This window comes from Chanodichthys erythropterus, chromosome 3 (genome assembly GCF_024489055.1).
Source record: "Chanodichthys erythropterus isolate Z2021 chromosome 3, ASM2448905v1, whole genome shotgun sequence".
NCBI lineage: Eukaryota > Metazoa > Chordata > Actinopteri > Cypriniformes > Xenocyprididae > Chanodichthys > Chanodichthys erythropterus.
Window position 1 is genome coordinate 20,357,863 of NC_090223.1, and position 72,089 is coordinate 20,429,951.

The window sequence follows — 72,089 nt, forward strand, 5'->3', positions numbered from 1 at the left end:
TTTCATTCAGATTGCTCAAACTTTTATGCAAAGTTCACACATTTCTTTACTACAAAAGGCACCCATTCAATACTCTGCAGGATTTGTGTGTAAATTATTCTATAAGAAAACTTCATTAACAGTATTTATGCTTAATATATACTCCACTCCAGTGTAACTGTGGAAAGATCATGCAAGTCTAACAAGAAAACAGTCATGTTTGTGTGTCTGTGTGTGAATATTGTCAGTCAAATGAATGTGGTTCAGGCTCTGTGGGCCAGAAAATGCACAATACACATTTTACCCACACTTCCTTTGGCTTTGAGTTGGCTTCATACAGACACAGAAGTTTTCACTGTCTGAGGTCTCAGAAACTTCAACCACTGGGTTTCAACATTTTCTTCTCAACTGATCTGACAGACTTGCCCTTCTTTGAAACCACATCAGTTCCTGTTTTAAACACTGACAGACACAGCTCTATCTGTCTAATGAGTCACTGGAGACAAGATGAAGATTCAAATTCAAATTTATTTATAAAGCACTTAATAAAACAATAACGTTGATCATAGTGCTGTACAAACAGTAACACAAGAAGAAGACAACTTTTAAAAAAAGGATCACTTCCATATAATTATATAAGTAATATAAAAAGAAACCTTAAATAGACAGTCAAAATACATCTTAACTAGGATCAGAAGAGGCATATGATACTAGCAACCTCCTCACTTATCTATGATCGAACGCTATCATAAAAAAATATATATATATATATATATATATGTTTTGAAGTGGCTTTTAAACTGACCGAGCATCGGTATGTCCCTAATATATAACGGCAGGCTGTTCCATAATTTAGGGGCAGCGACTGCAAACCTCTCTGGATTTCATCTTAGACCGGGAAACAACAAGACGTTTCTGTGAATGAGATCGTAGGGATCTTACTGGCTTTTGTTCCTGAATTAGATCAGCAATATGAGATGGAGCCATGAAGAGATTTAAATGCAAAAAATACAATTTTAAAATGAATCCTAAAAGAAACAGGCAGCCAATGCAAGGATTTTAACACCGGGGTAATATGATCTAATTCACCAGTGCCTGTGAGCATTCTTGCAGTCGCATTTTGGACCATCTGCAGTCTGTCTAAGACTTTATTTTGAGCACCTTAATATAGGGAATTGCAGTAATGTGATCTTGAGACGCTAAATGCATGAATAACTTTTTCCAAATCTTTCTGGGATAAAAAAGGCTTAATCTTAGAGATCATACTCAATCTGAGAAAAACTCACTCAATTTCATTTATCTGCTTGTCAAATTTTAGTGCGCTATCGCAAGTCATCCTCAAATTTTTTACATGTTTTTATTTTATTTAGCATTTTTTACCTGATGTTTCCTAAAGAGGAACCCTATTGCAGTTTATTACAAAACGAAAAGTGAAATCAATACAAGAAAACAGAACAATGATTTGAACAAGAACCACAACAGAATTCACCAACAGCGGGTTACATGAACAAAGCTAGACAAAAGAAACAGTGGAAACATGAGGGCTATATATACACATATGAACTAATGACTAACATGAAACACCTGAACACAATGAACCAAAGAACGTGACACATGAAACAAGGGAACCAATCAGAACATGACACATGAGACTAGGGAATCACATGACAAAACCAGGAAACAAAGGAAAGATGAAGATGAAACAAAACCCAAAACAGATGTGACATTTCCCCATCTAAGAGCGATTCCAGACTCCTAACCGAACATGAAAATTGAAAATAAACCAGAACACAAAAAGTCGAGGAGGAGGATGGAGGGACTGTGAAGAGGAAACTGGACCTGGATCATGGCATGGTGGAGGGTCTTAGATTATCTGCTTTAAAACAGGAATAAAATGTATTTTTGTGAAGAAAATTATTAGAAAAGTCATAATTATCATTGATGGAGATGACATGTACCCTAAATTGTAGAAAGACTCATTTAACAGAGACTGAGAGTGAAAGAGGAAGTGCTGTAGAGAGAGAAACTGGTGTGAAGAGAAGCTCACGTCAGATCTTGTTTTCAGACCATTTCTAAAAGATTTCTCAAAACTATCAACACTTTTCTTGTGTTTCACAACCATCAACACATATTCAGCACTTGACACCATGTGTTCATGTTCAGTAGCGTTAAAAACCATCACAACATCAACCAGCAGTTCTCATGTGAACACTAGTATGCAACAGTTTCACACGCCAGTCTGAACCACAGGACGTAAAAATAATCATGTGTGAAATCTGTACAATAGAAATGCATGTTCAAGAACTGTTTAAAATTGTATAGTTATATTATTTTTTTCTCTCCAAACTTACTCTAATCATTTCTGTAGATTACAGGAGTTTTATGCTGCAAAGTTCAAACTATTGAGAGATTAAAGCTTGATTGATTACAGTCAGAGGTCACGATTCTTCTGCTTTTATGTGACAGCACAATATTTTAAAAAGGCTGTTTCTTTATTAAAAAAGAAATCAAATAGTTAAAATATTAAATGTTGCAGCAATACAAGTCAGGAGATTTACACTAAAATAAGGAATATATTATAAATGACAGTGTGTTCATGTGGTTATAATGTGAAACATGCGAATATCACACAAGCCTTACATTGTAAAGGATGGCACTATATTGTATAAAGCAGAACAAAATAAAAATATTAAACTTTCACTAATAATACTGAAAACTACTGAAATATGCTGATAGAAATACACTGTAAAAGTGTGAAAAAACAGCCAAACAGTAACACATCGTTTTCCATTAAAACAGTAATATATGATAGAAAACAATGTATTCTGGGTAAATTTTGTTGTTTTTGATAAAGTCTACTGAAATGTAACTGAATTATCAGCGTTCAGAATCGACACTCGCCGTTTCCACCTGGTATTAAGATGCGTTTCGGTCGATCGGATCACAACCGGACGACTCTAAATACAGGTATAAACGGGTTTAAGTGTATTAAATTTGACAGGTCAGTATTTGTAAAGCAGTTTTCACAACACTGTTATTGAAGCAGCTTCACAACGAACAAACCCTCAGTGATCAAAGACAAATGTGAAATCACATAATATTAATGATTATTTGACTGATTTGTTGATCAATTAAATATAATGATGATTATGACTTCTAATAAATCAGTCATATGTTTTACCTCTCATTCTGCAGCATTTGTAAATCAGCACGACTGTCACGAGCAGATATGGACAAGCTGCCAGTGCAGAACTGAGTATGTTGAGGACAGAGATCTGAGAGTCTGAATGAGACGCTGAAAAAAGAGAAAATATATCATGAAATATATCTGAACGAGGACATATGAAGACATAAATCACTCACAGTTTCATTGACTCTCACCTCTGACTGAGATCCAGCTCTTGAGAGACTCTCCTCTCTTTGGGTGTTTGCAGTAGTAGAAACCCTCATGTGACTTTGAGACAGTAGAGATGATCATCTCTGTAGTTTGACTCTGGATGAGTGATTCATCTTTATAGAAATCAGCTCTGAGGATTGATGGGGTTGGAAACTTATTTAAACAGCGTAGAGTCAGAGTATCTCCTTCAGTCACAGGATGAACAGGACTCTCCAGAATCACATCAGCTACAGAAACACAGGAAACATGGGCTGATTGAATAAAGAGTAAGATTATATGAACAGATTTCCATATTTTCTGACAAAACTAGATTTTTATCACAACTTGTGCATTAAGGTTTTTTTGTTGGTTTGCTTGTTTGTTTTTTGCCAATTGATCCTTCCTGTTCTTGTTAAAGGGCACTTATTATGCTCCTTTTTACCAGATTTAAAATAAATCTCTGACGTCCCCAGAGCTGCGTGATCTTTCAGTGTCTGTTCCATAACAGAAGTATTTATCTCAGTCAGACTCAGAAACAGACCTGAATGTGTTCCTGTTGTTGACTAAAAACTCTTCTTGAAACTTCTTTATACTATCACATGCTGCGTTCCAATTCGCCTACTTATACTACGCCCTAAAAGTATGTACTCTTTTTGTGAACAAAAAGTACTTACTTTTGAGTGTGTAGCAAAAGAGTAGACAAGCTTTGGGACATACTAACACGTCATACAATCGCGTCAATTCTCTCATTCGCATCCTGTCACCGTAAACTGGCCTGTCAATCATCTTACATCCTCCACATTTCATTTAGTTAATTTCCTACCGTATCGGAGAGAAATGCAGCACGTTGATCTGCAGTCGCGGGTCTTTCATGTGGAGAACTGTCCTCATATTTATGCATAATGATGCATTTAAAAGTTAATGGCCATTCGGATCTTTATAAAAGTCCACATTGGTATTTGCAGATGAAAAATAACACGGGTAACATTAAATATATATTTTCTATCAGGTTAAAATGATTATTAGTCACTCAAATCTCTCAGCGTCGATCGCGCGTATCCGCCATGTTTTGTAGTTTTTTAACACTTTTTACTTTTTATACTACGTGTTTGTAGTTCTGTACTGAATCCTCGTCCAATGCGCAATGGGTTGTGGGCAATATTAGCCTTTATAGTGTGCACGGATCCACACTTCGAAAATCTACCGGAAATAGTAGACCATCCGGGGACTTTTGGCATACTCTTTTCAACATACTATGCTTTGGGACACACTTATTTTAATCTCACATACTATTTAGGATGGATAGTATGGACATTGGAACGCAGGGATAGTCACCGCCTTGTCCCGTTTGCTTTGTTTGTCATGTGCTTCTCTGTTCCCGCCACTCATCATTCACCATGGACACTGATTACCTTCACAGCTGTTTGTCATTTGTATTGTGTATTTAATTTCCTGCCTGAGTTCAGTTCTTGGTCCGGTATTGTCTTTAGTATGTTTGTGTTGCTACCTTCTTCCCTGTTCTGTTGGATCTTCATACATTAAACTACGTTGTTAATATTGTACTCGTCTTCCTCGTCTGCCTTCATTGTAACAAAGCCTGACAGAATACCAGTTGACGTCACAGAGGCACAATAATTTGCATACGACTGCCTCTGGAGCAAGACAACAACACCTACTTTTACATCATCGCATCATTGTCCCCGTCCACTGATGTTCAGGCCATGAGCGAGTGGATCCAAAGCTGTTTACGATAAGATTATAATAACAAGATTGTGATGCCATGTGCTGTTCCTGGCTGTGGCTCTAGTCACGTCAGTGCTGATTTGAGTGTTTGGACTGTAAGTTGACCAGAGACTGTTTTGAGAACAAGTCATAAAATGACACTGGCTTTGCTCAAAAACTTTTGCTCAAAGATCAGGAATCAACTGTTCTGGAATCAGCAAGGACCCCGCAAACTCTATGTAACGTATTTAATTTTTAAACCGGTAATGACAGTTAAATTCATAATGAATAATCCTAATATTTTTACTACAAAGAACGCTCTTTATAATGGCTGAAGCTGTCGATCACAAGGTGCAAGTTTATCTGGACACAAAACTCCTGTTATAGTGACACTCTTACACTACACAATGAATCTCTTACTGTATTTACATCATGTTCGCATTGTTAGTTTGTGAAAGCATTTCATAAGAGTGCAGAAATTGTCATCTGATCAAGGTTAATAACTGCAACCTTCTATGTAACAGGATCTAAATTTAATGCAATAATCAACACCTTTCATGATTTGTTCATCTCCACAGTAAAAGTATTTGAAAGGATTCCACATGTAATACTTATTTCAATTGCAAAGATGTCAGCCAATCACAGCAGTGGGCGTTTACACTGAAGTCTCACAGCAGACACGCCCCTTCAAACAGAGTTCAAATCAGAGGACTAAAATCAGCCATTTATTTCTAAATTATGACAATTATTTGATGTAAAAATCATATTAACATTATAAGTGCACCTCAGAAAACATAAAATAGTTTAAAAAATCAATTTCATGACCCCTTTAATTTCACAGACACTGTATGAAACATTACAGGGTCAAAAAGGCCGACATTCACATGGCATAATATAAAGATTTAAAAGACAATAAAGGTTCAAACCCACAATCTTTGTGTTAATAATCTAGAGCTCGAGCCACAGTGTCACACCACCAACATCTACACCAGCAGTCAAAGAGACACACCGTTCAACAAAGTGTTTACATGAACACTAAAAATCATCTACAGTAGATTATAGAGTTGATAAATTGGTATCATTTCTGACCAGTAGGTGATGCTGTCACCAAACCTGCCATCTCTGCTCAGATAAATGGACCGACAAAGATTTATTCCAAAAGAATTAAAAGAAAATCTTTGTTTTGGAGGATTGGTGGAAAAGAGGTGTTTGTTGAACATGATGGATAAGAATGAATGTTTCTGGAGTTATAGTGATTTCTTCACCCAATTCAATTTTAATTGTTAGAAAAAATATTAAGAAAGTTAAGTGTTACTTTACTGATGATTAGTATGTTAAAGGGGGTTTTAACATATTTCATCATTCCCAAGATATTTGATCATAATTTAGGCAAAATAAGTGATATTTGTAAGGAGTGAACACTAATAAGGGCTCACTGTCACCCATTGGCCTTAGGAAAACAGTGAACAGTGGGATACATGCATGTCTGCGAGTAAATTCAAGGGAAATATGGCAAAGTCATTTCAAAGTACCACATTTCCTGTTGCCAGCAGGTGGCGCTATGACTAACTGAATATTGGCATATAGATGTCTAAGTGTCACTTTACTGATTATTAGTATGATAAAGGGGGTTTTAACATATTTCATCATTCCCAAGATATCTGATCATAATTTAGGCAAAATAAGTGATATTTGTAAGGAATAAGATTATAAGGAATTGTCTTGTGCAGGAAAGATATCCTGATCATATAAGAAGAGATTACAGTTTTCAACATCTCAGTAAGAAATCAGTAAAGGAATTCAGAAGAAAATATCTTTTATTTACCATTCCTAAAAAAAAAAAAAAAGGAAAAGTGCATTTTAAAATGATGAGTGATATTTATCCAGCTAAGATTTAATGTGGATTCAACACTTGCCAGATTTGTAATAATGATATTAAAACTGTTGATCATTCATTTTACAATGTAATTTGATTAATATCTTTTGGACTATCTTTTCGCAGCTTAATGTCTTTAAAAAGAGCTATTTATAGTTATAAAGGCAGGAAATTATTTGATTTGTCACCATGGAAACCGTTTCACTGTTTGTATCACTGCAGCATTTCTCACAGCGAGTGTCATGATGGACGAGAAAACCCACAATAATTTTACAAATACTGTTGTTGTGTCACAGAAGTTTTTTTTTTTTTTTTTAAGGTGAGAATGTAGATATTTAGAACCGAAATATGAGACTTATAAACAAGGCGTCTATTTGACAACTTGTTCAGATGTATTCAGAGATGCAAAATGTAAATAATAGTTTTTTACAATCATTTTGCTACTATTTTCAGAACCTTGATGTCATTTTTCACAATTCTAGACACAAAACTCACAACCAATGATCAAAATGCACATTTTTCAAAACTCTAACCCTTTTCTCAATTGCTTGGATACAATACACTGTAACAGTTCTGTCACATTAGTCCCAGTAGATTACCTTATGTTATAGCTAACCCAATCAGTAGGGGGCGATCTGGAGTCTGAGTTGGCTGACTGCCTAAAAGGGCTAGAGAAGAAGTATTGGGCAGGAAGTAGTGTGCTAAGCACATTGGATGTCTTCTCACCTTTGTTTGCGCCCTGATTTGAGGAACAACTTGTTCCTATTCTCAAATGTAAGTAAGCATCTGTCTATGTATGTATGTAGGGTCTGTAAATATGATTTTGTTGGGGCTTAGCATCAGACACATGTTTGTTTATTGTTTGTTTATATGTAGAGGGTTTCTTGTGTGCAAGGATCAGCTCAATTTCAAACAGGACCTAGACCAAAGGGACTAAGTGTCTTTGTTCATCTAACAACCATCTGCTAACCATCTCATTGACTGTGGTCAACGACTGATGAATTTGCTGATCTGGATTTATTTCACTTCACTTAAAGGGATAGTTCACCCAAAAATGAAAATTTGATGTTTATCTGCTTACCCCCAGTGCATCCAAGATGTAGGTGACATTTTTTCTTCAGTCGATCACAAATGATGATTTTTAACTGCAACCGCTGCCCTCTGTCATTCAAATAATAGCAGTGATTGGGAATTTCATCTATAAGAGTGAATAAACCTTGCTTAGACAAATCCAAATGAAACCCTGCGGCTCGTGACGACACATTAATGTCCTAAGACACGAAACGATCGGTTTGTGAGAGAAACCGAACATTATTTATATCATTTTTTACCTCTAATACACCACTATGTCCAACTCTGTTCAGCTTCCGGCTAGTGAGGTCTGATCGCGCTCTGACAACGGAAGTGATGTCTAGCTCTCATTGAAGTATATGGGCGAGACATCACTTCCGTCATCACAACGCGTTTTTTGACCTCACTAACAGGAAGCTGAACGGAGTTGGACATAGTGGTGTATTAGAGGTAAAAAATTATATAAATAATGTTCGGTTTCTCTCACAAACCGATCGTTTCGTGTCTTAGGACATTAATGTGTCGTCACGAGCCGCAGGGTTTCATTTGGATTTATCTAAGCAAGGTTTATTCACTCTTATAGATGAAATTCCCAATCACTGCTATTATTTGAATGACAGAGGGCAGCGGTTGCAGTTAAAAATCATAATTTGTGATCGACTGAAGAAAAAATGTCATCTACATCTTGGATGCACTGGGGGTAAGCAGATAAACATCAAATTTTCATTTTTGGGTGAACTATCCCTTTAAGGACTTTTGTCTCACATGTTCACCTTTGAGGACTGATCTGTGGCTGGATAATACTTATTGCTGTACCTATGAACTGATGGACTTTCCAACTGATGGTGTTTCTTAGACTGTGGTGCTGGAATAGACTTGTTGATGCTGATGTATTGCTCGCAATATGCATTGAATACACATGGGTCGTAGAAAGGTAGCAGTCTGTGTGGTCCCTCAGTTTATTTATGTAGCATCAAAAAGCTAGGTGTTACAACACTTAAAACTTAGATCATTCGTTCATTCAACAAAAATCACCTGTTCAATATGACACAACTTAACACCAAATTACTACTATTTCAAAAGGCAATTCACACATTACATTTCAAATGAGTGTCTGTTCATTTCCTTACAATGATCTAACTATTAATTGATACAACTGTTCAAAATAAGTAACTGTTGCATTACTCTTAATGCATAGTTGTATGGAAACAGAAAAACAATCTTCCATGTTTACTGTAAATCATGAAAGTTTCAGGTTAATGAGATTCATTGTCACCAATTAGCGTGGAGCATGAACCAATTAGACTACAATATCCATGGATGTAGCCTAATTTTTTATCATAATGCTTCATCAGACACTGTATGATATGTGACCCGATCTGGCGAAATGAGTCGGAAGTCGCAACGTTCTATTTTAAGATATGGGCCGATAATGTGGAAAAACAATGAAAAAATCCTTTTTTTTTTTTTTTTTTTTAAGCTAATTTCAAAGAACAGACTTTCAAAAATAATCTCCCAAAGTTTCGTAGTCCAGATAACTGAGTAAAGGTATATAAATGGCTATTAAATTTGACATGGTTTTACTAAATTCGCTGGAAATGAACTTCTCAACTCCTCTCGTCACTTATGAGCATTTCCCGGTATCCCCTGAAACGTCACTATCTCTGCTCTACAAATATGGTGTTACACGTTGTATAGAACCAATCAAAAGGCTTAGAAATGTAAACACACTGACCTAAAAGCTGATTTTTAACAATGGGAAGCCCCGTTTCGACTGACAGGCACGCGATCGGTCCAGCCATCCTCCTGTCAGACTAGCGCGCCTTATAAAATAAAACTCCCATTTGCGTGTCTCTCTTTAAAAGCCAATAAAAATTGAATCCATATAGGTAGCACAAATTCTTTTTGCATACAAAACCAGAGACTTTAAACTTTCATATCAAGCCTCCAACATGCTTCTGTTGCGTTGTTTTCACCCTCTAATGAGTCTGAGTAATATGCGTTTACAACAAAAATAGCACAGCCGCTAACTGAATACAAGTATGTATAATTCACATGCTCATAACTTCATGAAAAAATGCACAGATCATAAAAATCGCACATCAATATTTAAAGCAGATTCTCAAGATTAAAATGAATCCAAAATCAATATAATATTGCATTGATCACAAGATATTACTCACAAAATGATTTAACATACTTGGCTAAAAACATGTCTCTCATCTCTCCGGGATGCAGTCTGTATCCAATGTTCCCGGACCCATCCATGTTCGTTTTCCAACGTGGAATAACACATAATAGATATCATTTTAAAGCTTAGAAGCTCATCTTTTTGCATCTAACCATTTTGAAAAACTCCTAACGAGTGCTGAGAAGTGCCTCTAAACCGGAGTTTACCGCCCGTTGGCGCCACCTGGCTGCGGAAAAAATGAACAATTTTTCAAACTATTCTTTATAATATCAACACGAAATTTGAACCAGATGTAGCTCACATATAGGAGAGCATCACCAAAAAAGAATTTTTTTAGCGATCTTATTGTGTTCCTGAGTTATTCCATGTCAAATAAAAAAAGAAAAATTATTAAAAAAAATCATATTTTTTTTGTCTTTTATCAGCTGTTTCTCAGCAAGAAAATGTCCAAATGTAATATAATTACATTTATATATATATTTTAATATATTTTATTAAAATTTAAAATGTTTTGTATCAACTGATACCTACCTTTTGACTCTCCTTGCTAGAGTTTTGGAGTTATGAGTCCTTACTTTTGTGTGTGTCGCTCAGACAAAAAAAAAAAAAGAACTCTAAAAAAGCCTTCAGGTCTTAAAGGGTTAATTCAAATAAATACTTTAAAATAATTTGAGCTTCAGCATGGTTTAATAGCGCATATATATATAATATAATATAATATAATATAATATAATATAATATAATATAATATAATATAATATAATATAATATAATATAATATAATATAATATAATATAAATATAAAAATGTCTTTGGTCAAATTAAGCTGTAAAATAAATAGTTTATCCCTTTAAATGCAATGGATTTTGAAAGATATCAACAAAAAAACGGGCAAAAAACTTTAAAAGCGATTTTCTCAGGTTTTCAATTTGAAAAAGAGGACAGACAACCATAATTAAAATGGGTATATCTTTAAAACCATTCAAGGTATGGTTTGACTAGGATATCATTTTAAAGCTTATTGTCTCATCTTTCTATTGATACCAAAATCTCAATTTTGAAATTTGGGTCACTGTGACTCATTTTGCTGGATCAGGTCACATATCACAAAATATCTTAAAGTTCTTAAATCAAGAAGCATTTTCTTGACAAGTAAAAATTATTTTCTTGTTTTCAGGAAAAACTTACTTAATTTTGACTTATATTTCCTGAAAACAAGAAAATAATTTTTACTTGTCAAGAAAATGCTTCTTGATTTAAGAACTTTAAGATATTTTGACTAGAAACAAGACAAAAACTCTCAGTAAGAACAGCATGTTTTGCAGTGCTCCTGTTTTGTTTCTTACAGTACAAACAAGCAAGTTGAGAAACACTGCATTTGATGTTTTACAGCACTGTCTTTTCTTTTCTATTTCATAGCTAATTATTATGCTTTGATTCAAATAAAGCTATGTTGTGATTGTACTGTAGTGTTTTGTATCAATATATTACAAACTTTGTTCAATGATTCTGTGTCTGTATATTCTCTCTTCTACTGCAGTACTTTTACAGGGTACATGTAGTTCCATAATGAAACCTGTATCACCTATTTTGTTCTACAATATTTAATGATTGAACAATGACACAGTGAAACTATCGGTTGCTTGTGTGTTGGTGATCTATAGTTATGTTTCAATGGTATTTCACAGTAAATTTGTGTTTTGAACCAATGATTGTGCAAGTGCAAGATTGCTTTAAAGATGTGAATGAACAATGCTATGTTTTGAACATTAGACAGCCTGTGTTATAAGTGATAACCGTTTTGAGTTTTGTGTCAAGAGTTTTGAAAAATGACATCAAGGTTCTGAAAATAATAGCAAAGTGATTGTAAAAAACTGTAATAATAAGATAAAATAAAATAAGAAAATATCATCAATACATCATGACTACTTTTATGGTGTTATTTGGTAATGGATGTGAAAAATCCAGCGAACTTTGAGACTTGATTTGAAGATCATGTGAGACAATTTTGATTAAAGAAAAAAGTATCTTAATGTGAAGAAGCAAATCTCTCATTAATAACATGATAAACTTGTGTGTGTTTATGAAGAGATGATCAAACTCACCTGATACTCTCAGTGTAACTGCATCACTGCACTTTATCATGAACTATATCTGAACGAGGACATATGAAGACATAAATCACTCACAGTTTCATTGACTCTCACCTCTGACTGAGATCCAGCTCTTGAGCGACTCTCCAATCTCTGGGTGTTTGCAGTAGTAGAAACCCTCATGTGACTTTGAGACATTAGAGATGATCATCTCTGTAGTTTGACTCTGGATGAGTGATTCATCTTTATAGAAATCAGCTCTGAGGATTGATGGGGTTGAAAACTGATCTAAACAGCGTAGAGTCAGAGTATCTCCTTCAGTCACAGGATGAACAGGACTCTCCAGAATCACATCAGCTGCATCAGCTACAGAAACACAGGAAACGTGCTGATTGAATAAAGAGTAAGATTATATGAGCAATAATGTAACATAAAAAAATAGATTTCTAGATTTTCTGACAAATCTACATTTTTATTATTTTTATTTTTATTTTTTTATTTTTTGCCCATTGATGCTTCCTGTTTTTGTTTAAGGGCACTTATTATGCCCTTTTTACAAGATTTAAAATTAGTCTCTGGTGTCCCCCGATTGTGTATGTGAAGTTTTAGCTCAAAATGCCCCACAGATAACTTTCATTGCATGTTAAAATTGCCACTTAGGTATAAGCAAAAACATGCCGTTTTAGTGTGTGTCCCTTTAAATGCAAATGAGCTGCTGCACCCGGTCTAAGAGGGCGGAGCTTCATGAGCTTAATGGACACACTAATAATGTCAGAAACTGTCAGTAACTGTTCAGCCTGAACCAGATTCAGACAATAATGCCTACAGAGCCAGAGAATATATGCTGCATGGCGATTGAAAAGGTTTAGTTAATTTATAACCATAATTAAACTAATGCTGCCATCTTGCTTTTATCCGCTACTAGTATAAACCTGTTGTAGCGAACCCTGTCCAAATGATGACCAAAATGTTTTCGCTCCAGAAAATCACTGTAAGAACTTAATAAAACACAATAGAAGTGTGCATTAAAGTCATATCCATAAACTCTCTCTCTCTCTCTCTCTTGCATTATCATTAACACACCCAGCGATTTACACAGAAACACTCATTTCAATTAACAATAAACAAATGTATACACACCGTATGCATTTTTCTGTGGGTGCTTAATAAACTGGTGAGCTTTATATCCATAAATAAACTCTGATAAACTGTAATGAAGTGTGTGCTCTCACTTTCATTGCTGCTGTATCCAGTATCACTCTGGACAAGGGTGTCATGCAGAGTTTAGCTCCAACCAATTAAACAAACCTGAATCAACTAATCAAGGTCTTCTTCAGGATTCTTGAAACTTCCAGGCAGGTGTGTTGAGGCAGTTTGGAGCTAAACTCTGCAGGACAGTGGCCTTCCAGGACCGAGCTTGGACACCCCTGCTCTGGAGACTATAAGCTGGATCATGAAGAGTTAGTACTGATCCATCCTTGAGTAACAACTTTTTAGCAAAACCTGTGTTTTGTATTGTGTCTTTGCATTGACTTTCATTCACAAAGCAGGCTGGTGTAAAATGATTTGGACAGACATAAACAAATTTAGGTATATGGGGGTACATTCCCTTCAAAAATAAAACTAATCCACTGTGTCTTCAGTCCTCTGATGTCAGGAGTACATGGAGACTGTTATAAATCAACTTTAAGAGTGAACATATTTCTGCAATGAGTGCACACCATAGCTATGGCGTAGGCTGTGTGTAGCACATGTAGCCTATGGTGTAGCCTGACATGCACCTCTTCAAAAATGTAACAATGCAGCAGAAGAGCGAGCATTTTCAACTTTCATAGGAATGAAAAGACGCTCTGTTTTAGGGGACACAAGCTGTCAAGCTGCAACAAAAGTCATTGCCTATTTGCCACCATCACTACTGAAGCTTCTCTGTTTCTTCTGACAACGTACATGACAAGCTGCTTCTTCTTCGGCTTTTGCCTTGATACTCAACATGACCGCAGACACTGCCTACTAGTGGTCTGCATGTTTGCAGATCGACACAGACAACGACGCAGAAGTATAAATGAAAACCGACACATAACCCACAGTGCAGAGGCATATATCATCCTTTTCATCCGACAACAAAACACCTCAAACTCTTATGAGACATTCTTGTCACTACAGCTGCTCCGGTTTAGAGAAAATGCCGGACTGTGTAAAACTCGCTCAGGGCGAATCTATGCTAATACACCAGAGTCTGTCAGCAGTCGTGCAAAGTGATGTAACTTTGAACAAAATCTGCAAATGGCTGTTCTGAGACACTGCTTATGATTTATGGAAATTAAAAAAAATAGAGTGGGTGGATTTTTATCATTATAGGTTGGTTGTGTACACACACCGCCGACAAACTTTTATGTTCAAAGTGAATTTTGCATTATATGTGCCCTTTAAATCAACCTGCTTCATGCATTGACTGTAAACTGCCAGTGAAATGAACAAATACAGAAACACAGACTCACGTTGTACAGTGATATTAACAGGATGAGATTTCTCTCCAGATTCAGACTGACACCAGTACACTCCAGTGTGTGATGGATAAGTGTAGCTGATTGTACATGTAGATCCTGTTTGTGATCCTGAGAGTATTGATGAATAATCTTCCAGCCCCTGACTGTCGGTGTATCTTCTGACTGTCCATCCATCAGAGTTACTCTGGTCCTCACAGCTCAGAGAGAGAGAGTCATATGTGAAGTGTTGAGTTCTGCTGGGACTGATGATCAGAGACACTGGAGGAGAAACACCTGACAACACAATTACAGCTGTAATTTTTCAGATTTGAAATTAATGAATAATTACACAGGGACAAATGAGTAATGCATTAATAATACATAACTCTAAAGCAACTACTACTTATTTGTATCAGAATTCTAAAGTTAAAATCATGGTGACCCACTAGTAATCACTCAAATGTTACATTTCCTTCTAAAGGAATTATTAATTATTTGGATCAGTATTCTAAAGCGAAGTTCATGGTAACCCACTAGTATTTAAGTGTTACCAAATAAATCAGAAGGAATTATTTACAAAAATGTACAAAAACCTCAAAAGATTACTATGACTAGTTACTATTCAACCCAACTCAGTTTTATTTATATAGCACCAATAAAAACAACAATTGTTGAGCAGGGTGCTGTACAGTATAACACACTAACACCATGAACCACATAAATTACAGCGCAAAACAAACCAGACACAGCACACATCAACGACAATTAAAAGCCAGAGAAAGAAGATGGGTTTTGAGTTTTGTTTTAAACTCATGTAGTGTAGAGACAGTTATAATAAAACAGGTAAAATATTCCAGAGTTTTGGTTACTAGACAGTTTTCATGTTTCTCACTTTAAAATACTGATCCAAATAACTAGTAATTCCTTCTAAAGGATTTGGTAATACTTCAGTCCTTACTAGTGATCTTCACTTTAGAATTAATTATACATTATGCATTATTCACATTAATTATGAGCCTGTATATAGTAGTTCTTATAAAAAAATAGTAGTTATTGATTATCTAATAACTGATAACTGATCACTATTACTTACTAATTCATTAATCAGAGTTTATTGTTAGTTAATAGTAGTTACTAGAGTGTTAATAATGCATTACTCATTTGTTCCTGAGTAAATATTCATTAATGAAGGATCAGTATTCTAATTCCAAAGTTTCTTTACTAAAGTTTAATCAATTGTTTAAATCTGCATCAACTCACCAGTGACCCACAGTAGTTGTTTGTTGCTGTACAATGTTTTATAGGCTGTTTTTTCTGCTTTACACACATAAACTCCAGTGTGATTTACAGTAGCAGAACTGACAGTGTATTTTCCTCCAGATCCTCTGCTGCTGTCTGAGAGCAGCTTATAACGATCACTGATGTCTGTAAAATAAGAGAATGTGTAGATTTCACTTTAAAGTGGAACTTCAATGATTTAAACACACTTTGAATTGTTATAATGTTGGTAGTAAATGTAAATGAACAGTGTTTACTTATTCTCTGTGTTTCCTGGACAGAGTTATTCATATTTATTTGTCAGCAAAAGTCCACCAGATGAGGCATTTTACAAATGAGACTTCTGACATCTTCAGGGCTTTTGTGAAAACTATAGATTATATTTGTGAAAACTATAGATTATATTTGTGAAAACTATAGAGTACACTTCTGTATTTTTGTATCCTCACTCATGGACAGTCGGATCAACAGAGGTTTATTATCACTGATTGTAACTCACTCCTGCTAAACATTTACTCTCTGAATTCTTGCACCTGGGAACAATACAAGTCTACATGCCCTGTCTCTATTGTTTGGATTCAGAAATCAAGCGTAACTTTAGTTCTGGCAGGTCACGTCAGTCAAACTCGCATCAGCTGACTCCCAGGTGACTCACATCTACCTATACGAATACGACACCTATCACAGCATATCATATATAAGCTCTTCAGCATTATCAGCAGCAGCTATTGCAGTTCTCAGGAGCTAATTACCCTCCTCCATCCCCAGCTCCTCCTCTCGTCAGTCAGGATTGGCCTTATGATTCCCTTGTATCAAGACTCAGCATTCTTGAAATATGTGTTAAATTATTGACATTAATTATATCTGCATATGTTGGTTCTGTTCTGTTTACCTCATAGGGGGGTTATTGCTGCTCTTCCTGCTCTTATCCATGCATGAATGTGCAGAGAGTTCATGACCAGAACAGAATCATACCACCAATACAAACTCTATCAATAATATTTGATGATAGTGGTCCTGACAGAAATATTAATATTTCAGACTTGAATAAAATCATCCAATTCAGATGAAACAACATGAAGCACATCACTGACCTGATGAGAGAGTTACAGTGAACCAGCTGAATATCCAGCCTGTAGAGGAGCTGTTAACCTCACAGATCAGAGTCACTGGATCTCCTTCAGTCAACCACTTCTGAGGAGAAACACTTAACTGGACTTTATCTGAAATAGAGAAATGAAAGGTGCAAAGATCACCCTATGTGTGGTTCAAACCCTCATCCTTTAGGTTAGAAGCTCTGAGCTCAAAGCAGGGTTTCACACCACCTTCATCTACACCAGCAGTCAAAGAGACACACAGTATCAGATAACAAAGTGTTGAACATTGTTGTTGTAGATCAAAGCACTAGGTGGTTTCTGTAGAGTTATTAATATTCAAGACAAAGGAAATGTCAAAAGATGCTTTATTTTTTATATTCTTCATAACAAATTTTGGCCATGCAATATTTATAAGATCATTTTTATGAGTGAATGTTTTTGGTGTTTTTTGTCACACCTCAGAACTGTCTGTGTGGTTTTAGTTCACAACACATGAATCATTATATAACTTGTTTAAAAAGCTGTATTTATAATCATGACACTCATTTACACTGCTGGGGCTGGATTCATGAAAATACTCTTAAGAAATATTTCCAAGAAGTTCGTAAGAATGTTCCTTTGGGGATTTAAGACAGGTTGGAGGTTATCCTAACTTTAAGAAGTTATTTACGATGAATTTTAAGAACATTATTTCCAGAATTATGAATTCTCTCTCTCCTCTACACCTACAGCTGGTGTGTGGTGAACCACTGGTTAGAGGTGTAACGATAAACATATTCACATTGAACTGTTCAGTATGAGGCTTTCGGTTCGGTACACATTACAAACCAAACGATTCATTGGACTAATCCTATGCGATTACCAGACCAGAAATATAAGATCCTTCAATAACCAACAGGTCTGGCGTTTTCACTTTGGGTTCCCTGTAAGTTATGAGGGTGATGGCACGAGAATGGTGGATAAAAAACAACGCTATGTCAAATCTGCTACATGACAATAGGCCACACCAGCAGGAATGCTTCAAACATGTCACCTTATTTACACCGAAATCATCCCTGTGTGTCAATAACTGGAACTAGACGAAAACAAGGAGAAACACACACACTACAAGCTATCCCTGCTGCATTTATTCAAGCATTTACAACTCATTTGAACAGGGCAAAAGACGCAGCGATTGATGCATTTACAGCTGCGGATATGAGATCTTACTCTGTAGAGGAAAACGCAGGTTTTAAGAACGTTCTTAATGTAATTGAGCCCAGTTACACTGTTCCTTCACAAGCCCATTTCAGCCAGACCGTAATTCCTGATTTTTACAAAAAACAAAAGCCCACATAGAGAGCCAATTGACCAAAGCACCAGCGATTGCTCTGACAACAGACGGCTGGACGTCGAGGGCTACACAAAGCTACCTGACAGTAACGGCACATTATCTTACTGCTGAGTGGGAGATGAAAAGCCATGTTCTTCAGACACGCCCTTTTGAGAGTCACATGAGTGAAGATTTGACCAAAGGGTTGGTGGAAGTGTGGAAGTGGGAGCGAGCTAATGTAACGATTCCTGTGACTACTGGAATATAGTTAATGCTGTTGGAGCTGCTGGACTTGGGCCAAAAAAGGGTGCTTTGTACAACAACGGCCCATGTGTTGAAGACAAAACAGGAGTTGCTGCAGCTTCCTTTTCACAAACTCAGCCAAGATTTACCAACTAGATGGATGTCAAGCTATGATTGAAAGATATCTTGAGCAGCAGGCTTCAGTGTGTTCTGCAATGACATACAAAGCTGTGAAGAAAAATATTAAAGACGTGTGTCTGAAAACGACGCGAGACTGGCTGAGAATGTCATCACAGTTTTGAAACCCTGGAAAACTGTGACAACCCTTATGTGTACCGAGGCCTCTCCATGCTGTTCATGACCCATGAGCCAAGCACCAAGTCTGGTCCAAAATGGCAGAGATAAAATTGATCAGGGCAGTGGACTGTATTTCCCTAAAACTAAATTGTTCTTTTCTTTGTATTTGTTTACAACTACTACAATATTACATTTCATTTTTTTATAAGGAGCTGTTTTTGTTTTATATGTTGCTATGAAGACACCCCAGAAGATGGGTCAAGTTTAGCTCTATCATTGTTCAAAGTAAAAAATAGATCATACTTTATGATGTTAGCTTTAATAAATTTAGAAAATGGTAAAAGTCAAGGAAATTTCTCTGGCATTTCTTTATTTCTGCTGTATCAAAATCATACCGAGCCGTGACACCACTGTGTCTTATTGAACTGAACCATGAATTTTGTGAACCGTTACACCCCTACCACTGGTGCTGTTATTCTGTGGCTGTCGTCACATCATTCATGTGGATGATGAACTCTGGTGCTGGAGGAGGAGAAACTCCCTGATATGATTGGAAAGAGCTTTGGATGTACAGTGGAAAGTGCTAAATAAATGTCTCATTCCTTCATTCTTCTTAAATTTTTTCTTAAGAAACAAGATAAGAACTTTCTTAAGTTTAACATTAAAAGTAACATTAAACGTTTTTGGGAATACAAATATTCTTATCTTTTTTTTTCTTAAGTTAGAAAATAATAAGAAAATAACAGTGAAGAATAATTTTCTTCTTCAGAATGTTTTGTGAATTCGGTGCCTGGTTTGTAACACAATGACACATTTGTGATCAAATTTATGAATCAAATTCACTCACCTTCAGTGTGTCCAGAGTAGATGTTTGAAATCAGCACTAAAAATACAAAGTAAAAAAAAAAAAAAAGTCTTAAAAGATTATTTGTATTTGTATTTTCTCTGTCAGACATCTACAGCAGGAATTAACAGGTTTAATTGTTTAGTTTGAAGTTAGTCATTTGACCTTTAAAACAGATATGTTGATCTGCTTTATCAATGCAGAAATGTTTTCTGAAAACAACTGCAATTGCTGAAAAGAGGCAACTTAACAAAAGTCAAGAACTCAAATAAAGCAAACGCTGATCATCATGATGGTGACTTCAAACTAAACATTTTCAACCAAACATCAACATCTAAACCTGGTGATGCTGTCTGTGGAGTTGTTTAATCCTCTGCTGAGATCTTGAAAGATTTAATGTCTTTTATCTTCAGTTGATTTCATCTAAGGCTGTCGCTGAAGAAAGTTGTAGTTTGTGGTCTTATGAATGATTTAAAGAATGGCTGCGTCCGAAAACTGGAAATGCTGCCTTCAGAGGACACATTTCAGGTTGGGAAGGCATCAAGGCACGTCCAAATTCAATGTTAGCTTCACTTCCTGTCTCCTGAGATACCTTCATCTGACTGATTTCTGAAGACAGCATAGATGTATCCTTAACTGCCTTTGATATCCCACAATCCTGTGCTTTCCTTTCTGTAACAGTTGAGCTGGAAAAATAAAGATGGCGTTCGAAAGTTGCATTTGCTGGCCAGTTTGTGAGTAAATGTACATTTTTGACCAACATTTTCCACTTTTGATGTCATTTCTAGTGATAAATTACTACTGTAGTAATTAAATATTTGTTTAGTTCTCACCAAAGCTTGCGGTATATTGCTGTAGATCATTAAACTCTTATGCTGCCTCAGAAGTCTGTCTGAAATCCGTTTCATGAGGTGCCTTCATGCACAAACAATGCCTTACAAGTTATTGCATGATAAGGCAGCGAGACAGCAAGTCAGCTACCTCAGTTTTCGGACACAGCCAATGTTTCAGGAACATCATACTAACCTTTAAATAACGTTCTACTAACATTAAGGAAACTGGACATTTTTATGTTATTGGAAAGTTTCAAATCAACGTTCCTAGTATGTTGAATTGTTCATCAAAATTAAGTTGAAAGAACGTTTGAGGAACATCATACCTTTTCAAATTCATTCCTCTAATGCCAAGAAAAGTGGAAATTTTTTACTTTCCCAGAACAATCATTGAATATTTGGAGAAAGTTCTTGTGTTGAGCAGGGCGGGCGAGAGCCGTGAGGGAACGGAGCGAGGCCGGTGACGCGAGTCTCTCACGGAGGAGCTCTGGAAGCATACGAGGAGGAATGACGACAGTGAAGGACGAGAGGACCAGGCCTGGACTTTATTTTATGTTTTGTTATGTTTGTGTGGCATTACTTGCATTACTTTCGTTTTGTTCTTTGTTTATTTTATATTAAAGTTTGTTGATACAGGAAGGAGGAGGCGGGAACCGGCGAACATTCAAACAAACTTTAATATTAAATAAACAAACAAAGAACAAAATGAAAGTAATGCTGGCAGACCCTCATGGACGTCTGCCGGCCACACAAACATAACAAAACATAAAATAAAGTCCAGGCCTGGTCCTCTCTCATCCTTCAGGGTCGCCACTCCTCCTTTTATGCTTCCAGAGCTCCTCCATAAGAGAATCAAGGCTGGTGCGACTCGCGCCGTTCCCTCACGGCTCTCGCCCGCCCTGCTCGTCACAGTTCTCATAACAAAAATCTGTTAGCCGGGGACAGACTAACATCACTGCTAAAGATCGGTGCTAAACTGCATGTAAATTCTCCTCCTCACAAGATCTCTGGTCAAGCTTACTCATTTTATATAGAGAAATCAAATACATTAACAAGCCACCCAAACGACAGATCAGCCAAATACTGAAATCTAACAATTTTTGAACATGGAGCTGATCAACTTTTATTATACTTTAGGCATTTTATAAATGAATATTCGTCCTTTGCTTGTGAAACACCATCATTCACATGTTCCTCAGCTTCACAACACAGAAATGTTTATTTTATCATCACAGCAGAGAGAACCTGAAATTGATTAAGAAACTTGAAGCCAACAGTCTGATCTAAAGACTGATTAAAGATAAACTCTTACTAACTGCACTAGTGAACATCTACTGAAGACAAACTAGTGAATTTCTACTTCATGGACAGAAAACTGAACAAAACAAACCAACAGAACTGATTCAACAAACAATATTAGAAAGCACAAAACTGAGTGACTGAACAAACAGACTGACTCAAACACAACAGAGTTCATTTCTTTTTCACAAACAGCTCTAACTGCACACTTCCTCTCTCAAGATTATCTTTCACTCATTTATCATGAGCTGGATCTGAAACACTGAGAGCAGCATGAAAAGAAGAAAATAATCCAAGAACACTAATTAATCTCTTGAACCTGTTCAATCCTATTCATAATACGATCAGTTAACATCCAGTGAAAATAATACTCACAGAGCACAAGAGGAAGTTGACTGAGCTCCATACTGACTGAATAATGACAGACGGTTAAAGACACAGACTGAGTTAAAGCCTCAAGACTTCCTGATACCTACAGTCAGATCTTTAGGAACATAATGACAGATTAAAGACATACAAATGAACCTCATGTGTTACAGAAAACCTTCTGATAATGTTGATAATCTTGTAACATGTTTTTAAAAAATGTCACAAAAGTTTATAGTGAAATGTTGTCAGGACTCATTCAGTATCAAACTGAAGAGCAGCAGTTCACCATTTTGAGAATTGATATTCTTTTGTGTTCAATGGAGAAGGAAAAGGAAACTACTTGTATCTGTATTGTAATAATGGTCTTAGCTGTACTTATAACTTTATAAGTGAAGAAGCAGAAACTGGTGAAGGACTGCTGTTCCTCCACACTGGTTAATGCCACTGAGCTGAAAGAGAACAAACCAAACCACAACTATAAGCTCAACTCTATATCGATTCTTTCAGGCCTCTGACAATAAGGGTGTTGAATTTGACGCTGATATATTTGTACCTGTGAACAGTTTAATATTCAAACACCAAGATGTAATGAATTTTATGTCTGTTCCTCTTAATATAAATGTAATGTATAATGTAATATAAATTCAGATACTGCACAGTAAATTCCTCTGTGTTAATTTAACACCGTTCAGTGTTCATTTGGGAACCACCAGCAGGGTGTTACAAGTAACAACGAAACAGTGTTAGAGATAATTAGGTGATTGATTGATTGATTGATTGATTGATTGATTGATTGATTGTGTGATGATTGATTATTATTGAAGAACCCTGATGATAGTGAGCAGAATCACTGGAGGAAAGAGAAACACAACTGACTTCCAGCTACAGCCTAGATCAAATCAACTGAAAATACATTAAATCTCTCTTATTACAAACCAGACCGACTGTCATCTACAGTTCTGTTTGAGAATGAATAGAGGTTTAGTCAATGTTTTATTGAAAATGTTTGGTTGCCATTTTGGTGATCAGTGTTTCATTTAGTTCGGCAGTTTGACACTTTGTTTTTTTATGTCAGTTTGTGGTTTTTGTGACGGTGTTTACCAAATTACATTTGTAATACATTGTGATATGCTATTTATATAAATATAGATTGTGTCATCATAAAATAAAAACAATTGACTAATCTTGATCAAATCTTGACCAAAAGAGGTTATTTGTTAATAATACATTTATATTTTTAAAAGCATTATGGGGAAATTGTACCAAATTACATTTTTAATACATTGTGAGAAACTTGTTTAGACGCACACAGACATCATGAATCAGCATATGAATTTCTAAAGAAATTTCCCCAAAATGCTTTTAAAAATCAAAATTAAGAAAGTCTGATCTATGGCAAGAAGGGGAAAATGTATTAACAACAAACAACCTCTTTGTCAGGAAATGAACACAGACAGAGGATCCAAGTGCCAGTAAAACAATATTTATTGACAGAAGACGCTGTACAATAACTTCACTCCAAATGGGCAGTCGTTGCAGTGAAAGAGACGTGCTGAAGAAATGGCGTGCAGAGGCAGATGAACAGGGTGGCGCAGGGCTGCAACAGGTATCAGAAACCAAGGAATAATCCAATCCAGACGCGGGCACAAGACGACAGTCCAGAACTCCAGGAAATCAGGAGGTGAAACACAGAAGCACAACACCGGGACAGCCTGCAACGAACTGACAAAGACACCATGAAGACAAGCACGAGATATAGCAAACACAGAACAAGACACGGCTGGCAGCACATCACAATCAAACAGGTGGGTGACGCCCACACAATCACTCACTCAGTACAACACACACCACAACCACACGAGGGCGAGTAAGTGAACCCATGAACCGTGACGCTCTTTTGGTCAGTGATGAGATTAGTTAATCTTTTTTCCTATATCACCTGATCATCTTAATGGCTTCCTTTGTAACAAACTGTTATAAAAACCACAAACTGACAGACATTTCAGGTCAGAGGTCAGATTGGGATCGTAACATTCATCTATATAAATAAAGGTGACTTGACTTGAATTATCAGTGTTCAGAATCGACACTCAGAGGCTGTTTCAAATCACACCCTATACCCTCATTCACTATTCCCTACACTACTTTACTGATATAGTCCACTTGACAGAGTGAATTCAGACACTGATGAACACCTGCTGTTAACAAACAGAATCACTGAAGGAAAGATAAACAACAAGAACAGAAAAAGAAAATCAAGAACTACAACAGACTGAAGATAAAATGCATTAAATCTCTTAAGATCTCAGCAGAGGATGATTAAACAAGTGCACAAACATTAACAGCTTCAGGTATTACTAATTAGTTTGACTTCCCGTCAGTCGTCTAAAGAAGTTCTCACTGAGAATTATCAGAGGTTTAGATGTTTTATTGAAAATAAAACAAATCCATTTTTGATAAAATATTTAAAGCACATTTGTCAAGAAAAGCCAAGAGAAAATGCAGTAATTTGTTAACAAGTTATGAAATAAAATATCTAGCTTCCACCAGACCGTCTTCCATATTCAACTTAAGAAGAATGTGTAAAACTCTTGCAGTTCACAAAGCTTACGCTACATCCTACGTCTGCCCTATTCGGCTTACAGAAAAAGTGTAACTGAAGCGACGCCAGCTGACACTATCTTTGTAACTTGAATACAGAAGGTGGTCCGGAGGAAACTAGATATTTTACTTCATAACTTGTGTAAGGCCCGCCCAATCGGCCCAATGGCGGTTTCCCACCGGGCGGGGAAGGTTTCTTGCGCGTTCCGTCTTTTCAGCGTGGCAAAGTAGTTTAATTCCAAATAATCTCTTATCTGACTCCATGTTATCATGACCTCGAATTTAGTTTAAAATGTCAATTGATTATTGGTCATTTGTATAATAATTTAGCTTTACATTTGAATACTCTATTTAACTCTTTACTCTTATTGTTCTCGTTCATTCGGTTCTCAGAGTCGCACAGGGTCCCCGCACTGGCCATTAATTAATTATGCGGGCCCACGATCACAAACTCGCCAGTCTTGGTCATTAGACAGAGGTAATTGACTATACTATTTAGAAGGCTGCTTTCATGCTTGCTCTGTCTAAAAGTATTTGTGTAGTCCCCTTAGATCTGTATACACTTGAATTAAAGTAACACTAACTCTAGTCAGAGGTCATAACCACTATTTACAGGGAAGTCGACCAATATTACTTCTCTTATAATAGCTTTGGTTTGGTTATGCTATGGTTTTACCATGTACACTTAGCTAGAGTAACGTTACAATAAACAGAGGTAAGGCTCACCCTATTTAGGTTGGTCGATCAACATTTGTTGCCTAAACAGAAATTCCCTTTTTAGCCTTTACAGACTAAGTACACTTGAACTAATGCCAAGCGTTAGTCGGAGCTCTAAAATCACAGTTAGTGTGCCCTATGCTCCACTCAAAACTGGACTTTAGTCCGTTACTAACCTGACGCAGATTTGCGGTAACAATGGATACATCGTAATCTACTGAAGTCAATAATTTCAGAGTAAGTCAGAATAAATCAAATGTGACAATTTATTAGTCAGGTAAATGTATCATGCCAATTACATAATCAATGCAAAGGTGATCAATACCTGGGACACCCAGCAATAAGGGCTCGTCTGAATACAGAAGCGCGCCGAGCCTTTTGCAACATTTCTTTAAATACTCAGACCAAGACAAAACATCCCCCAATGTGGGGCATGAACTTACAATCAGAATTTGCATTGACTAGGGTCACAGACCTCAGGGGTTCGCACCTTGCTGTGGAACAGGAGGTAATTTGGAGATCAAAACCTTGGGAAAGGGACACACCCATGATTGCAACCAAAGTATCTCTAAAACTCTTAAAACCTTTAATACCTTTGGTTTACCTTTATGTAGACGAGACCTTTGTACCAGTTGCACTGAGACATTTCAAACGATACCAAACATTGTATAGCATTCTTTGATGATTGTTCACATTAAACCAGATAGATTTTGGGTGAATTCTAGGTCATCTCTGTATGTAGAGAGAAGAGATGGGGGGAGAGGGAGAAGGGAGTGAACTGTAGATTAAGGCAGATGCTGAGGAGTGATTGACTCAGTGTGACTGCGTCTCGGGTGGGGATGCTATTTTCCAAGAGAGAGTTCAAATGGTAATTTTCTTTGTTTTCTCAAAGAGTAGCCCTTTTGGTCCAGGCACTCTGGCATCAGTCTTACACTTGTTAAATATGGATTTTTTTTTTTTTTACACAAATGCATCAGTTAGATTCAGAAGGCCTTTGTTATCCCCTCGGAGTCGTGTGGAGTACGTTTATGATGGATGGAAGTGGATGGAAGCACTTTCTTCAGCTCATACTTGTGGGTCCTGTTCACTGCCATTATGAAGCTTGATGCGTTGGGATATTTATTATATCTCAGAGAGTGTTTGTCAGACAGAAGAAAGTCATATACACCTAAGATGACTTGAAGGTGAGTAAAGCTTGAGCTAATTTTCATTTGAAAGTGAAGTTTTATTTAGCTTGTTTGCTGTGCACCCTGTGGGGGGTAATTGAGAATGAATGAAGGGAAGTCACATGAGAGGAGACAGTGCCTCCATCACGCTTTGATTGGATGAGATCGACTGGTCATGATTGGTTAGCGTGATTGTTTTCGTGCGCATTTTCATCAGCCTAAATCAAAGTACACATTACACAGAGTGATCAGAGAGACGACTCCTTATGCTTTTGAATCGCTCTTGCTGTACTTCGACGTCAAACACTGATCGGTCTGTGCGGCACTGCTTCAAGCCAAACAATAATATTGATGGCATTAATAGGAAAAATAATTAAAACGTTTCACTGCTTTGTGTCACATCAAATTAAAACTTGAAATTTTCTGAAAACATGATGGCTGTGGGGTTTTAGAGAGCAATCAGCTTGGGGAAATAAAAGGTACATCTTTGTGTCTGTGACCAGTTTATACAAGCTTGATAACAGCTGAAGTTGACTATTAAAAAGAAAAGTGGAACATTAGCTCACAAATAATATATAGTTTAAATTGTTACTGCTTTTAGTTATTATTTTGGAATAAATGTAAAAATACTTAAACTATCTTGATGAAATTTATACTTGGTTTTAATAAAAACACTTTAGTATAATGGTCCGCCATTAATAAGTAAGGACTAATGAGTAGATCTACATTAACACTTCAGCTACTACTATTAACTAATATAGAAACAAACTTAACTAATCAGTAAGTAATATCAAATTTAGAAGATAGTTCCTTATTAGCTAATCTATAATTACCTATTGAGATTACCATCATTAATAACTATTAACTAACGGAAAATCGTAAAGAACATTATTGTGTGTCTGAGATGTAATCAGTCATCATTTTTACTCTGAATATAGTCATAAAATGCATCAATAAATTACTTAATTTTTACCTAGTCCCTATGCAGGAACTCCTAGTGATCAGGACCATTATTTTAAAGTGAAAAAAACATCTTTTTCACTTTAAAATAATGGTCCTGATCACTAGTAGTTCTTGAAGAATAACTAAGTACTTGAGTTATTAGTGATGCATTTTATGACCACGTTGAGAGTAAAAAAGGAAAATCTTCAAGAACTACTAGTGATCTGGACCATTATTTTAAAGTGAAAAATATGTTTTTCACTTTAAAATAATGGTCCTGATCACTAGTAGTTCCTGCATAGTGACTAGGTAACACTTGAGTGATTAATGATGCATTTTATGACCACGTTGAGAGTAAAAAAAGACAATTGCTCACATCTCAGACACTTTAATGTTGTGATTAGTAATTAATTAGTAATTCTTTATAATTTGTCATAGTTACCTATTAGTTCTTAATGATGCCAATCTCATTCTCTAATTATAGATTAGCTAATAAGGAACTATCTTAGTCCTAAATTTGATATTACTTACTGATTAGTTAAGCTTGTTTCTACATTAGTTAATAGTAGTAGCTGAAGGGTTAATGTAGTACTACTTATTAGTCCTGCATTAATTCCTGCATATGATGGACCATTATTATAAAGTGTTACCAATAGAACATTACATAAGTCTAGTTATTGCAAAAATAGAATTGTATTTGGTCTCTATTTGTGTAATGTTTATTTAACCAGGAAAAATTAATAATAATGTACACATTTACATTTTATATTAAAAAATTGAGGATTTTGTCTCCTCATTTTAAACCACCACTACACACCAAAGGGTCAGGCGCGCAGATGACACTGGGGACGGGGGGACATGTCCCCCCAGATTCATAGTGACCCGATCCGTCCCCCCCTACGAACGGGGCAGAGCAAGGTGACACACAATAATAATCTACACCGGTCACTATTACTTTGTAGTCACGTTCTCACTACACGCTGTTCTGCTGTCAATAAACACACGATACCTGACGTTTACGCTCTGTGTGTGTGTGTGTGTGTGTGTGTGTGCGCGCGCGTGCTTGGCTTGCTACGACTCCTGAGTGACGCCGGAGGGTTGCCAGGTTACAACAAAACCCACCCAATTGCTACTCAAAACAAGCCCAATCGCGTTTCAGGGGGACTGCTTCCCCGGTAAAAATCACATTTGGTGTTGCTTCAACCCGCGACATGAAAAACAGCCCGCGGAAATAGTGATGAAGTAGCCCAATTCTGCGGGAAAACCCATATGGAAAACCGCGGACTTGGCAACGCGGGGTCCTATGAGGAGCTGGTAGCTGCCTCAATCGTGCCTGTAGGACTTAGAGCGGTAACCATAGTGATCATATACTATGACTGAGCTGACACCGACTGAGTCGGTGATTTCGGAATGAAGAGACAAAAAACAATCACCTCGTTTTTTAAAAAAACAAACAATGTAAGTATCCTGTGCCTGTTGACTTTCCCATATGTGGCAGGTTAGATTTTTTTGAAGGAGAATAGCTAGTTTAACAACAATGCCCTTACGAAAATGAACCATGGTTTTACTACAAATAAAACCAAAAAAATGTAGTTAAACCATGTAGTTAAACCATAGTTAAACCATGGTAACCACAAATTAACCATGGTTTTGCTACTCTAACCGAGTTTAACCATGGTATTTGTGGTAAAACTGTGGTTATATGAATGGTAGTCAATTAGCCAAACATAATGGAAATGTTTTATCTGACCATTTAACCCATTGTACTGTATAATTTGAGTTCACTGTCATGCAAGCCACTATAAAAATAATTATAAGTAAATGTGTGTGGTGCAAGGTTTATGCAAACAACAAATAAAGGCCTACATAGACTTTTGACATCCTCTTATAGCAGGAAATCTTTTTTTTTTTTTTTTTGTATGGAGCAACGGAGGATATAGATTCTTAAATTATGGGCTAGGATGAAAAAAAAATAGTTTGAAAGATATTTCTGTAAATTGCAACAAACTTGTAATTAACACTTAAATTTCAAATGTTTAGTTATTCTTAGACATTTGAAATAGTAGTTTTAGCCATTCATTCTCAGGAATATGTTGTATTTCACATTGTTGTGAAATTCTATAGGAGGTATAGAAAAATTATGAAATTATAACTTCGGCTGTTAATCGAAAGGTTGGTGGATCGTGCCCACCCAGGGACAAAGAGTGTTTAGCTTTCCTATAGCTCAAACAGTAGAGCATGGCACTTGCAACGCCAAGGTCATAGTTTCGATTCCCAGGGAAAGCAAGAATTGACAAAATGTAAAATGTGTATCTTGAATGCAATGTAAGTCGCTTTGGATAAAAATGTCTGCCGAATGTTGAGCACAAGTTAAAGCCCAAATTACGCCAAATAACTAATTGAGTTTAAATCATTTGCTGACAGCTTGGTCCCCCCAGTTACAAATTCCTATCTGCGCCCCTGCAAAGGGTTGAAACAACTTTTGGTTCAGCAGCTGTAACTCACTGAAGTTTTCATTCAGATTGCTCAAACTTTTATGCAAAGTTCACACATTTCTTTACTACAAAAGGCACCCATTCAATACTCTGCAGGATTTGTGTGTAAATTATTCTATAAGAAAACTTCATTAACAGTATTTATGCTTAATATATACTCCACTCCAGTGTAACTGTGGAAAGATCATGCAAGTCTAACAAGAAAACAGTCATGTTTGTGTGTCTGTGTGTGAATATTGTCAGTCAAATGAATGTGGTTCAGGCTCTGTGGGCCAGAAAATGCACAATACACATTTTACCCACACTTCCTTTGGCTTTGAGTTGGCTTCATACAGACACAGAAGTTTTCACTGTCTGAGGTCTCAGAAACTTCAACCACTGGGTTTCAACATTTTCTTCTCAACTGATCTGACAGACTTGCCCTTCTTTGAAACCACATCAGTTCCTGTTTTAAACACTGACAGACACAGCTCTATCTGTCTAATGAGTCACTGGAGACAAGATGAAGATTCAAATTCAAATTTATTTATATAGCACTTAATAAAACAATAACGTTGACCATAGTGCTGTACAAACAGTAACACAAGAAGAAGACAACTTTTAAAAAAAGGATCACTTCCATATAATTATATAAGTAATATAAAAAGAAACCTTAAATAGACAGTCAAAATACATCTTAACTAGGATCAGAAGAGGCATATGATACTAGCAACCTCCTCACTTATCTATGATCGAACGCTATCATAAAAAAAGAAATTTATATATATATATATATATATATATATGTTTTCAAGTGGCTTTTAAACTGACCGAGCATCGGTATGTCCCTAATATATAACGGCAGGCTGTTCCATAATTTAGGGGCAGCGACTGCAAACCTCTCTGGATTTCATCTTAGACCGGGAAACAACAAGACGTTTCTGTGAATGAGATCATAGGGATCTTACTGGCTTTTGTTCCTGAATTAGATCAGCAATATAAGATGGAGCCATGAAGAGATTTAAATGCAAATAATACAATTTTAAAATGAATCCTAAAAGAAACAGGCAGCCAATGCAAGGATTTTAACACCGGGGTAATATGATCTAATTCACCAGTGCCTGTGAGCATTCTTGCAGCCGCATTTTGGACCATCTGCAGTCTGTCTAAGACTTTATTTTGAGCACCTTAATATAGGGAATTGCAGTAATGTGATCTTGAGACGCTAAATGCATGAATAACTTTTTCCAAATCTTTCTGGGATAAAAAAGGCTTAATCTTAGAGATCATCCTCAATTTGAAAAAAACTCACTCAATTTCATTTATCTGCTTGTCAAATTTTAGTGCGCTATCGCAAGTCATCCTCAAAATGTTTTTATTTTATTTAGCATTTTTTACCTGATGTTTCCTAAAGAGGAACCCTATTGCAGTTTATTACAAAACAAAAAGTGAAATCAATACAAGAAAACAGAACAATGATTTGAACATGAACCACAACAGAATTCACCAACAGCGGGTTACATGAACAAAGCTAGACAAAAGAAACAGTGGAAACATGAGGGCTATATATACACATATGAACTAATGACTAACATGAAACACCTGAACACAATGAACCAAAGAACGTGACACATGAAACGAGGGAACCAATCAGAACATGACACATGAGACTAGGGAATCACATGACAAAACCAGGAAACAAAGGAAAGATGAAGATGAAACAAAACCCAAAACAGATGTGACATTTCCCCATCTAAGAGCGATTCCAGACTCCTAACCGAACATGAAAATTGAAAATAAACCAGAACACAAAAAGTCCAGGAGGAGGATTGAGGGACTGTGAAGAGGAACTGGACCTGGATCATGGCATGGTGGAGGGTCTTAGATTATCTGCTTTAAAACAGGAATAAAATGTATTTTTGTGAAGAAAATTATTAGAAAAGTCATAATTATCATTGATGGAGATGACATGTACCCTAAATTGTAGAAAGACTCATTTAACTGAGAGACTGAGAGTGAAAGAGGAAGTGCTGTAGAGAGAGAAACTGGTGTGAAGAGAAGCTCACGTCAGATCTTGTTTTCAGACCATTTTCTAAAAGATTTCTCAAAACTATCAACACTTTTCTTGTGTTTCACAACCATCAACACATATTCAGCACTTGACACCATGTGTTCATGTTCAGTAGCGTTAAAAACCATCACAACATCAACCAGCAGTTCTCATGTGAACACTAGTATGCAACAGTTTCACACGCCAGTCTGAACCACAGGACATAAAAATAATCATGTGTGAAATCTGTACAATAGAAATGCATGTTCAAGAACTGTTTAAAATTGTATAGTTATATTATTTTTCTCTCCATACTAACTCTAATCATTTCTGTAGATTACAGGAGTTTTATGCTGCAAAGTTCAAACTATTGAGAGATTAAAGCTTGATTGATTACAGTCAGAGGTCACGATTCTTCTGCTTTTATGTGACAGCACAATATTTTAAAAAGGCTCTTTCTTTATAAAAAAAAAAAAGAAATCAAACAGTTAAAATATTAAATGTTACAGCAATACAAGTCAGGAGACTTACACTAAAATAAGGAATATATTATAAAAGAAAGTGTGTTCATGTGATTATAATGTGAAACATGCGAATATCACACAAGCCTTACATTGTAAAGGATGGCACTGTATTACATAAAACAGAAGGGAAAAAAACTTTAATAATACTGAAATGCTACTGAAATATGATGATAGAAATACACTGTAAAACTTAAAAAAAAAAAAAAAACGGCCAAATTCTAATAAACACTAATAAATAAACACTTAATAAACACTTAAATAGTTTTCCATTAAAACAGTAATATACCATAGAAAACAATGCATTCCGGGTAACATTTCTTGTTTTTGATAAAGTCTACTGAAATGTAACTGAATTATCAGCGTTCAGAATCGACACTCGCCGTTTCCACCTGGTATTAAGATGCGTTTCGGTCGATCGGATCACAACCGGACGACACTAAATACAGGTATAAACGGGTTTATGTGTATTAAATTTGACAGGTCAGTATTTGTAAAGCAGTTTTCACAACAGTTTTTGAAGCAGCTTCACAAAGAACAAACCCTCAGTGATCAAAGCCAAATGTGACATCACATAATATTAATGATTATTTGACTGATTTGTTGGTCAATTAAATATAATGATGATTATGACTTCTAATAAATCAGTCATATGTTTTACCTCTCATTCTGCAGCATTTGTAAATCAGCACGACTGTCACGAGCAGATATGGACAAGCTGCCAGTGCAGAACTGAGTATGTTGAGGACAGAGATCTGAGAGTCTGAATGAGACGCTGAAAAAGAGACACACAAGCACTTTATCATGAACTATATCTGAACGAGGACATATGAAGACATAAATCACTCTCAGTTTCATTGACTCTCACCTCTGACTGAGATCAAGCTCTTGAGCGATTCTCCAATCTCTGGGTGTTTGCAGTAGTAGAAACCCTCATCTGACTTTGAGACAGTAGAGATGATCATCTCTGTAGTTTGATTCTGGATGAGTGATTCATCTTTATAGAAATCAGCTCTGAGGATTGATGGGGTTGAAAACTAAACAGCGTAGAGTCAGAGTATCTCCTTCAGTCACAGGATGAACAGGACTCTCCAGAATCACACCAACTACAGAAACACAGGAAACATGTGCTGATTGAATAAAGAATAAAATTATATGAACAATAATAGATTTCTATATTTTCTGACAAAACTAGATTTTTATTACAACTGGTGCATTAAGTTTTTTGTGTGTTTGTTTGTTTTTTTTGCCCATTGATGCTGTTCTTCATGCATTGACTGTAAACTGTCAGTGAAATGAATAAATACAGAAACACAGACTCACGTTGTACAGTGATATTAACAGGAGGAGATTTCTCTCCAGATTCAGACTGACACCAGTACACTCCAGTGTGTGATGTGCTGGTGGAGTTGATAGTACATGTAGATCCTGTTTGTGATCCCTGGTGTAATGATGAACAATCTTCCAGTCGCCGACTGTCTGTGTATCTTCTGACTGTCCATCCATCAGAGTTACTCTGGTCCTCACAGCTCAGAGAGAGAGAGTCATATGTGAAGTGTTGAGTTCTGCTGGGACTGATGATCAGAGACACTGGAGGAGAAACACCTGACAACACAATTACAGCTATAACTTTTCAGATTTGAGGATAACAATTTTCTTTATTAAAGTTTGATCAATCATTTAAGTTCTGCATCAACTCACCAGTGACCCACAGTAGTTGTTTGTTGCTGTACAATGTTTTATAGGCTGTTTTTTCTGCTTTACACACATAAACTCCAGTGTGATTTACAGTAGCAGAACTGACAGTGTATTTTCCTCCAGCTCCTCTGCTGCTGTCTGAGAGCAGCTTATAACGATCACTGATGTCTGTAAAATAAGAGAATGTGTAGATTTCACTTTAAAGTTTAACTTCACTGATTTAAACCTGCTTTGAATTGTTATAATGTTGGTAGTAAATGTAAATGAACAATGTTTACTCATTCTCTGTGTTATTCATATTTATTTGTCAGCAAAAGTCCACCGGATGACTCATTTTACATATTAGACTTTTGACATCTCCAGGACTTTTGTGAAAACTACAGAATACACTTCTGTATTTTTATATCCTCACCCATGGACAGTCGGATCAACAGAGGTTTATTATCACAGATTGTAACTCACTCCTGCTAAACATTTACTCTCTGAATTCTTGCACCCAAGAACAATAAAAGTCTACATGCCCTGTCTCTATTGTTCTTGAATAAAATCAGCTAATTCAGATGAAACAACATGAAGCACATTACTGACCTGATGAGTTAGTTACAGTGAACCAGCTGAATGTCCAGCCTGTAGAGGAGCCTTTAACCTCACAGATCAGAGTCACTGGATCTCCTTCAGTCAACCACTTCTGAGGAGAAACACTTAACTGGACTTTATCTGAAATAGAGAAATGAAAGGTGCAAAGATCACCCTATGTGGGGTTCAAACCCTCATCCTTTAGGTTAGAAGCTCTGAGCTCAAAGCAGGGTTTCACACCACCTTCATCTACACCAGCAGTCAAAGAGACACACAGTATCAGATACCAAAGTGTTGAACATTGTTGTTGTAGTTTAAAGCACTAGGTGGTTTCTGTAGAGTTACTAATATTCAAGACAAAGTAAATGCCAAAAGATGCTTTATTTTTCCATATTCTTCATAACAAATTTTGGCCATGCAATATTTCTGAAGAAATTGTCATTTTTATGAGTGAATGTTTCTGGTGTTTTTTGTCACACCTCAGAACTGTCTGTGTGGTTTTAGTTCACAACACATGAATCATTATATAACTTGTTTAAAAATCTGTATTTATAATCATGACACTCTTTTACACTGCTGGGGCTGGATTCATGAAAATATTCTTAAGAAAGAAGTTTTAAAAAGTTCTTACGATAATTTCCAAGAAGTTCGTAAGAATGTTTTTTTGGGGATTTAACCCTCAAATGCTCCTTGTTTCCTGTTTACACTTGTGGTCAATATGACGCAAAACATTTATAGAGCGATTGTGCAAAAAATTATATTTCTTTTTTCTTTCTTTTTTTTGTACTTCTCATCTATATGCTGTATTTTGGGGGATATTAAGTACTTTTTTTTTTTTACCTGTTTACTGCAAAATTCCTCAACTACGCCTTTAGCATAAATATGATTATATATATATATATATATATATATATATATATATATATATATATATATATATATATATATATATATATATATATACACAGTACAGTCCAAAAGTTTGGAACCACTAAGATTTTTAATGTTTTTAAAAGAAGTTTCATCTGCTCACCAAGGCTACATTTATTTAATTAAAAATACAGTTAAAAAACAGTAATATTGTGAAATATTATTACAATTTAAAATAACTGTGTACTATTTCAATATATTTGACAAAGTAATTTATTCCTGTGATGCAAAGCTGAATTTTCAGCATCATTTCTCCAGTCTTCAGTGTCACATGATCCTTCAGAAATCATTCTAATATGCTGATCTGCTGCTCAAGAAACATTTATGATTATTTTCAATGTTGAAAACAGTTGTGTACTTTTTTTTTCAGGATTCCTTGATGAATAGAAAGTTTAAAAGAACAGCATTTATCTGAAATACAAAGCTTCTGTAGCATTATACACTACCGTTCAAAAGTTTGGGGTCAGTAAGAATTTTTATTTTTATTTTTTTGAAAATAAATTAAAGAAATGAATACTTTTATTCAGCAAGGATGCATTAAATCAATCAAAAGTGGCAGTAAAGACATTTATAATGTTACAAAAGATTAGATTTCAGATAAACACTGTTCTTTTCAACTTTCTATTCATCAAATAATCCTGAAAAAAAATATTGTACACAAATATTTTGTACAATTGTACACATTAAATGTTTCTTGAGCAGCAGATCAGCATATTAGAATGATTTCTGAAGGATCATGTGACACTGAAGACTGGAGTAACGATACTGAAAATTCAGCATTGCATCACAGGAATAAATTACTTTGTGAAATATATTTAAATAGTACACAGTTATTTTAAATTGTAATAATATATCACAATATTACTGTTTTTTACTGTATTTTTAATTAAATAAATGTAGCCTTGGTGAGCAGACGAAACTTCTTTTAAAAACATTAAAAATCTTAGTGGTTCCAAACTTTTGGACTGTACTGTGTAGCATAAATATATATATATATATATATATATATATATATATATATATATATATATATATATATATATATATATATATATAAACGCTTCAATGATGATCAAAATTAAATATGATATTGATCTAGGTGTTAGAGACAGAATTCTGCCATCTGGTTAGAAAAAAACTTGTAGGAATTACAGTTGTAGAAAAATAGGGGCAATTACCATATCTGTCCAGCAGAGGCCAATAGAGATCCATTCATTTTTCTGGATGTGGCTTACTTCTCTTATAACAGCTTTTGTGATGAATATTTTGTGAATATAGACCTTATATAGCCCTGCCCCTTTTCAGCGTTCCGCTCGTTGTTTTTTGACTTCCGGTTTGTATTTCCACAGCGATATTAGATTTATGAATGAACTTCTCGTTTTAAAATCTTCCCGACCTACTGACATTTGTAAAGACATCTGCTTTAAACATAACAATGCTCATGATAACTTTCATTAACTCTACAACAAGTAAATCCACTTAACCAACTAATTATTCTTTTACAGCGATGCCATAGAAATGTACAAAGCTACGGCAAAAACGGAAGTTCAAAGACAATTTTATAAAGATGGCGGCGCGCTTGTTTCTCTGGTAAATAAGGTCTATATGAAGAGTTTGGTTCCAAAACGCGATAAACGCCATTATCAAAAAAATTGAATCTGGTCGGTATTGAAAAGTAATTTATTAATTTTTCGCAAAATGCGATATCCGTCATGTTATTATGTCATGTTTTCTCCCTTTCTTTCCAAAACGCGACAAACGCCAGTCTCCTTTTTCTGCAGAATGACATATATATCCGCTCTCAACCAATCACAGAGCACCATTCCACGCACTGTAAACATTGAAGGCTTTTTTTAAAAGCCGTTTTTAATACCAATGTACTCGGCAAATGTGTTTATTTAACCGATACTCTTTAATCTGTAGCATGTTCTAAATGTTATTGTGTTGCAGATGACAAGGAGTTTAATGCTTATGTTGCATTCTATTCATTTTTGTGTTGGGAACTGTTATTGTGAAATGCATTACCTGTTATTGGATGTTCAAGTTAAATATGTGAAGAGACTCCGCCCCTGGTGTGTGTGTTGAGGGAAAGCGGGTAGAAGGGGGCAGAAGGGTGCCTCGCTGTTTCAAGTGCGGTTCTCTGTTAAAGTCGGGGTGTGTACGGCGTGGGTTGTGGCCTACAACAGCCCGAATAAACACCCCTGTTCAATAGCACGTCTCATTATTGTCTGAGAACGCTACAACTGGTGTCAGAAGTAAAAACTATTGCAGACAGCTGGGGGAAAAGTCTGATTTGAGTCCTGACTGTGCGTGCATGAGCCAAGCAGCTGATCTTCCGCTGGTGAGAATGGATAATCCCGTTCGTATTAAGATGGAGGAAGATGACGATTATGCTGGGGCAGGAAATATGTTTGGTGTGCACACCGCGTCTGTACCCAGTCACTTTAAGGCGAGTTTTGTGAAGAAAGAGCCATGTGAAGCCGCCGCCGCCGCGGGCGGGAAAGCAAGCCGCCATTATCCGCCGCTGTCGAGCGCCATCAGCCGCCATTACCCGCCCCTGCCGAACGTCATGACGTCAGACGCCGGCGCGTCGTTCTCGCGTGATGCGATGGGTCAAAAGGTAAACAGTAATGGCGGCGCCCATGAGTCGAATATGCCGGTTGGAATGAAAACACCTAAATACTCTGGCAAATCGGATTGGGAGGCTTTTCATGCCCAATTTGAACTATTAGCTCATGCATATGCTTGGTCAGAGCAACAGAAAGCCCTTCAGCTCGCTCTTTGCTTAACGGATGATGCGCTCTCATGTTTGTTGCTGCTTGACACTAGTGAAAGAGCTGATTATGGTGCATTGGTTGGTGCATTAAGACGCCGCTTTGGACAGTGTTTCCGATCTGAGCTTCTCCGGTCTGAGTTGCACAACCGTCAAAGGATTCCAGGTGAACCGCTGCGAGCTCTGGCCAACGATATTGAATCTTTAGCAAGGCGAGCTTATGCACATATTCCACCATCAGTGCAGAGCGAGTTGGCTCGTGATCAGTTCATCAGAGCTCTCTCTCCAGCAGAGCTGCGCATACATACACAGCTGGCACGCCCACGTGATTTGGCTGAAGCCTTAGAGTTGGCGCTGGAGAGGGAAATGGCAGTTGAAGCAGCAATAAGGAAGTCAGCACTGGACCCCTCCCCCACCATCAGGGCAACAGGAGGAGGTGAAACGGCTTCACCAAGACCTGAATGGCTGGATGAGATTACAGAGATGATTCGTGGGCTGGCATTGCCTTCTCCCAGGCGGCAGACACAGACCCGACTTTGCTGGGGGTGTGGCCAGCCGGGGCACTTGGTTAGGGAATGCCCTGTGCTAGCTAAGAATTCGGGAAACAGGAAGGGGGCGCAGTAGGCGGGACGCTGCAGACCCCAAAGCCCATGTCCCGCTCAGTGCCAGTGAGAGCAGACAGGCCTACCATGAACAAAGGGACGAATGAACTTGGGGTGGTAGTAGTGGGAAGAACAGCCATATCAGATTTTTGTCATATTCCCATTGGTATTGAGGGAGTTGAGTGCACCGCCCTAGTAGACACAGGGTCTACAGTGACGGTGGTTCGTCCTGAGGTGGTGCCAGAGGGAACACAGCTAGAGGACACAGCAGTTTAGCTCCGCACAGTGACCGGGGAGCTGGCACCAATGAAAGGGAAGGGGCTGTTGACATTGACTGTGGGGGGCGTGAACGTGCAGCATCCAGTGTGGATTGCTAATGTGCAGGACAGTTGTATCTTGGGGTTGGACTTTTTGAGGGACCATGGCTGTCAGTTAGACCTGTCTAATGCCACGTTGAGTTTCGGCAATGGTCAGGTGGTTAAGATGAGGCCTCCAGGATCTTGTCACGCAGATGGGCTGGCGGTTGGTTCCTGGGCATGTCATTTAGATGTCGGGGACAACTCAAACTGCACAGCGCCACCCAGTGTGTCCCAGCAAGAGCCCCTGCTACTGTGCACACGGCCTGGATCTGCTCTGGGAAGGGAGGGGGAGACAATGGGGGCTCTGCGGGAGATCATGCAGAAGAGCTCCGGCAGCTTGGACATGCAGCAACAAGAACAGTTGTGGGAGCTGTTAATGGAGTTCCAGGATTGTTTTGCCTGTGATGAAGGGGACCTGGGTCAAACTTCCCTGGTACAACACCATATCGACACAGGGGATGCAGCGCCCATACGTCAGCGACCAAGACGCATGCCTTTAGGACGGCAGGAGGCTGCGGAGCAGGCGTTGGTGATGATGCAGCGCGCCGGTATAATAGAGCCTTCAGAAAGCCCCTGGGCATCCCCAGTAGTCATGGTCCCGAAGAAGGGAGGGGAGTGGCGCTTTTGCGTTGATTACAGGAGGCTCAATGCAGTGACAAGGAAAGACTCGTACCCTCTTCCACGTGTAGATGAATGCTTGGATCTTGTGGCTGGCTCTTGCTGGTTTTCATCATTGGACTTGAGAAGTGGGTATTGGCAAGTGCCACTGACTCCAGAAGCTCGACCCAAGACGGCTTTCTGCACGGGTAGGGGTCTGTGGCAATTTAAAGTCCTCTCTTTTGGCCTTTGCAATGCCCCTGCCACATTCGAGCGCTTAATGGAGAGGGTACTAGAAGGCATTCCACAGCAGCAGTGTCTGGTGTTCTTAGATGACATACTGGCACATGGGAGCTCATTTAATTCAGCTGTCACAGCCTTGAGGGCAGTGCTGGAAAGAATCAGGGCAGCTGGTCTGAAGTTACATCCCAATAAGTGCCGGCTGTTGAGCAAGGAGGTGACCTTCTTGGGGCATCGTATAGGCAGTGAGGGAATTGGCACTGCTGAAGACAAGGTGACAGCCGTGCGGGAGTGGCCTGTTCCGGTGAGCCAAAGAGAGCTAAAAAGCTTCCTGGGTTTAGCATCGTATTACAGGAAGTTTGTACGGGGCTTTTCCTGTATCGCCGCTCCCTTGTACAAGCTCCTGCAGAAAGATCAGTGCTTTGCCTGGTCCGAGGGCTGTCAAAAAGCTTTCGATACTCTGAAACAGGCCCTGGTGTGCGCACCCATTCTAGCTCCTCCAGACCCCCACCTGCCTTTCGTCCTGGATACTGATGCGAGTGGGGATGGAATAGGGGCAGTCTTGTCCCAGGTGTACCCAGATGGGGAAAGAGTAGTGGCATATTTCAGCAAGGTGCTCAGCAAAGCTGAAAAGAGGTATTGTGTCACACGGCGAGAGCTGTTGGCCGCAGTCTCCGCCATCAGGCATTTCAAGTACTATCTGTGCGGTCGGCATTTCACCATACGCTCTGACCATGCCTCCTTACAGTGGCTGATGACGTTCAAGGAGCCAGAGGGCCAGGTGGCTCGTTGGCTTGAAGAATTGCAGAGTTATGAGTTCACTGTGACACATCGTGCAGGGGAACGACATGGCAATGCAGACGCCCTGTCGAGACGGCCATGTAGTATGCAGGAATGCAAGTATTGTGAGCGCAGAGAAGCCCGGGAGCTGGAACTTAGCCAGGAGGTGGACGGAAGTGATGGACCCGAACTGGTCTGCAGGGAGCTACAAGAGGTGGATGTCACTCAATGGGCGGAGAATCAGAGACAGGACCCAGACCTGCGGCCTGTGTTGTTGTGGGTAGAGGCACAGCAGTGGCCGCCATGGGAGCAGGTAGCAACCCTCTCCCCATTCACTAAGGGATTGTGGGCCAAGTTCAAATGTTTGCGGCTAATAGAGGGGGTTCTCCAGCGAGCATGGGTGGTGCCAGCAACAGGAGAGAAGAGATGGCAAATTGTGGTTCCTGGTGACATGCAAAATACAGTGTTGACAGCCATGCATGGCTCTGCTGGATCTGGCCATTTTGGGGTGACAAAAACGCTTCGACGTCTGCGTCAGGCCTTTTATTGGGGGCGGCTGAGGCGTGATGTGGAGGACTTTTGCAGGCGCTGTGATCTTTGTACAGCACGCAAAGGGCCACAGGGTCAGTCTAGGGCCCAGCTACAGCTGTTTCCGGTGGGGGAGCCAATGCAGCGGGTGGGGGTGGACGTCATGGGGCCATTTCCTCGCACCACGCAGGGGAATCGCTTTGTTTTGACTGCAATGGATTATTTCACAAAATGGCCTGAGGCCTTTGCATTACCCGACCAGGAGGCTGTGACTGTCGCCAACGCCTTGGTGGAGGGCATGTTTAGCAGGTTTGGGGTTCCCCAGAGTATCCATAGTGACCAAGGTAGAAACTTCGAGTCCAAGGTATTCTCTTCCATGTGTGAGCGGTTGGGTATCAACAAGACCCGCACCACCCCACTCCACCCTCAAAGCGACGGGCTCGTGGAACGATTCAACAGGACACTAGCTGAGCAGTTGTCCATCTTAACATCCACTCATCAACACGATTGGGACACCCATCTGCCGCTGGTCTTGATGGCATGTCGCTCTGCTATTCAGGACTCTACCTCGTGCACTCCGGCCATGCTTATGTTGGGTAGGGAGATTAGGACCCCTGCAGAGTTGGCCTTTGGTCAGCCCCCGGATGCTCCACCTGTTTCTGCGGGACCCGAATATGCGAGACAGCTCCAGGACCGCTTGGACTCCGCCCATGCATATGCCAGGAGGCAGCTGGTGACTGCTGGGATGCGTCAAAAGAGAGCTTATGACCTGTATGCCCGGGGGCGTGACTTTGGGGTGGGAGAGCTAGTTTGGGTTTACAGCCCAGTGAGGAAGAGAGGGAGGTGCCCGAAACTGGACAGCCACTGGGTGGGACCATGCCCAATATTGGAAAAGCTGGGGGAGGTTGTATATCGGGTGCAGTTGCCTCCTCGGGGGCGCAAAGTGGTGCTGCATCGGGATAGGCTGGTTCCTTACAGGGGCAACGCAACACCGCGGCCCAGCCCAGTGCTTCCTTCACAAAATGCTGAGACTCCAAGGGGGTCAGAGGGGGTAACTGAATTAGTGGAAATGGCCAGCAGTGGCAAGCAAGTGACATTGTTACCCGACACCCCTCAGGGTGATCGTTCGCAGGGCTCAGAAGAATCAGTACCTGAAGGTCAAGCTCAAACGCTTCTCAGGGGGCGTCCAAAGAGAAGGAGGAGAACCCCAGTAAAATTTAGAGACTTTGTCCTCGGGGTCGAGGACTTCAGTAAGAGGGGGGTAGTGTAGCATGTTCTAAATGTTATTGTGTTGCAGATGACAAGGAGTTTAATGCTTATGTTGCATTCTATTCATTTTTGTGTTGGGAACTGTTATTGTGAAATGCATTACCTGTTATTGGATGTTCAAGTTAAATATGTGAAGAGACTCCGCCCCTGGTGTGTGTGTTGAGGGAAAGCGGGTAGAAGGGGGCAGAAGGGTGCCTCGCTGTTTCAAGTGCGGTTCTCTGTTAAAGTCGGGGTGTGTACGGCGTGGGTTGTGGCCTACAACAGCCCGAATAAACACCCCTGTTCAATAGCACGTCTCATTATTGTCTGAGAACGCTACAAATCAGTAATGACAAAATAATTTATGACATTAACAAGATGTGATAGATTTATCGCATTTTGGGGAAAAAAAATTAATAAAACGTTTTTATAATAAACTTTTTAAAATAAAAATGTAGATTTGAATTTTTAATGTTTTTATAACCAAAAGATGCTATGTGAAAGTTTGAAACAGAAAATAGTGGTTTTCATCTTGCCATTTTCTTGGTAAAGAAAACGCCTTTTTACTCAAATTAATCAAAATGGAGTTATTGCGTTTTGGAACCAAACTCTTCATATATATAAACATTATAAAATACATTAAACTAGTATTTTGTCAAAAGTTAAATTTTTTGTTGTTCTTTTGAAGTCTTGTACTGCAATAATGCCAAATAAATTCACAAAAATCCACATAAGTTGCCACTAAAAGACAAGACTTAATTTTAATCACATATTATTTACTTCAATAATCCAAATGTATAAAAATAATTAACTTTAGAATAAGGAATTAATTTTTTACAGGAGTGAAGAGTGAACACACACCTATGTCCACGTGTGTGTGTGTGTGTGTGTGTGTGTGTGTGTGTGTGTGTGTGTGTGTGCGCGAGTGCATGTGTGAGGGATCATGTTAGTTCCACATTGCAGTTGTGCTCTAGTACCAGATTTTTAGATTTTTTGCAGGAATTATTTATTTTATTTACCAATTTCTATAAAAATGCTATTGCAGTCAATATAAATATAAATATGTATATTATTTCCATCTGTTACTTGGGATATAGTGAAATTTGCAAAACATTTAATGTGGACTTCGTTATAAATGATTTACTTCTTATTATTATTCATTTTTTTTATTCATTATTTACTTCTTTTTTATAGTTTTGACATAAATAGTTTGACATTATAGTTTGACATATAGTTTATACAACAGTTCGTTCTGGTTCTTGAATCTGATTGGCTGAGAGCCTTTTCCAGATATCAGTACACAGGAAACATGTGCTGATTGAATAAAGAGTAAGATTATATGAACAATAATAGATTTCTATATTTTCTGACAGAACTAGATTTTTATTACAACTTTTGCCCATTGATGCTGTTCTTCATGCATTGACTGTAAACTGTCAGTGAAATGAACAAATACAGAAACACAGACTCACGTTGTACAGTGATATTAACAGGATGAGATTTCTCTCCAGATTCAGACTGACACCAGTACACTCCAGTGTGTGATGTGCTGGTGGAGCTGATTGTACATGTAGATCCTGTTTGTGATCCCCATGATGAACAATCTTCCAGCCCCAGACTGTCTGTGTATCTTCTGACTGTCCATCCATCAGAGTTACTCTGGTCCTCACAGCTCAGAGAGAGAGAGTCATCTGTGAAGTGTTGAATTCTGCTGGGACTGATGATCAGAGACACTGGAGGAGAAACACCTGACAAGACAATTACAGCTGTAATTTTTCAGATTTGAGCATATGAATTTTCTTTATTAAAGTTTAAGCAATTTCTGCATGAACTCACCAGTGACCCACAGTAGTTGTTTGTTGCTGTACAATGATTTATAGGCTGTTTTTTCTCTCTTTGCTCTGCACATATAAACTCCAGTGTGATTTACAGTAGCAGAACTGACAGTGTATTTTCCTCCAGCTCCTCTGCTGCTGTCTGAGAGCAGCTGATAACGATCACTGATGTCTATAAAATAAGAGAATGTGTAGATTTCACATTAAAGTGGAACTATGCTGATTTAAACCTGCTTTGAATTGTTATAATGTTGGTAGTAAATGTAAATGAACAGTGTTTACTCATTCTCTGTGTTTCCTGGACAGAGTTATTCATATTTATTTGTCAGTAAAAGTCCACCAGATGAGGCATTTTACATATTAGACTTTTGACATCTTCAGGGCTTTTGTGAAAACTACAGAGTACTTGTGCATTTTTGTATCCTCACCCACGGACAGTCTGATCAACTGAGGTTTATTATCACTGATTGTTACTCACTCCTGCTAAACGTTTACTCTTTGAATTTTTGCACTCGGGAACAATACAAGTCTACATACCCCTTTCTCTATTGTCTGGATTCAGAGATATTAATATTTCAGACTTAAATAAAATCAGCTAATTTAGATGATACAACATGAAGCAGGCACGTGCACAGGTAGGGCTCAACCTGTGCAGAGCACATGCCCTTTTTGTCCTTAGACTCCGAAGTGCCCTTTTTTGGGAGGTGTTTTATTTAATTTATTTATTTTCTTGAATAAATCATGATATTGGTCACCCTTTACGTCTGTCTGTCTGATTTACAAATATATTTAGCCTAATAAAGGTATTAAAAAGAGCTTGTGACAAAATCATTTTGGATCCGCTCAAACGAACTGTCAGTCAAACCTCTTAACTCCGCCCCCTGAGTTCAGCGAAATGAAGTTCCACAGCAGAGCAGCTGAACGTCTTGCAACGGTAAATAAATATCATCTTGTTGTTTAAATAAGTAGGCTACAACGTTGTCTTTACGAAAGAAACATTGGTATGTCTATAAAGTTTCATAGGCTGTGCATACAGTACAGTAGTATTACATCTTTTATTAGACAGCCAAAAACTGAGCGCTCATAACCTATTGATGATGACGTAGCACGTAGCCTAATGTGATGCCATCGTTTTAACGTTTTTATTTTTGCACATATTCGCTGGTCAAAAACCCGGCGTAACTGCATTTGAGTTTGACAAAAAAGCGACTGAGTGATCCACGTCGTCAGCTTGGTAAAATATATTTCTAAGGAATTTCTTCTTTGATTTGTGATGGCTATCTGCTGATACACTTAATTCATTAACATTTAATCATATTTTATATGGTCACACAGTATGGTTAATGTTTACGATGTTAATATGTATTTGCTCGCTAGATAATTTTTTTAATCTAGTATTGTATACTCCCCGCTCGTCTTCACATGTAACATAGTAAAACATGGTTTTACTACAGTAATGTTGTAGTAACTAAAAAACATTACAGAATCGTCAGGTCACTGTGCTTCTTTATATTTTATCATGCAGAATGTAATGTGTGTGTATTAATGTGTTGAGAGGGACATCCCTGGATCACAGTGAAGTCAAACATCTTCAAACACATGGCTCACACAAGATTGCTGTTGTAATTATTTTTAAAGAAGCCCTGAAACCCTGTGTATATATATTATATATATATATATATATATATATATATATATATATATATATATATATATATGGGGGGGGGGGGGGGGGGGTGCCCTTTTTCAGTTTCAGCACATGCCCCTCAAAAGGTCTGTGCACGGCCCTGACATGAAGCACATTACTGACCTGATGAGAGAGTTACAGTGAACCAGCTGAATGTCCAGCCTGTAGAGGAGCCTTTAACCTCACAGATCAGAGTCACTGGATCTCCTTCAGTCAACCACTTCTGAGGAGAAACTCTTAACTGGACTTTATCTGAAATAGAGAAATGAAAGGTGCAAAGATCACCCTATGTGTGGTTCAAACCCTCATCCTTTAGGTTAGAAGCTCTGAGCTCAAAGCAGGGTTTCACACCACCTTCATCTACACCAGCAGTCAAAGAGACACACAGTATCAGATACCAAAGTGTTGAACATTGTTGTTGTAGTTTAAAGCACTAGATGGTGTCTGTAGAGTTACTAATATTCAAGACAAAGTAAATGTCAAAAGATGCTTTATTTTTTATATTCTTCATAACAAATTTTGGCCATGCAATATTTATATGATCATTTTTGTGAGTGAATGTTTTTGGTGTTTTTTGTCACACCTCAGAACTGTCTGTGTGGTTTTAGTTCACAACACATGAATCATTATATAACTTGTTTAAAAAGCTGTATTTATAATCATGACACTCATTTACACTGCTGGGGCTGGATTCATGAAAATCTTCTTAAGAAAAAAAGTTCTGTTAGAACATTCATAAGAATGTTTCTTTGGGGATTTAAGACAGGTTGGAGGTTATGCTAACTTTAACCCTTTGATGCACAAGCTATAGAAACCCCTTCTAATGCACAACATGGGTAAAAAATGACCCGTATTCATTTCCTTAAGTTATTCCTTAAATATCTTGTTTTTGATTTTCACAAATCATTATGTTTATTTTTTCTTTCTTACAATTTTTGTATGTCTACATCAATTTAACACAGATGGGTCAAAAATGACCCATATAGAAACCTTTGCAAATTTTTGCAATAACGTATTTACTGCAGAAAACTGGGTAGCACTTTATTTTACAGTACGTGTACTTTCCTGGTACATATATAGTAATTATGTTGTACATACAGGTAAAAGAGTGGTAACACAAGGTACTTACCAGACATGTATGTACATGGGAACTAATAAGAAACACTGCTGTACTTTCCAATGGTACATACATGGTAACTACTTTGTACCTATAGACAAGTGTTGGGTAATAACAGGTGCTTACTTATAGTGTCCGTTTATAGTAACTAACAGACACATTACTGTACTTACTATTGGTATGTACATGGTGAATATTTTGTACTTACAGACAAGTGTGGGTAATAACAGGCACTTATGTGTGGTAACTAGTAAGACACATTACTGTACTTACTAGTGGTATATACATGGTAACTATGTTGTACTTTTGGACAATTGTCAGTAATAACAGGCACTTACTAGCGGTATATACATGGTAACTATGTTGTACTCACGAACAAGTGTGGACACAAATAACAGACACTTAACTACTGTGAAACAAATGTGCTTACCAAACGATACACTGCAGTAATACAGCACTTCATAGTGTTAATACTTATCAAGTAGTCCTTTTAAGCAAGGCTTTTGACACATGACAACTGAGTATACTAAGTACAGTAGTTACTGATCTGTATACATATGTAATCAAAATACCCCTATTAAGTGAATTATTGTCCTGTAAAGATTAGGCAAGTTGAACCGCAAAAGTATATCATCCAATACTCAAGACGGTCTTGAACCATGCTTATACCCTGAGTACCTCACCCTGAGTAATGTGTAATTTACGCATTAACTAACTGGTATATTCACTAGTACGTTCATAATAAGTACATGGAAATAGGACTGTAAAATAAAGTGAGCCCTTGTACATAAACGTTAAATAGGAATTACCGTGATCTCATGAGAATACATGTGTATTTTTACATAAAATTTGGTTTTTACCACACATACGTTTTCATACACACAAAAACATACATTACGTATTAACAGCAATAATAAATCATGGAACGTAAAGTTTGAATGTAAATGAATTCCCCTGTAATAAAATCATGGGATTAATGTTTTAAATCTGTTGTATGTATTCAATTGTCATATCAATACATGTTTTCAGTCACATTTTTTGAATACAGTTTACTCATCTACTTAATATGAAATAACATTTCTGTTCGTGACTTGTAATATTTAGTTTGTTAGCTGTGAGACACAGAAGATGTTTTCTCCTATGCAGCGACTGACAATACAACCATAAGATACATCAAAACACAACATATATTCACAAATCACACCCATTTTATTTGTTTGCTGTACGTACTCCATATCTTTAGAATCCATATGTTTGTAAGGAACAGATCCAAATTCAGCCCTTTATCCATAAATCTTCATCTTCATTCTCAGCAGCGACGTCACAGTCAAAGCTCGCGCTCGTTATAATTTTTTTTCTGGATAAAAACAAAAATAACGTTTACGTTTATCAACCAATTTCATTGGTTTATAATGTACGTGGTGTACAAAAAGTTGTAGTTACTTAAGATCTCTATAGTTAGACATATAAAATATTTATTTTAATTAAGAAATAGTCAAAGCTCAGGCTTGTCATGTATTTGACTGCTTTATTCTTGCATAAGAATTGTGAAAACGCCCATACTAAGATATAATTTAATTTTCACATTAAATTAAATAACGTTTTCTTATTGTAAAAAAGGGATTTTCTGTCTTTAACGCAATTTTACCTTTTCTTGAACTTAGAATTGACCACCATTGATAACATTAAATAAATCATCAAATACAAATCACACAGGCTGCTTTCTGTATTTTTATAGCACTAAAATGATACAGATAGATACTCCAAAAACATACAACAAAGATAACTGATGGATCCTTTATGGTAATACATATGATATGGTACACAGTGCAATGCAAATAAAGAAATTGAGAATAGTAAATAGTTTGTTATACACTATAAGAAATAGTTTATGTAGTATATAATATAATAATATAGTCAATAATAAAGTATATGATATTGTCAATAAACAAACAGTATACAACAAATAAAGAGAAGAACATCCATACTTTATTGGAATTTTGAACACTGAACAGCCCCAAACCAATAGCTCACTTTTAAACAAAGCAAAATAAAAAAATAACTGTTGAATGAGGCTAAATTAAATAAATTATCAATTGAAAAACATTATATTAAATTATCAAACGAAAAACATTACATTAAATAAAATAAATCACAAACTAGAATATGAAGTTAAACAAATTGCCAAACGAAAAAATATAGATCCCTTTTAGCCAACTTATAGCCTATATTGAGAAATAGGCCTACTATGAACAGAAAAAATGCTGGCTGGTTAAACATAGGCTATTTTTAAAAAATAAATTATCAAATGAAAAACATTATATTAAATTATCAAACGAAAAACATTACATTAAATAAAATAAATAAATCACAAACTAAAATATGAAGTTAAACAAATTGCCAAACGAAAAAATAAAGATCTCTTTTAGCCAACTTTTAGCCTATATTAATATTGAGAAATAGGCCTACTATGAACAGGAAAAAAATGCTGGCTGGTTGAACATTAGGGAGCGAAGCTAAATCTCCAGTGCTGCGTTAACTTTTAGAAAAACGAGCTTTTGCAGAGTGGCAGGTGCCAAGCACATGCGATTATTGCTGGACATCAGACCAGCAATAGAAAACACCCTTTCCACGCTGGCCGAGCCGCTGGGAATGCTAAATATGCGTCTTGCAATTTGTGAAAGTTGTGGCAGTACATTAGAATTTTCTTTCCAGAAGCGAAGGACGTCGTCAACTTCGGTGTTCAATCTTGGCATTCCAAGGTATTGCTCGACTTCTCCTCTTACGTCTAGTGTTGTAGAAGACGAACAGGTCACAGTTGCGTATGACTGGAACATTGACTTGACTTTTTTTGCGCTCGATGGCTCAGGGACAGGGTCAGGGACAGTCACAGGGTCAGCGACAAGGGAAAGGGATGTTACTTTTTTATTTACACTGCAGAGAAGTTCTGTTTGATGAACTAACAACTCACGGATCTCAATCTGTTTGCCTTGAACCTACAAGAACAATACAATTAGCTATGATTATTTAGAATAATAATAATGAGTTTTCATACATGTAGGCCTACTGTATTATTTTTAGCATTATTGTAAGTTAGCATACATTTTATTTTTTATTTTATTTTAATAAACCATGGTTAATTTCTGAATGCTATGCCTTTCTGTAATTAATTACTTGCCTTTTCATCTCTTGCAATCCACTCGTTCTTGAAGCGTGGATCTAATAATGCAGCCAGAATAACGTGAGTGTCGTCATAAAACCTTTGATAACGAGTCTCAAAGTTCTCAGCTAGAGTTTCTGCGAATGCGGCTATTTCCAGTGGAGTGTCACTGGAAACATCAGACATCATTCTGTGTATTTCTGCAACTGCCGGTAGGATCATCCCCAGGTTTCCCAGCTCCTTTTGTAAACTGTCTGTCAGTTCAGCAAATGGTGTGAGTACTCTCACTAAGCCTTTAAGAAGGAGGACATCATTGTGATTTTCCCATCATCTGTGATCGACGTCAGCCTATTTTGCCACAGCGTGTCCTTCTCAAACATTTTCAGCACCGACTCGATCATCCGCAACTGACTGTTCCATCTGGTTGCGCATGCAGTTGTGGGACGAACACCTAATTTGTCTATTTCCTCTGTGTTCAGTGTGCTTTTTCTGATTGTTTTGCAGTAGGAGTAAAATCTTTGCGTGGCAGGGGGAGCTGCCACTAAGACCTGCCACAGTTATGTGCGCCTGCCTCGGGACCTGCCACTGTTATATGATGCATATATGATAAATGCCGATTGATGCAGGCGTGCAAACAGTGCACAATCCTGTCCCTCTTTATCATTTTAACTTATATTTTATTTGCTCTTTTTGCCCGAGTGCGTCGCGTTTCTCTTACTAAGCGTCGCGCCTGCCTCAAGATCTCTCACTGTTTACAGCTACCAGACACTGTGATTGACACATGAAATCAAACGGATAGATAAATAAGAGCAGGATTGCAATATTTATCATCTAAACTCATATTTTATTCGCTTTTTGTCCATAATGGAGCGCGTCTCGTGGCTTCTATTAGCGTCGCGCCTGCCACAAGATCTCTCACTGTTTAGCTACCAGACACTCCGATTAATGCATGAAAGCAAACGGATACATAAATAAGCGCAGGATTGCAATATTTATCATCTAAACTCATATTTTATTTGCTCTTTTTGTCCATAATGGAGCGTGTCTCGTGGCTATTACTAGCGTCGCGCCTGCCACAGTTTAGCGTCGCGCCTGCCTCAAGATCTCTCACTGTTTACAGCTACCAGACACTCTGATTGACACATGAAAGCAAACGGATACATAAATAAGTGCAGGATTGCACTATTTGTCATCTTAACTCATATTTTATTTGCTCTTTTTGTCCATAATGGAGCGCGTCTCGTGGCTCCTACTAGCGTCGCGCCTGCCACAGCTTAGCGTCGCGCCTGCCTCAAGATCTCTCACTGTTTAGCTACCAGACACTCCGATTAATGCATGAAAGCAAACGGATGCATAAATAAGGGCAGGATTGCACTATTTGTCATCTTAACTCATATTTTATTTGCTCTTTTTGTCCATAATAGAGCGCGTCTCGTGGCTCGCGTGGAGCGCGTATATCTGTGGCTTGCCATATCTGTGGCAGGTCCCGAGGCAGGCGCATATAACCGTGGCAGGTCCCAAGGCAGCCGCGCATAAGCGTGGCAGGTCCCGAGGTAGGCGCATATAGCCGTGGCAGGTCCCGAGGCAGGCGCGCATAACCGTGGCAGGTCCCGAGGTAGGCGCATATAGCCGTGGCAGGTCCCGAGGCAGACGCATATAACGGTGGCAGGTCCCGAGGCAGGCGCGCATAACCGTGGCAGGTCCCAAGGCAGCCGCGCATAAGCGTGGCAGGTCCCGAGGTAGGCGCATATAGCCGTGGCAGGTCCCGAGGCAGGCGCGCATAACCGTGGCAGGTCCCGAGGTAGGCGCATATAGCCGTGGCAGGTCCCGAGGCAGACGCATATAACGGTGGCAGGTCCCGAGGCAGGCGCGCATAACCGTGGCAGGTCCCGAGGTAGGCGCATATAGCCGTGGCAGGTCCCGAGGCAGACGCATATAACCGTGGCAGGTCCTGAGGCAGGCGCATATAACGGTGGCAGGTCCCGAGGCAGGCGCGCATAACCGTGACAGGTCCTGAGGCAGGCGCATATAACGGTGGCAGGTCCCGAGGCAGGCGCGCATAACCGTGACAGGTCCTGAGGCAGGCGCATATAACGGTGGCAGGTCCCGAGGCAGGCGCGCATAACCGTGGCAGGTCCCGAGGCAGGCGCGCATAACCGTGGCAGGTCCCGAGGTAGGCGCATATAGCCGTGGCAGGTCCCGAGGCAGGCGCGCATAACCGTGGCAGGTCCCGAGGTAGGCGCATATAGCCGTGGCAGGTCCCGAGGCAGACGCATATAACGGTGGCAGGTCCCGAGGCAGGCGCGCATAACCGTGGCAGGTCCCGAGGTAGGCGCATATAGCCGTGGCAGGTCCCGAGGCAGACGCATATAACCGTGGCAGGTCCTGAGGCAGGCGCATATAACGGTGGCAGGTCCCGAGGCAGGCGCGCATAACCGTGACAGGTCCTGAGGCAGGCGCATATAACGGTGGCAGGTCCCGAGGCAGGCGCGCATAACCGTGACAGGTCCTGAGGCAGGCGCATATAACGGTGGCAGGTCCCGAGGCAGGCGCGCATAACCGTGGCAGGTCCCGAGGCAGGCGCGCATAACCGTGGCAGGTCGCGGGGCAGGCGCGCATAACCGTGGCAGGTCCAGTGGCAGCTCCCCCTGCCACGCAAAGATTTTACTCCCTCTCTTGTTTTGACTGCTTTTCCAACCTTGTTGATTATTGAATTGATTGCATTGTGCTTCGCAATTGCGTCTTTAATTGCAAGTTGGAGTAAGTGGATCGGACATCTTAGGTGAAGATTTGATTTTGTGACGTAGTTCTCTACCATCATGTTCAATTGGATGGCCAGCTGGTCTGCATGGAGCTGCAGGAGTGCAACATCTGGAGCATCACCCTCACCATCTGTCTCCCTGTCCCCGAGATCTTGGTCCAGCTGATCCCCGAATTCGCTAAAACCAGGCAGATTGAAGGCTTTTACCATATTGCTGGCGCTATCAGTTACTACTCTGATCACACCACGCTGAATATTCCAGCGTCTCAGGACCTCCTCATATTTTTCATAAATGTGCTTCGCTGTGTGGTGTCCCTGAATGTGTTCACAACTCAGCAGAACAGTGTGGCTTTGAAAGTTTTCATCTACAAAACTTCCCACGATACCCAGAAAACTGTGACCTCGTCGGCTCGTCCAAATATCAAGGGCCACTGAGAGTCCATTGCAGTTCTGTAGCAGAACGCGCAATTTATTCTCCAACTCTAATAAAGCATGTGGCATGAGTGTGTCACGGACCGTGCTATAGCAAGGTGGGGTGTAGCCAGGCTGTGCAATGTTCGCAAAATAGCGCATCCCTTTTCTTTCTCCTTTGGTGAGTGGCTCATAGTCCATGTAAATCATTTTAAAGAAAACCTGGTCTAGTTCACTCTTCCTCTCCTGTGAAATATTTATTTTTGTCGTTCTTTGTTGAAAGAAGCCTTTAAATTTACTGCTCTGTGTCTCTTTACATGTTTCCTGTGATTTTTTCTCTGCAAAAAATGTAAATTGAACATAAATATGGCGCTAAAATTAAATGTAAATAATAAGTAGGCCTAGCCTAAATGCCAATACAATATTTACAAATGTATTAATTCTGCATTGGTGGTTTAGGTTGTTCAAGCTGAATAATACCGACCTTCAGGTTTTTTTTTCCACGTGTGAGCGAAAAACTTTATCGTGTTTCCTTGACACATGCCTTTTAAGATTCCACAATGAATCTTTTGACGTTGCAATCACCTCCCCGCACTCGCGTTCTCCTTTGTCATCACTACCTTTTATAATACATTTATATTTTTTTCCCCTTCTTCACGGTAATATTTCAGAAACTCCATTTTTCTGTCTCTCTTTACCTGTGCTTACTGCTTATTACCAACTTATAAAATCGTCCATCATTTAATGGAGATGCACAGGTGGAAATCGCGAGGGGGTCGGTAAAAATGTAATTAAAATCATGTGATAAATTAATTACATGATATATACTTTATATAAATGTTTGTGAAAGTACTAATAAAACAATACAAATGCAAACGAATGCAAAATATGATTAGAAACATTTTGATTCCCCCTCCGTCTCCTGACAGTGGTTTGGTCCTGGGACTCCTGGCTCGTGATTGGTAATTGAGCGATAGTGGAGCGTTTCGGAGCGAGAGAAAATCACAACGCTCCGACATTTAAAAAATCCGCTCCTCGCACCTGGCAAAATCACGCAACTCCGCTCCTCGCTCCGCTCCCACACCGCACCGCTCACATACTCTGTGTTGTGAATGGGAGACTCAGGCTGGAGATCCAAGTGCAGCGTTTATTAAAGTAGAGTGGTCGTACAGGCAGGGTCAAAACAGGAACAAACAGGAACAGTGAGGAACAGGCAGAATCGTAGTCAAGGGACAGGCAAAGATCAGGACAGGCAGCAATGGGTCAAAAAACAGGGAACAGGCAGTAACGGCAACAAGGAACAGGCAGACAGGGAATACAGGGAAGCGCTCGGAATTGCAACAACAGTTAAACAATACTTCGCGGTGAGGTGGTGTGTTTGGAAGTCCTTTAAAGTCCTGTTAATGAGCTGCAGCTGGGTGTGGTAATCAGTGTGGTGTGCTAGGGTGGATGTGGCAACAGGTGATTGGTGAGAAGTGAACATGTGACTGACAGGGAGAATTGTGGGAAGTGTAGTCCGGGGAGTGACAGGAACAGACGGTGATCATGACATAACGCCCCCCTCCCGGAAGGCGCGTCCTCGCGACATAAAGGAACAGCTAGGGAGGGGGGGGTGGGTGCATTGGAGATCTAACAGTAGCCGGGAACGGGATCTCCAATGCAGCCCCAGGGACTCAGGCAACCACGGTGGGTCAGGTGGCTCGGGCGGCCACGGCAGGTCGGGTGGTTCAGGCAACCACGGCAGGTCAGGTGGTTCGGACAGCCACGGCAGGTCAGGTGGCTCGGGCGGCCACGGCAGGTCAGGTGATTCGGACAACCAAGGCAGGTCAGGTGGCTTGGACGGCCACGGCAGGACAGAGTCCATACATGGCCCTAGTGGCCTACAGTCAAGTCAAGTCAAATTTATTTATATAGCGCTTTTACAATTGGTAATTGTTTCAAAGCAGCTTTACATATTAGAAGCACAGAAAAAAAAGGGAAGTGGTTAAAACTGTACAAACAAGCGTGGTAATATGTAACATATACAAGATGGTGCTACATTAAGCCAATGTCGGCTGACTTCCAGGGGTGGAAAAAACCCCCTAGGAGAAAAACCCAGCGTGCTAGCACTGGGAAAAAAGTCCTAGGAGGGAAAAAACCCCTTGGAAGATATATATATGTAAATGTATATGGAGATCAAAATCTGAATTGTACATTTTATTATAGAGATTAAAAATCGATTATATATAAATATATGCAAGCGGATACGGGGATCCTGGGCTACGTTGTAGTCAGGTCCAGACGCAGGTTCTCCATCTGACCTGGATACGGCCTGGATCCAGCACCCGGCAAACCTCAGGATAAGCAGAGAGACAGATATTAGCGTAGATGCCATTCTTGTTCTGATGTACAGGTATATCTAGTGTTATAGGAAATGTTCTCGGTTCCGGCCGACCTAATTATTGCAGCGTAACAATCCTTTAACGGATTTGAAAAATGTTAATGTATTGATGATGTGTTATGTGTATGCAAGAGCAAAGAGATGTGTTTTTAGTCTAGATTTAAACTGACAGAGTGTGTCTGCTTCCCGAACAATGCTAGGAAGATTGTTCCAGAGTTTAGGTGCTAAATAGGAAAATGATCTGCCGCCTTCAGTTGATTTTGATATTCTGGGTATTATCAACTGGCCTAAATTCTGAGATCGCAATAAACGTGAAGGACTATAATGCATTAAGAGCTCACTTAGGTACTGGGGAGCTAAACCATTTAGAGCTTTATAAGTAAGTAGCAAGATTTTAAAATCTATACGATGTTTAATAGGGAGCCAATGTAATGTTGACAGAACTGGGCTAATATGGTCATACTTTCTGGTTCTAGTAAGAACTCTAGCTGCCGCATTTTGAACCAACTGTAGTTTGTTTAAAAGCCGAGCAGAACAACCACCCAGTAGAGCGTTACAATAATCTAGTCTTGAGGTCATGAATGCATGAACCAACTGTTCCGCATTTGTCATTGAGAGCATATGTCGTAATTTAGATATATTTTTTAGATGGAAGAAGGCGGTTTTACAGATACTAGAAACATGACTTTCAAATGAAAGATTGGTATCAAAGAGCACACCCAGGTTCCTAACTGAGGACGAAGGTTTAATGGAGCACCCGTCAAGTGTTAGAGAGTATTCAAGGTTTTTTCGTGAGGAAGTTTTTGGTCCAAAGATTAGGAAATCAGTTTTTTCTGAATTTAATAATAAGAAATTTCTTGTCATCCAGTTTTTAATGTCAGCTATGCATTCTGTTAGTTTTGTGAATTTGTAGGTTTCGTCAGGGCGCGAGGAAATATAGAGCTGAGTATCGTCAGCGTAGCAGTGAAAACTAACACCATGCTTCCTAATTATCTCTCCTAAGGGCAGCATGTACAGAGTGAAAAGCAACGGTCCTAATACTGAGCCTTGTGGTACCCCATATTTAACCTGTGATCGATACGACATCTCTTCATTAACTACCACAGACTGATAACGGTCAGATAAGTATGATTTGAACCATGCCAAAGCAATTCCACTAATGCCAATATAGTTTTCAAGTCTTTTTAAAAGAATGTTATGATCGATAGTGTCAAAAGCAGCACTGAGATCTAATAACACTAATAGAGAAATACAGCCACGATCGGATGATAGGAGTAGATCGTTTGTAACTCTAACGAGAGCAGTCTCAGTACTATGGTATGGTCTAAATCCTGACTGGAAATCCTCACAGATTCCATTTCTTTCTAAAAAGGAACACAGTTGTGTTGAAACTGCCTTTTCTAGTATCTTTGACAGAAAAGGTAGATTCGAGATTGGCCTGTAATTTACTATATCTCTCGGATCTAGTTGAGGTTTTTTAATAAGAGGTTTGATAATAGCCTGCTTAAAGGTTTTTGGCACGTGTCCTAGTGTTAAAGATGAATTAATTATATCAAGAAGTGGACCTATGACCTCTGGAAGCATTTCTTTCAGTAGTTTAGTCGGCATTGGGTCTAACATACATGTCGTTGATTTTGATGATTTGATAAGTTTAGATAATTCTTCCTCTCCTATAGCGGCGAATGATTCTAGTTTTACCTCAGGGACACTACAGTGCACTGTCTGAAGAGAAACTGTAGACGGTTGCATGTTTATAATTTTCTCTCTAATATTATCAATCTTGCAAGTAAAGAAGTTCATAAAGTCATTACTGCTGTGCTCTATGGAAACGTCAGCAGTTGAATCTCTGTTTCTAGTTAATTTAGCCACTGTGTCAAATAAATACCTAGGATTATGTTTGTTTTCTATTAAGAGATTTGAAAAATAAGTAGATCTAGCATTTCTTATGGCTGTTCTGTACTCAATCATTTTTTCTTTCCACGAAAGGCGAAAAACTTCTAGTTTTGTTTTCTTCCAACTACGTTCAGCTTTTCTAACAGCTCGTTTTAGAGCCCGAGTGTGCTCATCATACCACGGCGTTGGATTAGTTTCCTTAATCTTCTTTAGACGTAAAGGAGCGACCGCATCTAATGTGCTGGAAAAGAGAGAGCCAATAGTTTCTGTTGCAGCATCGAGTTCTTCTATGTTGTCAGGTATACTAAGGCGATGAAACTGCTCGGGGAGATTATTTATAAAGCAATCTTTAGTGGCAGACGTGATTTTTCTACAATATTTATGGCTGGGTGGTGGTTTTGTAGCCTTGGCTAATTGTATTATACACGAGACTAAATAATGATCTGATATATCATCGCTCTGCTGTAGAATTTCAACAGCATCAATATCTATTCCATGCGACAGTATTAGATCTAGGGTATGATTACGACAATGAGTGGGTCCTGACACGTGTTGTTTAACTCCAATAGAGTTTAAGATATCTGCAAATGCCAATCCAAATGCGTCTTTATTATTATCTACATGGATATTAAAATCACCAACAACAAGGACTTTATCCGCAGCCAGTACTAACTCTGATAGAAACTCAGCAAATTCTTTGATAAAGTCAGTATGGTGCCCTGGTGGCCTGTATACAGTAGCCAGCACAAATGTCAACTTACATAATGTTACATAAAGCACCATCACTTCAAAGGAATTATATTTGAAATTCTTTTGAATGATTCTGAATATATTACTATAAATTACAGCAACACCTCCCCCTTTGCCTTTCTGTCGAGGATTGTGTCGATAATCATAACCTTGAGGACTAGATTCATTTAAAGTAATGTAATCGTCTGGTTTTAGCCAGGTTTCTGTCAAAAACCAGACGATGGCCATTCTGTACAGTCCATGAATGGCCATAGTAGTTCAGAGGCCCTTAAAGGCCATGGTTGAGCAGGGTCCCCACCCACAAGCTCCCCACCCCTAGGTATACTGCCCCCCCCCAAAAAGTTCTTGGGGAAATCAAGGGAGGCATTGGCGGGTTCATGGGCAAGGAGCTCGGGTGGCGCCAGCAGGTCAGATGGCCTGAGCGGCAGCGGTAGAGCAAATGGTCCAGGCGGTGGTGGCAGGGCCGACCAAGGCTGCTCTGTGGCCTTATCAAGGAGAGCGGGCAGTTCGGTGACGGCCTCCATGGCCGTATCAAGGAGAGCGGGCAGTTCGGTGGCGGCCTCCATGGCCGTATCAAGGAGAGCGGGCAGTTCGGTGATGGCCTCCATGGCCGTATCAGGGAGAGCAGACAGCTCCGAGACGGCAGCGGGCTCGGGCTGCTCCGGGACGGCAATAGAGCTCGAGTTCCACAACGCACGTAGGACAGCCAAGACATAAAAAGTGAGCACAGCCCTCTGGGCCAAGACAGGACAGACCAGGAGAGCAGGCTGTGCTGGAGCGGACTCACTGGCTGGAGCGGACTCAATGGCTGGAACAACCCCTGCATCCTTGAGCACCGCAGGGGCGGCCATCTTGCCCGTGGGCACTGGCAAAGCAGCCATTTCGTCCATCGCGTCCAGGGTGCTTAAGTCCACTGCAATCGGCGAACAAGAGGCCATAGCAACCGGCGAGCTTGAGAGTGTTGAAACCGGCGAGCTTGAGAGCGTTGAAACCGGCGAGCTTGAGAGCGTTGAAACCGGCGAGCTTGAGAGCGTTGAAACCGGCGAGCTTGAGAGCGTTGAAACCGGCGAGCTTGAGAGCGTAGCAACCGGCAGGTTTGAGAGCGAAGCGGCAGACTGGCTTGAGAGCGAAGCGGCTGGCTGGCTTGAGAGCGAAGCGACCGGCTGGCTTGAGAGCGAAGAGGCCGACTGATGCTTGGGAATTCCAGCCGCACGCGCCGACATCAGCGGTGGATCAGCCACACTGGAACGCAACCCTCTCCACTCCCAGACAGATCCGGAGATGTGACGTGATTCTGGGCGATCAGCGGCAACGTGACTTTGCTCTGGGCGATCAGCGGAGACGGGACGATGCTCTGGGCAATCAGAGAAGGCGTGACGTTGCTCTGGGCGATCAGCGAAGGCGTGACGTTGCTTTGGGCGATCAGTGGAGACGTGACGTGACTCTGGGCGATCAGTGGAGACGTGAACTGTTGTTGTGATGGTAGCCGCCATTTTGTGAGTGTCCATTGGCGCGGCAGCCATTATGTGGTTCAGCACGGTGTCGCGTTCCTCCGCGACCCCCACAGTAAAAGTTGAACCAGCGGTGAGCAGGGCACAGTCCAAGAACTCCACGAACGACCCTCGTGGACCATTGGTGAATACATAGTCCTTAAGTGGTTGGTTTAATCCATAAATAAAAAAGTCAATGAGGGCACAGTCGGGTAGATCAGATAAGTGGGCTATATCCAGAAACTTCTGAATATGTGCCTCCAGGGTACAGTTACCTTGACGAAGGCTGACAAGACACATTGCTGGGTCCATGCTGATGCTGGATGAGACAAACACTCACGGTAGCTGCTGGATCTTGGTTTGGCGAAGTATTCTGTTGTGAACAGGAAGTAACGGCAATAAGGAACAGGCAGACAGGGAATACAGGGAAGCGCTCGGAATTGCAACAACAGTTAAACAATACTTCGCGGTGAGGTGGTGTGTTTGGAAGTCCTTTAAAGTCCTGTTAATGAGCTGCAGCTGGGTGTGGTAATCAGTGTGGTGTGCTAGGGTGGATGTGGCAACAGGTGATTGGTGAGAAGTGAACATGTGACTGACAGGGAGAATTGTGGGAAGTGTAGTCCGGGGAGTGACAGGAACAGACGGTGATCATGACACTCTGGAACAGTGCACTGACAGGCTCTCCTCAGCTCTCATCGAGGCTTGTGTAGCCCTGGTTGCAATGGGCTGAAAAAGAAATAAAAATATAAACAAATCACCATTTAATGGCAAACTTTTAAATAATGTAGATGAGTCGGGAAACTTCCCTTCTAGTTACTTCCCACTGTCTCCTCAACTCGTTGTCTTTATAAACCTTAAATGTGTGAAAAGCTAGCCAACTAACTAACGTTACAGTAAGGGTTAAATTAAGATTAACAAAATATCAGTCACCTAGCCGTAACGAGTACTTGTCATAAAAGTCGGTTTTAATAAAATAGAGATGCATATTTAAACTTTAGTTTCTAAAATAACATAAGCTAAAACTATATTAGAAATCATGTAAACTCATGTCTCAACTTTCACAGCTAATTAGTGACATCGCTAGCTATTTTAGTGACTCCGGTGGCCAATTACTATCAATTATATAATGACCAAATACAACCAGAAACAAATGTTCAGTCTTACCTGTGAAAGGTTATTCCCCGAGACAATTGTTGGTTATTCCCCGGTTTTCAATTGTGCAGCGATTTGTACAGCCCCAAGCAGCACACGAAGCAGGCATTTTTCTCAATTCCACTAATGAACGTAACGCGAACGTTGCCCCCCACAACATGGCGGCGCCGTTGACGTACGGTCCAGCGGCCAATGGGGCGTCTAGTGTTTATTATATGTCTATGGCCTTCACGTCTTCACGTAGAGAAGCCGGATTCATCATATTCTGCTCTGTAAAAAACTATTATTTACTGCCATAGAGGACTGCGACTGCAACTCATCATCATTTGAACTACTTTTGGTACAACATTTTCGCAATAAATAAATTGTTGTGATTACGCTTGTTTGTCTGTCTTTCTTTTATTTAAAACAATACGGAGTTTTAATAAATGTTTATGGGTTATTTTAAAGGTAGGTGTAGGATTAGCAGCTCAAAATATCGTTTTGATCTTATATTTTTAATAAAATTATCATTTTCATTTACAAAAATGTACGTTTTGTGTCTTTGAAAGCTACATATGCTCTTACCAGGTGTAACTTGCACATTAACTGGTATACTGGTAATTAACTGGTATAGTCACTAGTACGTTCAGAGTAAGTACATGGAAATAGGACTGTAAAATAAAGTGAACCTTTGTACATAAACATTACATAGGAATTACCAGCTCTTACCAGGTGTAACTTACACATTAACTAACTGGTATATTCACTAGTACGTTCATAGTAAGTACATGGAAATAGGACTGTTTAATAAAGTGCATCCTTGTACATAAACATTACATAGGAATTACCAGCTCTTTAACCTTTGCAATAATAAGCTTAAGCATTTTAAACAATTAGTAAGTACAGTAATGTGTCTTACAAGTTAACATAAATAAATGCTTATTACCCACATTTGTCTGTAAGTACAAAATATTTACCATGTACGTACTAAGTAAGTACAGTAATGTGTCTGTTAGTTACCATATACGGACACTATAAGTAAGCACCTGTTATTACCCAACACTTGTCTATAGGTACAAAGTAGTTACCATGTATGTACCATTGGAAAGTACAGCAGTGTTTCTTATTAGTTCCCATGTACATACATGTCTGGTAAGTACCTTGTGTTACCACTCTTTTACCTATATATAATTACTATATATGTACCAGGAAAGTACACATACTGTAAAATAAAGTGCTACCGAAAACGGTTCGTCCGCCACACATTTCACGTCTCAACAAGGCTGCTTTTGTATATTTGATGGATCTAAGTCTTATTATATTTCATATAATAGGCTATATATTATATTTCATCATTTTTATTTTTTGTCATAAATCAATGCTACTGGTCACCTTTTACATCTACGGTATTCCTGAAAAGTAACATTTTGAACAAGGTTTCTGTCCAACAGTGAAATTATAAGTGTATCGATCAACGGTTTGATGTGTATTTGTAAATATTCTTGTGCTTTTGATTTTCTTTATCCAGTGTGTTAGTATGGCTGGTCCATACTAAAATGGTTGAAATGGTTGTAGAGATGCTGCATACAAAACAGGATGAAGCAATTAGTCCCCCAACTCAGGGCAGAACCGAAGTATCCTGAAGAGCTGCCCAGGACCTTCACCTGGTTCAACAGCTATTTCATCGAAAGATGCCTGGATATGTTGCGCATAAAGTCAAGTCAAGTCATCTTTATTTTTATAGCACTTTTTACAATGCAGATTGTGTCAAAGCAGCTTTACAGTGAAAACTAGTAAATCATTTTGGCTGTACAGCAGCTCTTAAAGAAAATGGTGTCATTGTCCAGTTTAAATAAATTCAATATTGATTAATTTTGTTGTAAAATCAATAATTAGTTAATTTATCTATATATCAGCACTGGAGAAAACATCGTCTAGCTCAGTTCTGTTCGCACACAATGGTGTCAATGCAGGCAGATCAAAAAGACACTAATGTATGCGAACAGAACTGAACTGGATGAATATGTATGCTGACCCTCACGTACGTGTAAAAAGTGAAGTATAATTTGGCCTTTAGAAAGGTAATGACATACACACACACACACACACACACACAAAAACATTTTATTCAAAAAGAAAGAAAAAAATAAAATAAGGATTTGTTTATTGAGGAATACCTGGAATAATGAATGATGAAATTAATTTATTGTAATATATGCGATATAGAAAATAATAACTAATTCAGGTCACTTTAGATGTTGTATATGTCCAAAACTGTTACTTTTCAGGAACACTGACAGACTTAAAGGGTGACCAATTGCATTGATTTATGACAAAAAATAAAAAATTATGAAATATATAGCCTAATATATTAAATATAATGAGACTTGCATCCATAAAATATACAAAAGTAGCCTTGTTAAGATGTGAAATGTGTGGCAGATGAACAGTTGTCTGCAGTAAATATGTTCTAACTTGCAAAAATGTGCAAATATTAAAGATTTCTATATTGGTCATTTTTGACCCATTTGTGTAAAATCAATGTATAAATACAAAAACTGTGTTTGTTTTTGTTTATATAGTAACAAAGAAAAAATAAACATCATGATTTTTGACAATCAAAAACAAGATATTTAAGGAATACCTGAAATAAATAAATGATAAAATACTTGTATTTTAAAGATTCAGCAAAGAAACACTCAGTCATGATTGAAATAACAAAGGAAATGAATACGGGTCATTTTTGACCCATGTTGTGCATTAGAAGGGTAGTGATACAAAAATGATTTTTATTCAAAAGTAATAAAGAAAAAATGAAAATGAGGATTTGTGATGATCAAAAACCTGGAATACTAAATGATGACATTAATTTCTTGCAAAGATATAAAAAATAAAAACTCAGTCAGGTCATTTGTGCATCAAAGGATTAAGAAGTTATTTACAACTATTTTTAAGAATGATATTTTGTGAATCTGACCACTGGTTTGTAACAGAATCACCCATTTGTGATTAAATTTATGAATCAAAATCACTCACCTTCAGTATGTCCAGAGTGGATGTTTGAAATCATCACTAAAAAATATAAATAAATAATAAACTCATGAAAGATTATGTGTATTTTTAAATGTTCCTGGTAAAGATAATCAAACTCATCCATTGGTTATCCTGAGAGAGTTTCTGTGGGATCATATTTTCAAAGTTCCTCCCATGAGGGAACCGGCTGTGTTTCTCCTCCTCACAAGATCTCTGGTCAAGCTTACTTATTTTATGTAGAGAAATCTAATACATTAACAAGCCAGCCAAACGACAGCTCAGACAAATACAAGAAAGTCTAACAATTATTGAACATGGAGCTGATCAACTTTGTATTATACTTTAGGCATTTTATAAATGAATATTCGTCCTTTGCTTGTGAAACACCATAATTTCACTCATAATTTAAACTCTTACTAACTACACTAGTGAACATCTACTGGAGACTAAGTAGTGCAAGGGTAGGCAAGTTTGGTCCTAGAGAGCCGCTGTCCTGCAGAGTTTAGCTCCAACCTTAATCAAACTCACCTGAACAAGCTAATCAATCCCTTCAGGATTACAGGCTAAAGGCAGGTGAGGGTTTTACTAGGGCTGGATCTGAAATCTGCAGGACAGTGGCTCTCTAGGACCGAACTTGCCTACCACTGAACTACATGGACAGCAAACTGTACAAAACAATCCAACAGAACTGATTCAACAAACACTATTAGAAAGCACAAAACTGAGTGACTGAACAAACAGACTGACTCAAACACAACAGAGTTCATTTCTCTTTCACAATCAGCTCTAACTGCACACTTCCTCTCTCAAGATCATCTTTCACTCATATATCATGAACTAGAGCTGGATCTGAAACACTGAGAGCAGCATGAAAAGAAAAAAAAAATAATTCAAGAACACTAATTAATCTCTTGAACCTGTTCAATCTATTCATAATATGAGCAGTTAACATCCAGTGAAAATAATACTCACAGAGCACAAGAGGAAGTTGACTGAGCTCCATACTGACTGAATAATGACAGACGGTTAAAGACACAGACTGAGTTAAAGCCTCAAGACTTCCTGATACCTACAGTCAGATCTTTAGGAACATAATGACAGATTAAAGACATACAAATGAACCTCATGTGTTACAGAAAACCTTCTGATAATGTTGATAATCTTGTAACATGTTTTCAAAAAATGTCACAAAAGTTTATAGTGAAATGTTGTCAGGACTCATTCAGTATCAAACTGAAGAGCAGCAGTTCACCATTTTGAGAATTGATATTCTTTTGTGTTTAATGGAGAAGGAAAATAAAAACTATACTTTGTATATACTTTGGATCTGCATTGTAATAATGGTCTTAGCTGTATTTATAACTTTATAAGTGAAGAAGCAGAAACTGGTGAAGGACTGCTGTTCCTCCACACTGGTTAATGCCACTGAGCTGAAAGAGAACAAACCAAACCACAACTACGAGCTCAACTCTATCTATTTCTATTCCATCCTCTGACAATAAGGGTGTGGAGTTTGACACTGATATATTTGTACGTGTGAACAGTTTAATATTCAAACACCAAGACATAACAAATTGATGTCTGTTCCTCCTATTATAAGTTTAATGTATAATGTAATATAAATTCAGCTATTGAACGATTCATAATAACAGTTTTGTCATTCATATGGAAATCAATCTGCATTGTTGCAATATATGATTTTAATTCACCAAAAAGGGGGAATCAGACTTCACTGTTCACTGTAGATTGAATAACGACATAGTCAGTAGAAACAATATCTCAGGAAAATCAATAATTAGAAAACCCCAAATATGTACAATCCCCAGAGTTAAATCAACTCTGATCAGAGTACACATGGTCCCTCTCTAGTGTTAAAGTAGCACTGAAGCAGTTAAAGTTAATGAGATAATTAAGCGATTAATTAAGTGATGATTGAGCATTAGTGATGAACACCTGCTGTTAACAAGCAGAATCACTGAAGAAAAGAGAAACACAAGAACTACAACTGACTTCAGCCACAGCCTTAGATGAAATCAACTGAAGAGAAAAGAAGACATTAAATCTGTGAAGATCTCAGCAGAGGAGGATTAAACAACTCCACAAACAGCATTACCAGCTTCACTTATTACTAAACAGATTGACTTTATTTCCGTCACACGTCTACAGAAGTTATTGAGAATTACCAGAGGTTTAGATGTTGGTTGTATTTGTCAAGAAAAGAAAAGAAAAGAAAAGAAAAGAAAAGAAAAGAAAAGAAAAGAAAAGAAAAAAAGATGTCACCATTATGTAGATCAGGGTTTGCTTTAGTTGGGCTCTTAACCCTCCTATATAAAAAACTTTTTCTGCAACAATGCATATGATGTAAAACAGTGAGGTTCGAGCTTTTCTGTTATGAGATAATCATTGTGAGCTGGTCTGACTGCATCCAAAGTAACTAATATTTTTTGTCATTTTTAGATTTCACATTATCAACTCTGTGAAACTACAGCATGAAAACAGTGTTGCTGCAAACAATTATCACGAGTGATTTCAAAACCATGTAATGCATAAAAGGTTTTGTACTACTGTATTATTTATAGACATACACAGACATCAAGAATCAGCTTATGAATCTCAACAATGGTTATAATCAACAAAACACTTCACAATCCAATGCATGCTGGGTGCCACCATAGTACAAAACTCCCATCATGCACTGGAGTATGAATAATTATTGTCACCACTGTTGAGGATTGTATGATAAGTGTTCATGTCTAAAAGCCTGAGCAGTAATCGTTGTTCATCTTCAGCATTGAAGCATTATGGTGGTAAATGTTTAATGGACCTATTTTTTTAAGTCAATAAACCAAAGAAAAAAGAGAGACCACTTTGTAATGTTCATTTAAATGTCTTACGATCCTTTTTCTTGTTTGGCCCAAACAGAATAATTTCCCACTCCCATCAAATAAAAGGTAGTCTAAATGTCTTCCCTGAATGTTGATCATTATTCTGTGTTTAATATAATTATTGTACCATTCAAAAGTTTGGGGTCAGCACAATTATTTTTTTTTTAAAAGAAACCAATACTTTCATTCAGCAAGGATCCCTGAAATTGATTCAACAATAGATGCAATGAATTGATTTATGAAGCTTTTAAGCATTTTTGGTGACTTTCAGTGCTGTAGCCTTTGGGAAGGTTTCTTTATAATTCGATCTGACATACCCTGCTGCCCCAAAGGTTACAAAGACTTGTTGGTCATGAGTCTATTCCATTCTATTTATTTAATTTATTTAGCTCCAACTCTAAATAAACAAACGTGAACCAGTTAATCAAGGCCTTCAGACTCACTACACCAACAACCCCAGAGCTAAATTAACTCTAAATTATGCTCTGAGTCTGAGTCCACACTCAAGAAGCAGTATTAAAGTTAATGAGATAATTAGCGGAGTTGGTGGAGTCCTGCCTCAAGTGGAGGAGTTTAAGTATCTTGGGGTATTGTTCACGAGTGAGGGAACGACGGAGCGGGAGATTGACAGGCGGATCGGTGCAGCTTCTGCAGTAATGCAGTCGATGTACTGGTCCGTCATGGTGAAGAAGGAGCTGAGCTGTGAGGCAAAGCTTTCGATTTTTCCGGTCAATACGCTCCTACTCTCACCTATGGTCATGAGCTTTGGGTCATGACCGAAAGAATGAGATCCCAGATACAGGCGGTCGAAATGAGTTTCCTCCGTAGGGTGGCTGGGCGCTCCCTTAGCGATTGGGTGAGGAGCTCGGTCACTCGGGAGGAGCTCAGAGTAGAGCCGCTGCTCCTCCACATTGAGAGGAGCCAGCTGAGGTGACTCGGGCATCTGTTCCGGATGCCTCCTGGACGCCTCTCTGGGGAGGCGTTCCGGGCATATCCCACCGGGAGGAGGTCCCGGGGAAGACCTAGGACACGCTGGAGGGACTATGTCTCTCGGCTGGCCTGGGAACGCCTCGGAATTCCCCCGGAAGAGCTGGAGGGAGTGTCTGGGGCGAGGGAAGTCTGGGCGTCTCTGCTTAGACTGCTGCCCCCGCGACCAGCCCCGGATAAGCAAAAGAAAATGGATGGATGGAGATAATTAAGTGATTGAGTGATTATTGAGCATTAGTGATGAACACTTGATGTTAACAAGCAGAATCACTGAAGGAAAGAGTCACAATTTTCAAGTGACCATTATGGTAAAGGTATTTGCTTTAGTTCAAGGGTCTCTAAACTCGGTCCTGGAGGGCTACTGTCCTGAAGAGTTTAGCTCCAACTTTCCTCAACAAACCTGCCTGGAAGTTTCTAGTATACCTAATTAGACCTTGATTAGCTGGTTCAGGTATGTTTATTTGGGGTTGGAGACAGTGGCCCTCCAGGACCGAGTTTGTAGACCCCTACTTTAGTTGGTCTCTTGACCCTTGACAAACATTAGTGCAAGAAAAAATATAGAGTGATGTTGTCATTAAATACTGCATTACCAACACTGCAATACTATAGCAAGAGCTCCAGCACTGTTGTAATAATCAGATATCTAATTTACTAGATATCTATATTTACTTGCTAAACTTAAGGCAATTCATTTTGACCAGTTTTGAGCTACATTTCTGCCCCTGCCAACATGTTGTAAAATGAGTTACACGTCTTTGGATAAAGGTTAGTAAACTAGTTTAATATTAAATGTGTAATATTTAGGTTTTCTGGCTTTACTTTCAAAACAGAGAATATTTAAACATTTATCCCAGACCCGGTGCAGCATTTTGCCCCATAAAGACTTTCAATGTAATAGGTTTTTTGTTATTTCTTACAAACTAAGGGATGAGTTGAAATTATTTTGTATGGAAATTGACAGCATATCACATAATAAATTAATACCCAACTCAGAAAAGTCCTTAATGTTAACAGGAAAAAAATGAGAAAAAAAAAAAAAATCTGTAAAGTTAACCTTATAAACTTAAAACCATATAAACTGTATAACTTAAAACTTTAGCATTTAAAATAGAATTATATTTGAAGACAATTATATGTAATGTTTTTACATTTATTTTTTATAGTAAAGTTCTAGCAACAACACTTGCCAGTTTTTGTTTATAATTAGTGCCGTTTTAAAGTAATTTTTTTGTGTGAAAAATGTATTTCAGAAGGTTGAAATACACTATATTCAAGAACAAAAACAGTAATTCACATGTTACAGAGATTTTATTAATAATTGCATATTTATCTCTACAATAACACATTAAAATGATTTTAATATTAACAGTGGTCTATGTACACTGCAAATGAAGCAGATGGATGTAACATTCAGTGATAAACAGCACAAAGATCTTGAACAGTGGACTTGATACATCTGAAATGTTCATTATTACTGAAGTAAAGAGTTCCTATCTGTTTGTGAATCACTTTATTTCAGAATATCAGAAAAGGAAAGAACTGACTATGTAAAACCTTAACGTAAAATTACAGACCAAAGAAAAGATCTATCGTTCACGTTGGTGCTAAGGCTGATATCAGTATCACAATGTTTCAGGTAAGACGAGTACATGTGTGTAAATCATATTCCTCTGGGATCTGGAGGGATCTTCTCTTAGAAGTCAATGATAGATCCAGAGATATTCATTGTCTCCATTATGTGTAGTTTCTGAGGAGGGTTCAAGATGAATTCAATGCTGCATGTGTCCAACAACCAGAGGACTCATCTCCTTCTCTTGCATGTCCATCAGATTTTACAGTCAATCTGAATCCGCAAGACCAAGTCTCTCAATTTCCAGTGGATCTTTTACCTGTAAAGACAAATGGAAGAATGAACCTATGAGATGCAAAAGGTCAATCTTTTAAATGACACGGACCCCCGAATATGATCATCCTCATGTGAGAGACCCCATCCTAAAAAATTTAAAGGCATCTGTAATTTCTTGTATAAAGACCTAATGAATACAGTGAAAGATTCATATTATAAATGTCTAAAATATTACCTGTAAAATAATTAGCTTCCATTAACTTACATTATTAAATTTAATATAGTATTGTTATACTGTATTTATTTCCTTGTTTATTTTAATATAATTTTCTCTCTCTTTCTTTCTTTCTTTCTTGGTTTACTTAAGGCAGAAACACACCAAGGCGACGCCAACGAACTAGTGGCAGACTGCAGGGTTGGCTCACATCGGCAGGGTCTGGGTCCAAAGTTGGCCTGACACACCAAACCAACGCTCAACAGCCGACGGCCAAGTAGCACGTCCGTTCTGCGCCTGCGCAAGAAGAAATGCCTTTCCGTACCAGCAGGTGGCAATGGCCAATCAAAAACGGCTCAAAACTAGCCCAATGGCCAATCAAAAATGGCTCAAAACAAGCCCAATGGCCAATCAAAAATGGCTCAAAACAAGCCCAATGGCCAATCAAAAACAGCTCAAAACTAGCCCAATGGCCAATCAAAAATGGCTTGAAACAAGCCCAATGGCCAATCAAAAACAGCTCAAAACAAGCTCAATGGCCAATCAAAAACGCCTCAAAACTAGTGCAATGGCCAATCAAAAACAGCTCAAAACAAGCCCAAAGGGCAATCAAAAACGCCTCAAAACTAGCCCAATGGCCAATCAAAGACGCCTCAAAACTAGCCCAATGGCCAATCAAAAACAGCTCAAAACAAGCTCAATGGCCAATCAAAAACAGCTCAAAACAAGCCCAATGGCCAATCAAAAACAGCTCAAAACAAGCCCAATGGCCAATCAAAAACAGCTCAAAACAAGCCCAATGGCCAATCAAAAACAGCTCAAAACAAGCCCAATGGCCAATCAAAAACAGCTCAAAACAAGCTCAATGGCCAATCAAAAACAGCTCAAAACAAGCCCAATGGCCAATCAAAAACAGCTCAAAACAAGCCCAATGGCCAATCAAAAACAGCTCAAAACAAGCCCAATGGCCAATCAAAAACAGCTCAAAACAAGCTCAATGGCCAATCAAAAACGCCTCAAAACTAGCCCAATGGCCAATCAAAAACAGCTCAAAACAAGCCCAATGGCCAATCAAAAACGCCTCAAAACTAGCCCAATGGCCAATCAAAAACAGCTCAAAACAAGCCCAATGGCCCATCAAAAACGCCTTAAAACTAGCCCAATGGCCAATCAAAAACAGCTCAAAACAAGCCCAATGGCCAATCAAAAACAGCTCAAAACTAGCCCAATGGCCAATCAAAAACGCCTCAAAACTAGCCCAATGGCCAATCAAAATCAGCTCAAAACAAGCCCAATGGCCAATCAAAAACGCCTCAAAACTAGCCCAGTGGCCAATCA

The 72,089-nt window shown here is 38.7% G+C and overlaps 1 protein-coding gene and 1 pseudogene across 3 annotated transcripts in view; both read right to left on the minus strand.

Annotated features, from left to right (window-relative positions):
- Nucleotides 1-778: 778 nt before the first annotated feature.
- On the minus strand, nucleotides 779-37,253 carry LOC137004028 (Fc receptor-like protein 5; annotated as a pseudogene).
- A 32,769-nt stretch (nucleotides 37,254-70,022) lies between these two features.
- dnaja3a (DnaJ heat shock protein family (Hsp40) member A3a) overlaps nucleotides 70,023-72,089 on the minus strand; it is a 26,465-nt gene continuing 24,398 nt past the window's right edge. For all 3 annotated transcript variants that reach the window (XM_067381286.1, XM_067381288.1, XM_067381287.1), the window contains one exon: nucleotides 70,023-70,580. Coding sequence is in view for 1 of the 3 variants with exons in the window: in XM_067381288.1 (XP_067237389.1) it covers nucleotides 70,558-70,580 (23 nt within the window). In the remaining 2 variants the exon portion in view is untranslated. The remainder of the gene's footprint in view (nucleotides 70,581-72,089) is intronic.